At 35.8% G+C, this 72,089-nt stretch overlaps 4 protein-coding genes across 4 annotated transcripts; all 4 read right to left on the bottom strand.

The window, feature by feature from the left end:
- Positions 1-15,435: 15,435 nt before the first annotated feature.
- LOC130956825 (cell wall / vacuolar inhibitor of fructosidase 2-like) lies at positions 15,436-16,200 on the bottom strand. Its single transcript, XM_057883794.1, has one exon. The coding sequence runs from the start codon at positions 16,126-16,128 to the stop codon at positions 15,592-15,594; it is 537 nt and encodes a 178-aa protein (XP_057739777.1). The 5' UTR covers positions 16,129-16,200; the 3' UTR covers positions 15,436-15,591.
- Positions 16,201-19,105: 2,905 nt separating this feature from the next.
- Positions 19,106-22,336, bottom strand: LOC130956047 (alcohol dehydrogenase). The gene is made up of 10 exons (XM_057883068.1): positions 21,936-22,336; positions 21,543-21,679; positions 21,412-21,458; positions 20,903-21,228; positions 20,726-20,808; positions 20,577-20,652; positions 20,161-20,222; positions 19,974-20,069; positions 19,716-19,877; positions 19,106-19,595 (listed from the first exon to the last, which is right to left on the bottom strand). The coding sequence occupies exons 1-10, from the start codon at positions 21,973-21,975 to the stop codon at positions 19,479-19,481; spliced, it is 1,146 nt and encodes a 381-aa protein (XP_057739051.1). The 5' UTR covers positions 21,976-22,336; the 3' UTR covers positions 19,106-19,478.
- Positions 22,337-35,100: 12,764 nt separating this feature from the next.
- LOC130957967 (probable inactive ATP-dependent zinc metalloprotease FTSHI 4, chloroplastic) lies at positions 35,101-40,721 on the bottom strand. The gene is made up of 16 exons (XM_057884832.1): positions 40,324-40,721; positions 39,844-40,099; positions 39,357-39,729; positions 38,920-39,178; positions 38,274-38,405; positions 37,943-38,017; positions 37,753-37,878; positions 37,551-37,660; positions 37,394-37,472; positions 37,145-37,282; positions 36,931-37,042; positions 36,495-36,658; positions 36,287-36,392; positions 36,043-36,119; positions 35,473-35,616; positions 35,101-35,394 (listed from the first exon to the last, which is right to left on the bottom strand). The coding sequence occupies exons 1-16, from the start codon at positions 40,591-40,593 to the stop codon at positions 35,251-35,253; spliced, it is 2,565 nt and encodes an 854-aa protein (XP_057740815.1). The 5' UTR covers positions 40,594-40,721; the 3' UTR covers positions 35,101-35,250.
- Positions 40,722-43,646: 2,925 nt separating this feature from the next.
- LOC130957946 (O-fucosyltransferase 38) lies at positions 43,647-48,518 on the bottom strand. The gene is made up of 11 exons (XM_057884809.1): positions 48,211-48,518; positions 47,552-47,645; positions 47,277-47,344; positions 46,700-46,788; positions 46,436-46,613; positions 45,971-46,099; positions 45,055-45,191; positions 44,762-44,975; positions 44,467-44,651; positions 44,077-44,172; positions 43,647-43,904 (listed from the first exon to the last, which is right to left on the bottom strand). The coding sequence occupies exons 1-11, from the start codon at positions 48,460-48,462 to the stop codon at positions 43,766-43,768; spliced, it is 1,581 nt and encodes a 526-aa protein (XP_057740792.1). The 5' UTR covers positions 48,463-48,518; the 3' UTR covers positions 43,647-43,765.
- Between the last annotated feature and the right edge of the window lie 23,571 nt (positions 48,519-72,089).

A 72,089-nucleotide genomic window follows, 5' to 3' on the forward strand; every position in this document is an offset into this window, starting at 1 on the left:
CTCAGGTATTTGCTTGCTCAGTTGGCCCATTTGCACCTCCAAGTTTCTAATGGAGGCTCTGGTTTCCTGCATAAAACTCCTCATCATCTCCCAATTAGAATCTTGTTGGGATTAAGAATTTGCCTGCTGAGGTAGTTGTTGTTGATGAGACTGAAATTGGCGGTTATTATGATTGTTCTGTTGGAAACTACCCTGAGAATTATTATTAAAATTCTAAGATCTCTGAGGTTGGTCCATCCACCCAAGATTGTATGTCCTAGAGTATGGATCATTATTGGGGTTTATAGGACCACTCCCCATGTAATTTACCTGTTCAGAAAAAGATTGAGCATAATCATAATTCTCATTTTGTACAAAATTACCTGTCACATCATAAGAGACCTCTTGAGGAGAATTTTGGGTGTTGATAGCTGAGACTTGCATGCCACCCATCTGTTGAGTAAGTAGACTTCTTTGCTGAGACATAAGCTTGTTCTGAGCAAGAATAGCATTAAGAGCTTCTACTTCTATAACACCCTTCTTCGGAAGAGCCTCAAAGTTCACAGGATTCCTGTTAGATGAGTATAAATATTGGTTGCTAGCAACCAATTCAATAAGCTCAATAGTCTCCTCCGGTGTCTTCTTCTTGTGCAGTGAACCACCTGCAGAATTATCTAAGCACATCTTGGACATTTCACCCAAACCTTCATAAAAGATATCTAGTTGGGTCCATTTGGAGAACATGTCCAGAGGGCATTGCCTAGTCAGTAGCTTGTATCTCTTCCAAGCTTCATAAAGAGTTTCACCATCCTTCTACCTGAAGGTCTGAACCTTCACCCTAAGCTTAGTTAGCTTCTTTGGTGGGAAAAATTTAGTAAGAAACTCAGTAACAACTTTGTCCCAAGTATCCAAACTCTCCTTGGGTTGGGAATCTAGCCATAGCTTTGCTCTATCCCTCAGAGCAAACGGGAAGAGCATGAGTTTGTACACCTCAGGGTTCACTCCATTTGTCTTCACAGTATCACAAATCTGCAGAAAATTAGAAATAAATTTATTTGGATCTTCGTGGGGAAGACCATGATATTGGCAGTTTTGTTGCACCGGGGTGACCAATTGTGGCTTCAACACAAAGTTGTTCGCAGCTATAGGAGGCACCACAATACTTTTTCCATAAAGATCTGCAGTAGGAGCAGAGTAAGAGCCAAGCACTCTCCTTTGTTGCTCATTCCCATTCGGATTTGCCACATTGGCATTAGCAGCATCGTTAGGATCCATAGTGGCTTGTTGCAAACGTCGTCTGAAAGTCCTTTCAGGTTCAGGATCAAAGTCTAAGAGAGGTTCTTTGTCTCTGTTCCAGTGCATAAATAGACAGAAAACAAGAAAAGATGAAACTCTCTACGTCAGAGTGCAAAAAATTTCCAGTGAGGTAACCTATGTAAAGAGATAAAAGTATTGAATAAAACAAACACTAAAATTCGAAAATTACTGTTAAAATTAAGACTAAAAATTTTCGAAATTTTTAGGCAATTTAAATAAAAAAATTAAAATAAGACTAAATAGGGAACACCAAACTTAATTTCAGAAATTAAGAAAAATAAATATATGATGCATATATATATATATATATATATATATATATATATAATTTTTTTATTTAAAACAAAATAATAAAAGAAAAGAAAAAGAAAGAACAAAGGAGGGGGTACTAACGAAAAAAAAAGGAAAAGAATTAAAGGAACGTAAGAAGAAATTAAAAAAATTAAAAAATTATAATACTAAAATAAAACTAACTGTTAATCACAATCAATTCCTGGCAACGGCGCCAAAAACTTGGTGCGGAATTTACAACCACAAACTAACTGGCAAGTGCACCGGGTCGTACCAAGTAATACCTCAGGTGAGTGAGGGTCGATCCCACGAGGATTGATGGACTAAACAACAATGGTTAATTAATTTACTTAGTTAGACAAGTAGAAAAGAATGTTTTGATGTTTAAAAGCATAACAGTAAATTCAGAATATCAAAAGATACGCAATAAATAAGTTGAGAAAACAATATGAAGAAGGCAGTTAAGACTTCAGAGTTATCTATTTTCCAGATTGACTTTTCTTATTAATTTATTTTAATCATGCAGGATTTAATTCATGGCAAATTATATGTGACTAGACCCTAATTCCTTAGACCTTTCTAGTCTCCTCTAAAATTCATCAACAACCGCCAATTTCTTGGTCAATTAATTCTAATTAGAGGTTGAAGTTTAATTCTAGTTATTATGCCACAAAAATCCTAATTATCCGAATATAAGAGGATTATATGTCACGTATCTCATTAAATCCAGATAATTAGAAATTTAGGAGAAATTATTTTCAAGCTGTTGTTCAAGTAAAGAGCTTTTCCAAGTTATACAAGAACTCAATTAGAAAGAGGGTCATACTTTCGTTCCACCCAAATTCATAAGATAAAGAACGAAAACAATTCTTAAATTATAAATCAGGACATGAATTAAAATACAAAAAACAATAGAATCAATCCATACAATAGACAGAGCTCCTAACCTTAATAGTGGAGGTTTAGTTACTCATGGTTCAGAGAGAAAAACTTGGATTCAGGTAAATTGTAATTTACATTATCAAAATGGAATGGAATAATTCCCGAAGAGAAGTTTATTTTATCTTTTATATCTAATCCTAATTAATCTAAAAAATCTAATTTCTAAAACTAAAATAATATATTTTCCTATTTTAAAATAAAATTTAAATTTAATTCAGAATTAAATATAGCAATCAGCTTTTTTCTGCACGTGGTGCATATCATGTGTACGCGTCGATGGTCTTCTTTGCATGTCACGCGTACGCATTAGGTACGCACACGCGTCACTGTGCAACTCTCCAAATCACGCGCACGCGTCGCTCCTCGCTGGTCATCTCCTTCAGCCTTGTCCAAATTTGTGGGAGAGAAGTGTAAACTATTATATATCGTTGGAAAGCTCTAAAATTTAGCTTTCCAACGCCACTAAAATCACCTCCATTGGACCGCTGTAGCTCGAGTTATTCAGGTTTGAGTGCAGAGAGGTCAGGGTTGACAGCATCATTTGCCTTCATCTCTTCTTCTGCAGAAACTCCATCAAATCCAGCCGAACGCTACCTGAAATAAACAGAATTGCACAAGACTCAAAGTAGCATCCATAGTGGCTAAAAGATAATTAATTCTTGATTAAACCCAACAAATTAAATGCAAATTCCCTAAGAAAAGATAGGAAAGATGCTCACGCATCAATGGTTCTGTCTCAAGGAAATTCATTAATACCTAAAATGTCCTCACAAACGCCCAAGAATTTGAGTGTAATTGTGAAGGCACGTGTTTTACTACATCAATATCCCACATTCAAACTGTAACAACCACCCCTTCTAGAAACAAAAATTAAATTCGAAATTCGAAAGTCAGTTAGAGATAAGCTTAGAATTTTGAATTTATGGATAGGAGCCTAGTAACCACCCTCTGTTGAAATTTAAAATATCCCAACCACCCTATCCCCAAATGTATATAAATAGGGGAGCACCCATAGGTAGAAAATCACTCCTATCAGATACTAATCCTCTCCATTCTCTCTCTACAAAGAAATAATATTCTGTGGGCAAACACAAGAGGCAAGCTCGAAGAAGCGTTAGGAAAAAGAGTAGGGAATTATGTTTTTTTAAAATGCTTGGCATGTGTTATGTTCCATTTTTATTTTCTTCCATTCACGAATGTTATCATGGCATTAATTATCTTTCACTCATCCTTTATTCATGTTGATCATGTCTATCCATCATGTAATTCATGTCTTCTTGAATCGTTAGTATATGTCTCCTTGTGATGTTCATTCAATTATTTACTATACTCATTTTGTGCTCTTTCATATGATTATATTGTTAATATTCTCTTAGATCGAGAGTACATGCCTTCTTATAATGCTTATTCAATCTCCTATATTATTATATTAATATTCCCTTAGGGCCGAGAGTACATGCCTTCTTATACTGTCTTGTTCAACATACCATATTCTATTATATGCATATGTGTGATCTCTTACATTGTTATATTACTATTTATATTATTTTATTCAAATATTTTATGTGCATATCATTATGTTATTATTACTCCTTTAAAGTCAAGAGTACATGCTTTCTTAAGTATTTTATTCAAAAATTTAATATACCCTGTTCTATTATGTGCATCTATGTGACCCGTTATATTATTATGTCATTATTACTCCTTTAAAGCCAAGAGTACATGATTTCTTAAATATTTTATTCAAACATCTAATATACCTTATTCTACTATGTGCATATCATTATGTCATTATTACTCCTTTAAAGTCAATAGTACATGCTTTCTTAAATATTTTATTCAAATATTTAATATACCCTATTCTATTATGTGCATATCATTATTATTACTCCTTCAAAGTCAAGAGTACATGCTTTCTTAAATGTTTTATTCAAATATATAATATACTCTATTCTTATTATATGATCGTTGCACCATTATCAAGAATACATAATTTCTTTAATATTTTGGGCAATTATTTAAAATGCCCTATTTTCTGCACTTTGATATGACCTCTTTCAATCCATGCTATTATATTACCAAGATCTTTTAATTAGAAAATCTATACACATGCTAGAGTCTCATGATTTTCATATATCCCTTTATTATCACAATTGTTCCTTTTCTTCCATGATCTCTTCTTATATGATTTTTCTCTCGTGTATGTTTAAACAACCTAATTGTAAATTGAACTGAGGGAATGATCCTTCGGTAAGGGAAGGTGACCCCCAAAGACAAGATAATCGAGATGATCCTTCGGTAAGGGAAGGTGATCGAATCGAGATGATCCTTCGGTAAGGAAAGGTGATCGGCAAACCTTTGGGAACCTTCGGTAAGGGAAGGGAACTCCCATCAATTTTTTATAATAAGATATCTTTGTTGATATAACTCTTTTCTTGTATATGTCTAAATAACCTTGATTGTAAATTGAACTGAGGGAGTGATCCTTCGGTAAGGGAAGGTGACCCCCAAAGACAAGATATCGAGATGATCCCTCGGTAAGGGAGGGTGATCGATCGAGATGATCCTTCGGTAAGGGAAGGTGATCGCCAAGACACTCGAGATAAGAACCTTCGGTAAGGGAAGGGGACTCTCATTTATACCGGTTTGAGCTCAATACCTTCCATAAAAGTTAAAAGTTAAGAAAGAAGAAAGCATGAATGAAAGTTTGATGTTTATGTTTTTTTTCTTTAGATTTAATTATGATTATGTTGATGTTACTTAAGATGTTATCCTTCTATTTTCCTATATGCTTTCCTTTTTGCACACATGTTTTACAAGAAAGATACATATTACATGCCACGTTATACGCTCTTTTTAAAAATCCCACACGTGGGCTGGAGATGGATATGGAGGTGTTGCATAGCACTCCTACTGAGACGTTAGGTTCTCACTCCCTTTCTTTTCCCATACTGTCTCTAGAGAAACATGGCACAGCGGATAGAGACGACGCAGTGTCCCCCGAAGGTAACTTCTGAGTATGACCCCTCGAAGCACGCGTGGGTAGTTGCGACCACTACTACCGTGCTCCAAACTATCTACTTAGATCGATAGTTCGTGGAAGAAGAACCCCAGCTGCCCGTCGTAACCTTCCTAGATAGGAACGCTTCAGCATCTAAGAAGCGGTCATCCAAGGTGGTACACCTCGAGTTTGACTCCGAAACCGAGGAAGAGAAATCCGACAACCCGAGCCAAGGATAGGACATGACACAAGGATGGAAGTTTCTTCGATGAAACTAGTTAGGATGCGTTAGTTTTCTTTTCGTCATAGTTACCTTTAAGCACTATCTCCTTTAGAACCGTGTTCATGGGAATTCTTTTATGTTTGCTTGAACCCCTTTGAGTTTTGTTCAATTTCATCCTTTTAGTACTACTCGATTTCCACCCAAAGTTTCGCGCGTGTTTTCCTTCTTTTCTTAACTAACGATTTAGTTCTTTGCTTTTTCATATTAAGTGTGACACCCTACTTAAAGGCCTTTAAAGGTAGAATATTAACTCAGTATGTTACATTATTGGTATCAGAGCAAAGTCGATCCTAGAGATCCTGTTTTAGAAGGTACGACTGATAGAACTTCTCCTTATAGTTACCCATGAACAGGAAACCTATGGCAAGCCAAAGGAGCCCACCAGTCAGAAGATTGAATCAAGGATAAGTGCATAATTAATGGAGTTTCTTTAACTATTCTTTACGATACTGATGCTTCTCATCCATTTATATCTCTCTCTGCTACTAGTAGAATCAGTTTACCCATGATCAAACTACCATATGTCCTATTGGTGACTACCCCAGCCGGTAAGAGTGTCAAAACTCAGCAGGTTTGTCAGGGGACTTGCATCCTCATTTCAGATAGGTCATACCTTGCTGACCTAGTGTGCCTCCCTTTAGTAGGACTAGACATGATCCTAGGAATGGATTGGCTCAACAAAAACCGAGTCTTGTTAGAGAGAAAAGTCATCTTTCTTTCTCCACCCATACATGACACAAGTGATAAATGACACAAGTGACCTTCCAAGATCCTCCAAAGGTACAAGTACGAGACAAGAATGTGCCTTACTAAATTCGGTAAAAGCAGATCCCAATCAGGAGTTGTGTGAGATACCAGTAGTACGAGACTTTTCAGATATCTTTCCCGAAGATATACCCTCTTTTCCCCAACACGAGAAGTCGAGTTCTCCAAAGAATTGGTGCCTGGGATAGGGCCAATCTCCATAGCCCCTTACCGGATGGCTCCGTTGGAGCTCACTGAACTAAAGAACCAACTAGAAGAACTACTGCAAAAGGGATTCATCAGACCAAGCGTCTCTCCTTGGGGAGCTCTAGTATTGTTCAAAAATGATGGCAGTATGCGTCTCTGCGTAGACTATAGACAACTCAACAAAATCACGGTGAAGAACAAGTATCCCCTCCCAAGAATAGATGACTTAATGGACCAACTACAAGGTGCAACGGCATTTTCAAAAAATTGACTTGAGATCAGGGTATCATCAAATAAGGGTAAAAGAAGAAGACATTCCGAAGATGGCTTTTCGAACGAAGTTTACAGTAATGTCTTTTGGGTTGCGTACTAATGCAATGCAAGAAGGTAGTGGCGTATGCGTCAAGGCAACTAAAGACCCACGAAGCCAACTATCCAATTCACGACCTTGAACTAGCCGCAATAGTATTTGCATTGAAGACATGGAGACACCATTTGTACGGAGTTGGGTTTCAAGTATTCTCCGATCATAAGAACTTAAAGTACCTGTTCGACTAGAAGGAACTCAACATGCGACAAGGGAGGTGGATGGAGTTTCTTAAAGACTACGACTTTGTTCTAAACTACCACCCGGGGAAGGCTAACTTGGTGGCTGACGCTCCAAGTCGGAAGGTACTCAAGGCATCATGGCTGATGATAAAAGAGGCAGAGTTGATAAAGAATTTCAGAGACATGAACTTACAAGTCACCCTCGCTCCAGAAAGCATACGTTTGAGCCACCTAATAGTGACAAGTCAATTCAAGGAACAAATAACTAAGGCACAGAGCTCCGACCCCGACTTTCAAGAAATCATGCGCCTTGTCAAGGAAAGAAAATTGAAAGGTTTCACCAAAGGAGAAGACAATGTATAGAGATACCAAGGTTGAATCTGTGTCCCAAGAGAAGGCGATCTTCAAAACAAAATTTGCGGAAGAAGCCCATAAAAGAGACTTTACCATTCACCCAGGCATGACAAAGATGTACCATGATTTGAAGAAGATGTTCTGGTGGCCAGGGATGAAAAAGGATTTGGCTACAGTCGTGAATAAATGTCTGGTTTGTCAGAAGGTAAAAATCGAGCATCAGAAACCATCGGGGGTATTGCAACCCCTTGGCATCCCAGAATGGAAGTGGGAGAACATATATCGATAGATTTCGTCATGGGACTACCTCGTACTCAAGCAGGACGTGACGCCATATGGGTCATTGTGGACCGGCTTACCAAGACTGCCCATTTTCTACCAATCAAGGCGCCCGACTCGTTAGAAAGACTAGCCACGCTATATATCAAAGAGATCGTGGGGTTACACGGGGTACCATCAACCATAGTCTCGGACAGAGACCCCGGATTTACCTCCAGGTTTTGGAACGCATTGCAGAAGGCGTTCGAGACAAAATTGTGCTTAAGCACGTCATACCACCCGCAAACAGATGGACAAATGGAAAGGACCATCCAGTCGTTGGAAGATATGTTACGAGCTTGTGTCCTAGACAGACTAGGAGAGCGGAAAAGTCACTTACCACCGATCAAGTTTGCTTATAACAACAGTTACCATAATAGCATCGAGATGGCACCATATGAGGCACTTTACGGACGAAAGTGCCAATCTCCTTTATGCTGGTATAGACCAGAAGAGAAAGGCTACTTAGGACCCGAATTAGTAAGACAGACCACAGAAGATATCAAAAGGATAAGGGAAAGAATACGTACCGCCCAAAGTCGACAAAAGAGCTATGCAGATCAACGAAGAAAACCCCTCGAATTTCAAGAGGGTGATCACGTGTTCCAAAAAATCACCCCTACCACCGGGGTAGGAATGGCCCTTAAGGTACGGAAACTAAGCCCCCGGTACCTGGGCCCATTCCAAATCCTCCGGCGTATAAGAAAGTCGACATACCAACTCGCCCTACCAACGAATCTATCGAGACTACACAACGTGTTCCATGTGTCCCAGCTCCAAAAATACCAGCACGATCCAAGCCATGTGTTGTAGTAAGAGGATGTAACACTCAAAGACGACCTGACCTTTGAACTACCAGCTGTGAAGATTGTAGACAGAAGCATGAAGCAACTAAGGAGCAAGACGATACGACTGGTAAAAGTGGTATAGTGGCAATGCAAGGGACTACACATGGAAAAAGAGATGCTGACATAAGACAGAAGTTCCCGGAATTATTTACAGGTAACGATCATGGTGAAGATTTCCTTTCCAACAGTAGGAGATTACAATAAGACCCCTAAGTTATTTAACAATCCTCATCGACTAATTTCGGATATGGAATTTGGGGACAAATTCTTTTTTTACGGGGGTGATAATGTAACAACCACCCCTTCTAGAAACAAAAATTAAATTCGAAATTCGAAAGTCAGTTAGAGATAAGCTTAGAATTTTGAATTTATGGATAGGAGCCTAGTAACCACCCTCTGTTGAAATTTAAAATATCTCAACCACCCTATCCCCAAATGTATATAAATAGGGGAGCACCCATAGGTAGAAAATCACTCCTCTCAGATACTAATCCTCTCCATTCTCTCTCTACAAAGAATTAATATTCTGTGGGCAAATACAAGAGGCAAGCTCGAAGAAGCGTTAGGAAAAAGAATAGGGAATTATGTTTTTTTAAAATGCTTGGCATGTGTTATGTTCCATTTTTATTTTCTTCCATTCACGAATGTTATCATGGCATTAATTATCTTTCACTCATCCTTTATTCATGTTGATCATGTCTATCCATCATGTAATTCATGTCTTCTTGAATCGTTAGTATATGTCTCCTTGTGATGTTCATTCAATTATTTACTATACTCATTTTGTGCTCTTTCATATGATTATATTGTTAATATTCTCTTAGATCGAGAGTACATGCCTTCTTATAATGCTTATTCAATCTCCTATATTATTATATTAATATTCCCTTAGGGCCGAGAGTACATGCCTTCTTATACTGTCTTGTTCAACATACCATATTCTATTATATGCATATGTGTGATCTCTTACATTGTTATATTACTATTTATATTATTTTATTCAAATATTTTATGTGCATATCATTATGTTATTATTACTCCTTTAAAGTCAAGAGTACATGCTTTCTTAAGTATTTTATTCAAAAATTTAATATACCCTGTTCTATTATGTGCATCTATGTGACCTGTTATATTATTATGTCATTATTACTCCTTTAAAGCCAAGAGTACATGATTTCTTAAATATTTTATTCAAACATCTAATATACCTTATTCTACTATGTGCATATCATTATGTCATTATTATTCCTTTAAAGTCAATAGTACATGCTTTCTTAAATATTTTATTCAAATATTTAATATACCCTATTCTATTATGTGCATATCATTATTATTACTCCTTCAAAGTCAAGAGTACATGCTTTCTTAAATGTTTTATTCAAATATATAATATACTCTATTCTTATTATATGATCGTTGCACCATTATCAAGAATACATAATTTCTTTAATATTTTGGGCAATTATTTAAAATGCCCTATTTTCTGCACTTTGATGTGACCTCTTTCAATCCATGCTATTATATTACCAAGATCTTTTAATTAGAAAATCTATACACATACTAGAGTCTCATGATTTTCATATATCCCTTTATTATCACAATTGTTCCTTTTCTTCCATGATCTCTTCTTATATGATTTTTCTCTCGTGTATGTTTAAACAACCTAATTGTAAATTGAACTGAGGGAATGATCCTTCGGTAAGGGAAGGTGACCCCCAAAGACAAGATAATCGAGATGATCCTTCGGTAAGGGAAGGTGATCGAATCGAGATGATCCTTCGGTAAGGGAAGGTGATCGGCAAACCTTTGGGAACCTTCGGTAAGGGAAGGGAACTCCCATCAATTTTTTATAATAAGATATCTTTGTTGATATAACTCTTTTCTTGTGTATGTCTAAATAACCTTGATTGTAAATTGAACTGAGGGAGTGATCCTTCGGTAAGGGAAGGTGACCCCCAAAGACAAGATATCGAGATGATCCCTCGGTAAGGTAGGGTGATCGATCGAGATGATCCTTCGGTAAGGGAAGGTGATCGCCAAGACACTCGAGATAAGAACCTTCGGTAAGGGAAGGGGACTCTCATTTATACCGGTTTGAGCTCAATACCTTCCATAAAAGTTAAAAGTTAAGAAAGAAGAAAGCATGAATGAAAGTTTGATGTTTATGTTTTTTTTTCTTTAGATTTAATTATGATTATGTTGATGTTACTTAAGATGTTATCCTTCTATTTTCCTATATGCTTTCCTTTTTGCACACATATTTTACAAGAAAGATACATATTACATGCCATGTTATACGCTCTTTTTAAAAATCCCACACGTGGGCTGGAGATGGATATGGAGGTGTTGCATAGCACTCCTACTGAGACGTTAGGTTCTCACTCCCTTTCTTTTCCCATACTGTCTCTAGAGAAACATGGCACAGCGGATAGAGACGACGCAGTGTCCCCCGAAGGTAACTTCTGAGTATGACCCCTCGAAGCACGCGTGGGTAGTTGCGACCACTACTACCGTGCTCCAAACTATCTACTTAGATCGATAGTTCGTGGAAGAAGAACCCCAGCTGCCCGTCGTAACCTTCCTAGATAGGAACGCTTCAGCATCTAAGAAGCGGTCATCCAAGGTGGTACACCTCGAGTCTGACTCCGAAACCGAGGAAGAGAAATCTGACAACCCGAGCCAAGGATAGGACATGACACAAGGATGGAAGTTTCTTCGATGAAACTAGTTAGGATGTGTTAGTTTCCTTTTCGTCATAGTTACCTTTAAGCACTATCTCCTTTAGAACCGTGTTCATGGGAATTCTTTTATGTTTGCTTGAACCCCTTTGAGTTTTGTTCAATTTCATCCTTTTAGTACTACTCAATTTCCATCCAAAGTTTCGCGCGTGTTTTCCTTCTTTTCTTAACTAACGATTTAGTTCTTTGCTTTTTCATATTAAGTGTGACACCCTACTTAAAGGCCTTTAAAGGTAGAATATTAACTCAGTATGTTACACAAACTCTGAAAAAGAGAACCTCACACCCAATTCCACAAACACACAGTTATACATGAAGAAAAATTCAAAACCGTCACTACGGTGGTATACACGATCAATAGCGTTACACGGCAAAAACCTAAGATTAATACCCCCACCTTCCCTAACCCATGACGTTGCAAGATCTAATTGAAACACACTACGTTCATAATAAAAAAACAAAAACCCATTTTTTCACCGAATCAGAAACCCATGCAAAGGGATCATTTAGATCCCAGACAAATACTTCTTCCACAATCTTATCCCTTTCATCGACAACTTCCTTATTCCCTTGACCCCTAATTTTCTTTCCTGACACACCTTTCTTCCCTTTTCCATTCCAAAAACACAATGAAAATAGTAAGACAAAAAGAAACTGAGTCAAAATCACTAACTTCTTCTACTCATCTTCAGCAAATACTCAAAAGAGTCGTATGGATCAAAGTCCAAATTTTTACCCACTATATACACAACTCTAAGATACTAGTAAAAAATCCTAACCAATTAGGGCCGTTTATCAAAAGTGCATCACACAGTTAACGGAGGATAAATCACAACCGTTTCATTTTTCCAGACACATTAACTACATGTGTCTTTTCATATATCTTTTCTTTCCTCTAAAACATTTATTTCGAAATTCAAATATATATACTTTCAATTCACCGCCAAAACATCAAACTCCTCCAATTTTCAAAACCTCCAATAAACAAAGTTGAGCTCGGGGGCTCTATTACTCCGATTCCGAGGTATAAATCAAAAGCTCAATCTGTTTATACTTCGGCTCCTCAAACAGGTTAAACTTGGGGGTTATGATCCGTTCCTTGAAAGTTAGTCCAGAACAACCTAAACAACCTCAGAATCGAAAACTGCTTCCCCAGAAATATCTCCAACCGAACCACTAAAATCCAAGCTCCGGAATATTAGCCAAACGACTTCGAGAAACAAGCAATAGATACGCATAGCCGTCTCAAAACAACTCAACATATGTGAGTGACTCACTAAGTCACAAGGTATGCAATTCATTCCACATTTTTTCTGAATAACTCACACTCTTTTTTACTTGAGCGTTGGAGTCCCTTTGTAGGTGTCCACCGCCATCGCTCTTATGAGAAGACGATGTATCACCCCTTTCGTCTAAGGAAAGAGCACCAGAAGGACGAGCCATACCTTGGAAATAGTTGCCCACACAAAAACAAGTAGATAATAGTATTATTTAGATTTATGGATGGCTAGAATATTAATTTCAAATGTAACATTGTTTGATTTAGATACATAAATTAAATCTTTTGATTTTTAAAAGTACACAAATAAAACTCAATACAAAAATCGAAGAATTCTATTTTTGTATTTTTAGAGTTGATTTTTATACTCTTAGAAATTGAATTTCCAATTTTAGTTTCTTCTACAATTTTAAAAAACACTAGAAATTATAATGTTAATGTATCTTGTCTCACTTCTATACGAAGAAAAAATTAGCCATAAATAATAAAATATTTTTATTATATTTAGTAAAATTTAATTTAATAATTAATTAAAAAACCGCTTATATTTAGTACAATAATATATGTCAATTAACTTGCTGTGATGTGGTAAAATCTAAAAGAAAGAAATAGTCTAATGATAATTGATGTTCATCTCTATATATATAAGTTTCTTGCTATGTCGTATCCATAATCGCTCTTTCAACCATGCAATAAAAATGCAGCCAAGGCTGAACAAGAAATCAATGGCCTTTGGGAATTGCTATGTATACTTTTGTGATATAATGTAAAGTTATTATTGTTCGTTCTTGTGGCAATTGGTTACCTTGCAGAAGTAGGGATCTGGCTTTTTACTCAAATAAATACACTTTTTCTCTTAAAAGAAATCATGGAAAACCTAAAATAAATAATTGAAAACAGGAAAGCACCAAAGTACAGAGGGTTTAGGTTTGTGGATCGTAGGTGTCTTATATCAATAGACAATAGGAAAATTATATATTCTGCTAGCTCTCGATCGAAGTAAGCATTGCATGAAATTGCCGAATACTATTCTCTTTTTATATTATTTCGCTACATCCATGATTAGTCATAGAAAAGATTATCTAATAAAAAGCCATGAACAAATTTTCAAAATTGGTGCAGTTAATTGAATTTTCTCGCTATATAGATGTGTTGTCCGAACCCTTTTTTTTTTTTTTGTTCTGTCCATAGTCCAAACTACTTCGAAGACCATTTTTCTTTTCATTGTTTTTAATCTAACCAATCGTTCAGACTAAAGATAGATCCATAAAATTGTGCAAGCCCAATTCATTCATATCCCGAACCCGAAACAATAGTCGATTAAATATGAAATAGTGGCTCTGACCAAAACAAATAAAATATGAAATAGTGGTAACTCCAGGAGGAAAAAGAAATGAAATAGTGGATTTTACCATGGTTACCATAAAAAAAAAAAAGTTAGCACAAAACAGAATCGACCAATTCAATTGGATAAATACGCCACTAAACTTATTTGGTTCAAGACAAATATTAATTGTCAGCTAACCATTTTAAAATAATAAACAAAAAAATTAAGAACTAAATACAATTAAAATTTATAAATATTATTTGTGTTTTATGTTATCATATATAAATTTTGGTATTTAGTTATTTTTTTTCGTGATTCTTATATTGTACTTACATGGAATTATCATATTTTGATTGGTATTGCACTTTTAATTTTTATATTTTTAAAATTTATAGTTATATTTTAGTGTGTTTATTTATATTTTATTTATTATTTTATTATACCATGGTTATTTCAGTTGAATCATAATTAAACTAGATGAATTAATAAATAAATAAATCAGTAATTAGAGCAGTTCAATAACTGATTCAATTTTCAAAACTTTAATGTTATGTATGTATAAAACATAATCAACTATTAAATTAGCCACTCATTTAAGATATATGTTGATATATAAAATACGTATTAAAAATAATTTAAATAATACATATTTTTATATATAAATAAATGATAATTAATTTAGTAACTAATTTTTTACATATATATATATATTTTTTTTATAAAAAAATATATAATAAAAGTCACACTTTAAAACAAGAAAAAATTGGGAGAATTTACAATGATAAGTTTTTTTCCCAAAGATACTCGTCATGAAACAATTATTGAACTTTTTTTCCTATTTTCTTTACTATGATCTCCCAAATAATTCACATATATTCTCATAAAAAATATTATTTATATATTAAATTAATTTATTTTTAATATATATTTTATATTTTAGTATATATTTATACTGATGATTGATTATAGGCTAATTTTATTATACAACTAACATTGGTTGATCTCAATGGAGGCCATAAATTATTTGCTCAATAATCCTTATTATCCAACGTTTTCCAGCACTAACAAGTATGGAGCACGCTACATAAACATGCAAAACTACCTGCCCTTACATATCCCAAATTGGCTAATTACTTATAATAATAATAATAATAATATGTAGATTTCATTCACAGCAGCCATAGCCATTATCCAATTTATTAAGATTATTGGAAGAATCTAACTCAACTCTAAAACTATCAAGATTAACGTATGAGATTTTTAATAAAACTTAGGCCAAAACTCAAAAAACAATAAACAAAACACGAAATAGTATATACATTATTACAAAGTTATTGAGACAAATAACAGGAAATTAAGATTCAGTAGATAGAGAATGCATGTCTCACAAATCATAATGGATGCAACATACTAACTACCAATCAAGGTTATCAATAATAGCCATAGCCACATCACATATATGCTTCAAACCTTCTTCTCTACGAGCAAGATCAGGAGGATAAACCAAATCAGGGTAGCGTCTGAAAGCGTTGTGACATGCATTTGGGTAATCTTTTGCAGCAGAGATGTGCATGTAAGCATAGTCATAGTTCTCATCAGAAAGTTCCTGAACCGAATCTTGGAGTGCATCACCAGCATAAGAGTATTTGTCTGCACATTCTTTGAGGACCATTTTTAAGGTTGTGCTGTTGGTTTTTGGACTAAGAAGCTTAGAGGACAAATAGGAAGAAGTTGAGGTTGCATTGGTCATTGCAATTCCAACCATGATCACTGCTAAGCCCTTTGAATCTGCGGTTGGGCTGCTAGGATCAGATTTTAGGGAAGAGAAGCATAGGTTATAGTACTTTGTGTTCTTGCAAGTTCTCTTTATCAAACTTGTATCTCCTTTCACTAACTTATATTGCTCTTGTGCTACAAAAAAGAGAAACAACAAGAGCATCTTAGAAGCCATTTTAGGGTGTTGGAATTTGGCCCTAGTTGGTTTCTTCTCTTGAGAGCTTTTTGAGGTTCAAGAAATGATCATCAAGAGTTGAAAAGGAAAGTATTGCCTACAAAAATTTATTGGGTTTATATTTATATATCTATATATTTCACAAAAATATTTAAAAAATAACTAAAATAATTTTAGATTATTGTCTTTCTAGCTTGTCATATATTTATTAATATAGCTAGCATAATAATTCATATTGGAAACTAGAGGCAATAAATGCCAATAACCAGAGTTATATAGTTCCTTTTCTTCTGTGGATCTTATTTAGGTAGGCCTTGTCATTATTATTGGTGCATGAATAGTTTATTATATATTTTCTGGCTTGTATTGGGACGCGAAAGAATTGCAATATTCGATATAGGAAGGAACATCTGCATATATTACATGTGTAACAAGATCAAGAGCCATGTGATTGAAGAATCTATTGTTATTTTTAAGCTGTGGACAATGATTTACGTTGAGGGTAGCCATAAATGTCAAAATAACTTGTTCTTTTGTTCTTGTAATTTAGTATTGTGTGAGTGATTCTGGGCTTTATTTGGAATGTAGTGAGCTGCAACTCATAAGAGGGCTTTGTTGTTTGATACCAAAACGTTTTAGTCACGGGTCAAGAATCTTAGACTCTCAATCCCATACCTATTAACCTCTAAAGTCTAAAGTTAACTGTTACCAATGGAAAAATGGCAGATCATTTGGATTGATTGTGGTACTTGTACTACCCTCTCTTATTCATATCTGGTACTACCCTAGACACTTTAATTTGTTGTGAGTACAACTTGTGCGATTGCATAATTATTAATTAACAGTGGATAATATTTGCCAACTTGTTCACATTCGTTGCCTGTATAAAATTAAGCGTACGTTTAGACGTTTAGTGCTTCAAAATGTGTCGAGTTAGGGAGTTATTTGTGTGGGTCAGAAACTTCCACCATTAAGAAATCTTAGGTTAGTGTTTTCAGAATTCTTCTACATTTGTTTTGTGTATCAAGTTTATTTATTGGTCTTTCTCTTTTGGTAACATGAGATTTGTCATTTGTGTAATTGTGTTGGTCTTTTGTATTTTCTTTTTATATTATCGAAAAGTATTTTATTATTATTTGATAATTAGGTTTGTTTGAGTGTTTGGTCAGCATTTTGATATTTCACTGGCGATTTTAATTTAAGTGCAACTGGGATTAGACTCGTAAAAATAAAATAGATATATATTATATAAAATATATAAATTAATTTAAAATTTAATAATTATGCAATTACAAGTTTATAAATAAGTTTGACTTTAAGTAATATTATAAAAATACTCAATTCAAATTTATTTATTTGATTTTATATTATTATCTTTATTTTTGTTCTTATAAATAGTCATTTTTATTTATTTATTTTTTAGATTATATTTAAGTATTATAGTACAAACATGAAACTATTAGATGAAATATAATTTTAAATATGATATTTTAATAGTCAAAATTAATATTCAATTTTTTAATTTTATTATTATGTATTTTTAATAATATTATAACTAAATAATATTAAAAATATAAATGGTTGAAAGAAAAAAAAATGATATATGAATGATATAATTAATGAATACAATTAGACAAAAATAAAAAAACTAAAAACAAAATTGTAAAGGACATGATATATAATTGGAATTAACATTCAATTTTTTAATTTTATTTTTTACAACTCACAATAGTACCATATATTTTTAATATATTACAAATAGAGATGATATTAAAAAGTATAAATTGTTGAAAGAAAAAAAATGATACATGAATGATATAACTAATGAATACAATTAAACTAAAAATAAAATAAAATAAACTAAAAAATTATAAAGATATAGTGTTTTAGGAATTTATTACCTAATATATATGTTTAGCAAACTTAAAAAAAGAGTCGTAGTCATCAATTGAATTCATTAAATACTTGTACAAAACATTAGTAAGAATAGAGAAAAAAGAAAAAAATGCATGATATTACGTAAAAAGAGAAAATAAAAAAGAAGTGTGAAGTTTTTGTTGATTTATATAGAAAATACAAGAAGGAGTAAATATGAAAGAAGATGATGAATTATGTTTTATTATTTAATTTATATCTATTAAAAAAATAATATTATTAATATTAAAACCATATATAGTATCCTATATAAAAGTAAAGTTAGAGTAAGAGTATATAAAAGTAAAGTTAGAGTAAGAGAATATAAAAAGTATAAAGTAACCTAAAGAAAAATAAATGATAAAAGAGTTTAATGAGAAAGAAAAATAAAAAAGAATCATAAGTTGTAATTCTATACAATAATGATAAAAAAGACGGAAAGAGTGAGTATAAAAAAGGATGAATTATGTTTATACCTAATAAAAAAAAATAATAAGCATATAATATCTCATATAAAAGTAAAGAGTAAGAGAATATAAAAATGATAAAGTAACTTAAAATAAATATCATAAAAGTGAAAAGAAAAATAAAAAAATCCTAAATTATAATAATGGCACACATGAAAAGTAAAAATAAAAAATTTTAAAGTAATTCAATTAAAAAAATTAAAAAATAATAATAATTCAATTAAATAAGTAGTAAGTAAATTGTGCCAATTAACTACTAACATAAGATTAAAAAGCTGAAAGACTATGCATTAGAGTATTATCTTTAACTCTATTTTAATATATTATAAATAGATGATCAGTTATCACTCATTTTATATCTTTATCATATTTGATAGAAATATTTATTTGCTTTCTTTGCGGTAGAGGTAACTGGTAAACTGAACCACATTAATTCCTTTTGTATCAATTTTGTTTTTCCTTATATCCTAACACTTTTTTCCATTCAAGAAGTGATTTATTATTGTAGCCGTTGCATTGGGTCTTGCAGCTACTGCAAAGCGAAATGCTTTTTGTATTTGCAACTTAAAATAGTTCCATTGCAACATGTTGGAGTCTTGATGTAAACATATACACAAAAATGTATATATATTTGATTCGTATAATAAAAACACACAACGGTACATGAGCATCTTATTCTGTTCTGTACAAACACATGCAGTTTGAAACTGAGGATACAGTTAACAATCCTATAAAAGTATGAACAATCGCAGCATAACATAGGAAAACTTTCAAGTGTATCGGTATGTTTCAGTGATTTTTAACGGTTGATTTTAATTATAGAAAATAGAATACAATATATATAATTAAGATCAACAGTTAAAAATTACTGAATTACTGGTATACCGGTATATTTGAAAACTTCCCCATAACATATAAGCTCATCTAGATTCTTGTTTTACACACCAGAGAGTCTTAATTAGAGAAATTTTATGCAGGCATGCGGATAATACAACGGAGGCTCTCTCCCTTAAGCATGTATTCAAAGGCCTTGTTGATTTCTGAGAATGGCACTTCATGTGTGATAAACTTCTCCAGTTCAAGTTCCTGTACACATTATTTTAATCAGAAAATGTTTACATGGTAAATCAGAAGATAAAAACAAATTCCATATATCTGAAATTAATATGGTGAACATTATATAGATTAATTATGAAATCAACTAACCTTGTTCATGTACATTTCCACCACTGATGGGAGATCAGAACGTGGCTTATAGTTACCAAAGAAAGTACCCTTTAGAGTCCTCTCATTCAAGAGATTGATTGGATGTGTTTTGAAAGCATCATCTTTGTTTGGCACACCAACAAGCACAGCAACACCCCATCCCTGCAAAATTTACACAGAAAAGTTTAAATTCACAACTGGAAGAAGTCCCCTCCTAAGTAGAAGAGTTCAATGATAAGTAGGACTGAGGAAGTTTACATCATGGACGCATTCGAATGCAGATATCATAGCACTGAGACTTCCGGTACACTCAACACTCCGATCGACTCCACCATTAGTCATTTCAGCAATCACCTGAATTTAAAATTAATGGATTCAATTAAGTACAAGTAAGAGCAATGTGAAATTCCAAGACATGTTATAGTTCATATGTAAGGTCACAAACCTCTTGAACAGGCTTGTCATAATCTTTTGGATTCACAAACTCAGTAACTCCGAACTTCTTAGCTGGACACAAGAACAAACACAATCAGTATGGACTTTGGTATGATATATTTCATTGATCACAATATCATGATGATCAATGGCAAAAGAGTAACGCTGGGTAAGTAAATTTTTTGGCCAATATCAGCTTACTTTTTTAAAATTACTTTATTTATCTTAAATTATAGACCCTAAATCATAAATCTTAACTCTAAATCCTAAATTATAAACCTAAAAACTAAAGTTGGTTAATGTTGGCCAACTAGAAGTTAGTTCCCTATACTTTCTCATTAAGAAAATGAATATATGTGGATGATATTTGTTTTGAAACAGGAGCAGATGTAATCAAGTTATAGACTTTGTAACTGCTGCTCTCACCTTCAGTAAATCTCTTAGAATTCAAGTCAACCCCAATGATCCTGGATGCACCGGCTAGTCTTGCACCCTCGGCCGCCTACAACAAGTGTAAAAGCAAAATTACGACCAAACAAAGTATCCTCTTCAATTTATGAATTGAGACAACTTACAGCTAGCCCCACAGCTCCCAATCCAAATATAGCCACTGATGAACCTTTGGTTGGTTTTGCAACATTCAAAGTAGCACCAAGACCTTCAAATATGAAAAGTTGAAAACCATTCACATTGTCAATTCAAAGAGAAACTTGTTCAATTGATTGGAAGAGAACTGAGAAGCTACTTGTAACCTGTTGAGATTCCACAACTGAGGACACAAACTTTGTCAAGTGGTGCAGCAGGGTTAATCTTGGCAACACAGCCAACATGAACAACAGTGTATTCACTGAATGTAGAGGTTCCAACAAAATGGTAAATTGGCTTTCCGTTGATTGAGAATCTTGACTTGCTATCACTGATCATCACTCCACGGTCCGTGTTGATCCTTAAGAGATCACACATGTTACTTTCCTCTGATTTGCAATGTTGACACTCCTTGCACTCCCCTGTGAACACCGGAAGAACATGATCTCCCGGCTTGAGATCGGTCACGCCCTCACCAACACTCTCAACAATGCTGAGAGCAAACAAAAAGTTCAAAAGAAAAATGAGATAAAACACAATGACTCCATGAGTATGTTATATGAAAAATCATTCACATGCTTATATCAAACAGTATGCTTTTGGGAGAAATGGTTCATAACAGGACAAACAAAATAAGAAACAAGTTACTAATCATTGAAATGGAAATTGTGCATACCCGCCGGCTTCATGACCAAGAATACGAGGAAACACCGGTGTCTGTCCCTGAAAAAGTTCCAATTTGACAATGTCATCATATGTTGTGTTAAATTATAGTAACACTTAATCATGTAGAACCACTAGTTATACCTTAGCTTCCCAGAAGTAGACATCAGTGTGGCAGAGTGAGGTGAACAATATCTTGATACGGACCTCATCTGCCTGTGGCGGAGCTACCTCCACTTCCTCTATCACCAGTGGCTTTCCAGCTTCCCAAGCCACCGCAGCTGCATTCGAGATACATTAAGTCAACCAATCAATGAAAAACACCACGGCTAAAAAGGGTAACAAGGAAAACTCAATCAATCATGCTAAGTGTAAATAAAAAATCAGTCAACAAATTAGTCACCCAGACAGAATATATGTTAAATACAAAATATACATTAAAAATAAATTAAACAACACATGTATTTGTATATAAATATATAGTAACTGATTTGTGCAGATAACATTTTTGAAACTCCATGGCCAAATCATGTTTACCTTTGCAGCGTATGACCTTTCCAGCAGTGTTCGACACCATTTTCTTTGCTTTTAGTACTGGCTTGAATCTTGATTGACTTCTTTTCTTGAACAATGATTGATCACTCACACAAAAAACACAAAAGAACTTTTCTTTTTTAGCTGTGCGGAAATGGGGTTGGCTCTGAAGTGATATATATAGTGCAGCAAAAGAAGAAGCATCTTCATCTCCAAAACCATGGAATTCGCTGGTTTTTGGAATCTTAACTAGCAAAGCTTACAACTAGAGGCGCCTTTGGTCTTTCCTATTCCTAGGGACTGGTTTCTGGTGTTTGTGACAATTCATCAAACATATAATAGACCAAATTGCAGTTACCGTACAAAGTTCAAGCTTCATTCTATAGGCTAATTACGGAATCAGAATCGGTCCACCAATTGCCATCTTCGTCTGGTGGGAACTTGTTATTCTTAATGTGACATTTTCTATTACTTTATATCAAATAACATATAGTTATGACTTTAAAATAAATAAATAATGTAGTTGACCTTGAATAAAGTGAAAGACAGCAAACTGTAACTGAATTTTAAATTGTGGTAGGCTGGAAGTAGATACAATACAAGGGTTTTCGACTTTTGATTCAAAGTTTTAAAGAATTTGATGAGTTTGGAAAACTCTAATTTAATTTGATGATGAACAAACATTATTAAAAACAATTAATTACAAAATTATTAATTTGATCTTAATTCATACTTGCTTAATTAATAATTTTGTTGTGCAGATTTTTGTTGGGCCGAAAATAAAAGAAATCTACAGCAAGTCCAGTTTGATTAAAAATTATTCAGCATTCATACAAATGGTTTTAATCATTGAGGCTGAATTGGTTTGGGCCAGACTTAAATATGCAAGCCCAAATCTATTGTTGGTATATAACCAACTTGTTTGGTCCGAAATAAAAAAGGGGAGATGGGACACAATATTGTTTTATTCATTTAAACAAATAAAACCCATTCCCTTGATCATGTTGTTGCATGCTCCAACGGATATCACTTTTATTCCTTGATGGAATCCAAATTTTATTAATTGGAGTTATTGTAGACCTTGGAAACATGAGAGAGAGTATCATTGATTGATTAGATGGCTAGCCTTAATGAAGGCACGCTACTCAGCAAAGAGGGAAGCAAAAAGCAACTCACCTTTCATTATTTTATTCAAACTAAATTAATTGCTTCTCTTTCTACTCTAACTACTCTCTCATTTTTCTTCTTCCTTCGGTCAATACCCAGGAAGCCATGGAAGCTACACTCACCGAAAAGAAGAAGTTGCATGCAACAAGACCATCAAGCTAATGATGGCACGAAAAAGAAAAATAAAAGTATGTAGTGGCTGAGATTTTCACCAAATGTGGTAAGATTTGGTGAGGTAATCTCGGATCCTTCATACTCAAAAAGAAGGAAGAAGATTCGGCTAGCAAGGTGAGATTCTTGGAGGCATGGCTTGTCTCTAATTCTGCTCAACCACCACAGGAAGTAGCTAGAGTGGCGAAGTGATGAAAGAGGCAGAGATTGGAGCAGATGAAGCCATCATCATCATGAAGCATCAAGGGCCAGAAATCCATCTTGGAGAGGAAGCCAAGGATGGAGCGCTCGGATTGATGAAGAGTGATGACCAAGGAAGGACTAGAGGTATTTGCATGTTGGTTTTTGCATGAGTTACCTCTTCTCTCTCTGTGGCCGAACCGGTTCTGTTTTGAAGGAAAGGAAGCTAAGCTCGGGTGTGTGTGTTTTCAAACTGTGAAGGCTTCACTTCTCTATAAAAGAGGTGAACAGTCATGGTTTGATTCAAGGAGTTAGAAGTAAGCATTGAGAGTGCAAGGCACAGAGTTCTCAGAGCTACCTGAGTTAACAGATTTCTCTTCTCCTTCAATGTATTATGTTTTGTAATTTTTCTGTTTAATTTTGTCATGTCTTGAGTCTCATGGAAAAAGGCAAATAGTGAGGTTTGTATGAAAAAGTCATAGAGCAGAAAAAGGCAGAGAGTGCAAAATTAAAAGAAAAAGCCATAGATGTCTTAGAGTTCCTTTGTTCATCTATGTTGTGTTTCATGATTCTGTGGGAATCTCCTTGTAAGTTGGGTTAGCACTTTACAATTTGTAATCTGGATGATTATAGTGAAATTCCATCATTGTTGTGATGGAAACTGGATGTAGGCTGCACTGCACTTAGCAGCTGAACCAGGATATATCTGGGTGTAATTTTCTCTCTCTCTCCCTACTTCAATTCTGTTTTTACTGTTCAGATAAAAAATCAAAAATGTCTCGTGTCAAGTGACGAGACAAAATGAAAATGTCTCGTGGCTAGGGAGGAGCTAAAAACAGAAAAGTTTCCTCTAAGTCCAGCAAGTGTTAGCAAGCAAAAAATGGGGCTAAGATTCAACCCCCTTCTCTTAGCCACTGAAACCATCAATTGGTATCAGAGCTTGGTTTCAAAGAGATCAAGCTTTGCAGCTTGGAGTAAAGATCCTCATGGCGGAAAACAGTGGCGCAAGTGTGGTGTCCTATAATCTGACCGAAGGACTATCAAGCAACAGACCTCCTCTTTTCAATGGGAAAAATTATACCTATTGGAAGGAGAGGATGAAGATATTTGTACAAGCAGTAGATTACAGACTTTGGAAGATTATCCTGGAAGGGCCTCAATTTCCAAATACCACAAATGCTGAAGGAGTGGTCACCCTCAAACCAGAAGCAAGATAGACCGAGGAAGATAGGAAGAAGGTAGAGTTAAATGCCAAGGCAGTAAACCTGCTCAACTGTGCTATCAGCTTTGAGGAGTACCGACGGGTATCACGATGCACAACGGCAAAGGAAATCTGGGACAAGCTACAAATCACTCATGAAGGAACCACCATTGTAAAGAAGACTCGGACAGACATGTTGAACAGAGAATATGAAATGTTTGCAATGAAGGAAGGAGAGTCCATTGATGAACTGTTCGAACGGTTCAACACTATCATTGTTGGCTTAGATGCTCTGGGAATTACACATTCTGATTCTGTGCTTGTGAGAAGAGTGCTGAGATGTCTCACTAAATAGTGGAAAACAAAAGTCTTAATTATTTCTGAAAGCAGTAATCTTGATTCTATGACACTTGATGATTTGAGAGGAAATCTTCTTACTTTTGAAAACACTTATTTGAAAAAAGAATCAAAAAAGAAAGGAATTGCATTTTCTTCTGTCACTAACCCTCTGGATGAAGAATCTAGTGATAACTCATCTGAAAGTGAATTTGTGTTGTTTGCAAAAAAATTCAGGAAAATGATGAAGCACAAAGGCAAAGGCGGCAGCTCAAGGAAAATGAAGAAAGACCTTAGTAAAGTGACTTGTTTCAACTGCAAGGAAATGGGGCATTACAAATCTGATTGTCCCAAGTTAAAAGGGAAGGAGAAGAAAAAAGGAGGAAAGAAGAAAGGTCTGATGGCATCATGGGAAGACTTAGAAAATGACTCTGACAGTGATGAAGAATCTGAGACTAAGTCACAGCCTTGTCTCATGGCAGATCATGTAGATCAGGTATTTTTTCAAAACCCTGACACCGAAGACCTTCATCTCATGATAGATCATCTTTCTGAAAAAATAAGATGTTTTTTGTTGGAAAATCAAGAACTTGAACAACAAATCACCATTCTTAAAGCTGAAAACAGTTTTCTAAAAGAGAAAGTGAGAGAGGCCGAAACTGCTTGTGATCTTGTTGAAGAAAATAAGCAGTTAAGAGCCCAAATTAGAAGCTGTGAAAGTGACCATTCTGTCCTTGCATATGTAGACTGTTTTAAAAGAAATGAAGAGTTGCTTAAAGAGATTAAAAGGCTTAAGGAAGACTTAGCCATGTTTACAAAAAGTTCAGAAAATCTTAATCAAATTTTGGCTAGTCAAAAACCTCTTTATGATAAAGCTGGATTGGGATTTTATAAAACTGATGAGAAACCATCTTTTCAAGATAAACCTTCTTCATCAATTGACACAAGGTTTCAAGATCCCACCTACTTTAACAAAACAGCAACTCCAAGATTTTGTAGATTGTGTAATCGTAGTGGTCATTTTCCAGTTCAATGTTTCTTTGGTGAAAGAATGATTGGTGATAAAGTCTACAAAGTTGTTTTTTATTACAATGATTTGGGACATAGGAGATGGTTTAACGTGAAAGGATCCAAGAAAATTTGGATACCTAAGGTCACTTGAGCTTATTTTGTAGGTATGCCTAGCATCCAAGAAGAAAGAAAATATGTGGTACATGGATAGCGGATGCTCTAGGCATATGACCGGAAAGACAACCTTCTTCATAAAGCTTGATGAATATGATGGAGGATTTGTCACTTTCGGTGATGATGCAAAAGGAAAAATAGTGGCTGCCGGGAAAGTGGGTAAAAATCTCTCATCTTGTATAAATGATGTCCTTCTTGTACATGACTTGAAACATAACTTACTTAGTGTTAGTCAATTGTGTGATTTGGGTTTTGAAGTTATTTTTAAGAAGTTTGTTTGCTTAGTTGTTTGTGAGAAAACTGGGGATGTTCTATTTGAAGCTAAAAGATGCAACAATGTGTATGGATTAACTCTTGAGGATTTAAAGGAACAAAATGTAACATGCTTTACCTCTCTTGAATCTGAAAAATGGCTTTGGCATAGAAAGTTGGGTCATGCTAGCATGTACCAAATTTCTAAGCTAGTAAAAAAGAATTTGGTTAGAGGAGTTTCAAACATCAAGTTTAATAAGGATCTTACTTGTGATGCTTGCCAATTGGGCAAACAAGTAAAATCCTCTTTTAAATCAAAAGATGGAATCTCAACCAAAAGGCCATTGGAGATGTTACATATTGATCTTTTTGGTCCTACTAGAACTCAAAGTTTAGGAGGTAAACACTATGGTCTTGTGGTGGTAGATGATTACTCTAGATTTGGTTGGGTACTTTTCCTTGCTCATAAGAATAATGCATTTTATGCCTTCTCCACCCATTGCAAGAAAATTCAAAATGAAAAGGATTTGAAAATTGCCCATTTGAGAAGTGATCATGGAAGAGAATTTGAAAATCAAGACTTTGAAAAATTCTGTGATGACTTAGGGATTTCTCATAATTTTTCATGCCCTAGAACCCCCTAACAAAATGGGGTGGTTGAAAGAAGGAATCGAAGCCTTCAAGAAATGACTAGGGCCATGCTATGTGAGAATAAAGTTCCTAAGTTTTTATGGGCTGAAGCTGTGAACACAGCATGTTATATTTTGAATAGAACAATCAATAGAAAATGGTTAAAGAAAACTCCTTATGAGCTATGGAAAGGAACCCCTCCAAATCTTAAGTACTTTCATGTTTTTGGATGCAAATGCTTTGTACTTAACATTAAGGAAAATCTTGGAAAATTTGATCCAAAATCCTATGAAGGAATGTTTGTTGGATATTCCACCACAAGCAAGGCCTATAGAGTTTATCTCAAAGAGTATAGAACCATAGAGGAATCCATACATGTTACTTTTTGTGATTCTAACTTAATTTCCAGTATTGTAAAGGATAATGACTCAGATTGTGAAGAGGATGGAACAAGTAAAGAAAATCCCAAATCTGTGCAAAATGAAGAATCTGTCAGCCCGGTTTTGTCTCGTCAAATTGGAGGAAACATTTCCATTTTGTCTCCTGAGCAGGCACGAGCAACTGAAACAGTGAGACCACCAGAAATTCATCAAAGCTCAACACCTGTCCGAAAACCTAGAGAATGGAAGTCCATGAGGGGTTATCCTTATGACTTCATCATTGGTGATCCCTCTCAAGGTGTAACAACAAGATCCTCTACCAAAAGGCAAACCGAACCTAGCAACTTTGCTCTCTTGTCACAAATGGAGCCCAACAATGTCAAATAAGCTCTTGAAGATCCATCATGGGTCAAGGCCATGCAAGAGGAGCTTGCTCAATTTGACAAGAATGAGGTTTGGACATTAGTACCTCATCCGGATGGTAAGAAGGTAACGGGTACTAAGTGGGTATTCAAAAATAAATGTGGTGAGGATGGACAAGTTGTTCGTAACAAGGCTAGATTAGTGGCCCAAGGTTACGATCAAGAAGAGGGAATAGATTTTGATGAGTCTTTTGCTCCGGTAGCTAGAATGGAAGCAATTAGGTTGCTTCTTGCCTATGCTGCCCATAAAGGTTTCAAAATATTTCAAATGGATGTTAAATGTGCTTTCCTTAATGGCTTTATTGATAGAGAAGTGTATGTGGCTCAACCCCTCGGTTTTGAACATAGAGATTTTCCTAATCATGTTTTTAAACTTTCAAAGGCTCTTTATGGCCTTAGACAAGCTCCTAGAGCTTGGTATGAAAGGCTTAGTGCCTTCCTATTAGAAAATCATTTTCAAAGGGGAACCACCGACACTACTTTGTTCATTAAAGTTTCTAATGATGACATCCTTCTTGTTCAAGTTTATGTGGATGATATTGTGTTTGGATCGGCCAATGAGTCCTTGTGTGAAGAGTTTGGAAAACTCATGACTAGTGAGTTTGAAATGAGTTTCATGGGAGAGCTAACTTTCTTTCTTGGCCTCCAAATTAAACAAACTCCTAGTGGTACCTTTATTCACCAAGGCAAGTATGCAAAAGAATTGATAAAGAAATTTGGCTTAGAAAATTCCAAACCAATGGGAACACTAATGCATCCTAACACTAAACTTGAAAAGGATGATGATGGCCTAGATGTGGATGAGACACGGTATAGAGGAATGATTGGTTCATTAATGTATCTTACCTCCTCTAGACCGGATATAGTTCAAAGTGTTGGTGTATGTTCAAGATTTCAATCTCACCCAAAAGAATCCCATTTATCGGCTGTTAAACGCATCATTAGATATATTAAGGGAACATGTGATTATGGCTTATGGTATCCAAAATCTGATGATTTTTCTGCAGTAGGGTTTTGAGATGCAGATTATGCGGGAGATAGAGTGGATAGAAGGAGCACCTCCGGCATGTGTTGCTTCCTTGGAAGCTCACTCAACATATGGTCAAGCAAGAAACAAGCCACAGTGGCTCTACCCACAGCTGAAACTGAATATATTTCTGCATCTGCTTGTTGTTCACAATTAATTTGGTTGAAAACTCAATTGGAAGATTACAAATTAAAAATCAATAGTATACCCCTATTTTGTGACAATATGAGTGCCATAAATATTTCAAAAAAATCCTGTTTTGCACTCAAGAACTAAGCACATTGAGATCAAATATCATTTCATTAGAGAACATGTGCAAAAGGGTACTATTGATATTCAATTTGTAAAATCTGAAGAACAAATTGCTGATATTTTTACAAAACCCCTCTGTGAAGACAGATTCTGTTTGTTGAGGAAAAGCTTGGGAATAATTGATATAAACTCTGTTGAAAATTTTTAAAATTCTGATTCTGTTCAGTTTTATCTCGCAGGAATGGACGAGATAAAAATAAATGCATGATGGGAGAGCTATGATTAAGGGGGAGACTGCGCAGAAATAAATTCAAATGGGCCCCACAAAATCTCTTTGACCCATCTCTGACCGTTTTGTTAGTTACTCACCCTTTTGAAAATCAAATCTCAAAGTTGTCCTATCATATCTAGTTGAAAGAGGGATAATGTCAAATCAAATCCTTCTTTTTCAACTAATCCCTTGATTCAAGGAACCACCTTTTCAAATCCTTGGGAAACCGCTCTGGTTAATAACCGCGCATGATGACTATTAACCACCCCCACTATCTCTCTCCAATCAACATTTATTGCTTCCTTAACCTCCCTCTACTCTCCACCTTCGGCCATCCCTTCTTCTTCCACCCTCATTGTCTCTCTCTTCACATAATGAAAAAGAAAACTGCATCAAGAAAAAGTGGAAGAATCCGTCTCTCTCAAAAACAGTTCACTCCACAATCACACACACATATTCATATTCACTCTACATCTTCTTCCTCTCCCTCTCAATCTACCAAACAAACACCCACCATGAGAAAGAAGATTGCTCACAAAAGTTCTGGCCGTGGCAAAAACAAGGAGCCCAGTGTTGAGGAAGAATCTTCTCACACCTCACCCGTTCCTTCCCCACCGCCACGTTCACCAAAGAAGGCTACACCACACACATCAGGCAGAAGCTCTCAGAAGCCCAAAGGTTTCGTGTTGCATGAAACCAGGGAACCGGAAAATCTTGAGTCACTGGAATTCAAGAACAAATTTCACAAGCCACATTCTCACTATGATCCATCCAGATTCTTGACATGTGCATTCTATGAATTCCATCAAGAGGTTTTGGAAAAGAGACATATCTGTCCCTCATATTTGGTGAATCTTGAGCAACTGGCAGCCAAAGGAATTATCTTGCAACCTCTGTTTGACAACATCAAATGGTACCCATTGCTCCACACTCACAAAATGGTTTATCCAAAATTGGTTCGGCAATTTTATGCAAATCTCAGACTGATTGATGGTAGTCTTCACTCCTATGTGAAACGTGTGCATATCACTCTGAATACTGAAACCATCAGTGCTGCCCTTGGCTACACGGATGAAGGACCGAGGGTATACATGAGTGACAAATGGGATGAACATGTTGGGCTTACTTACAAGCAAGTTCTCTCTCATATCTGTGCAAACATGTCTGGATTAGACAGCACTGTTCCTACTCACAAAGCTCTTGGACCAACCAACTCATTGCTGCATCACATCACTACCCACATTTTAACCCCACAAAGTGGTTCTCACAATAAGGTAACCGTATCTGATTCTTTAATAATTTTTGCCCTTGTTACTTCTTCTCCTATTTCATTTGCTTATCTCATGATTAGACATATGTGGGAGTCTGTAAGAAGTACCAAAAAGGCTAATTTACCTTATGGAATATTTCTCACGTGTATTTTTGAGTACTATAAGGTAGATTTAACAAATGAGGCTGTGGAGAACAAATTTTCTATGATCAAAGGAGGTGGTGCTGTAAAAGGAACCAAGAGTAAGAAATCAATGCCAATGGACAGCGACCTTGAAAGTCAGTTTGAATCCTCCAAAGCAACCGAATCCATAAGAGAAATCCTCACCGAATTCTCTAATATGTCTACACTCATGGTTCAATTTCATAGGGCTGCTCGCAAGCTAGCCTATGAAAATGAACGGGCTTGGGGGAGATGTAAAGAGAGAGTGGGTATGATGCTGGAAAACTTGGAGAAGGATCTGGGAGTTGGCAGTGAAGAAGATGTTGGAGACTCTGATCTCAATTTGTCTGATGATTAATGACTTTTTTTTTATTTTTATTTGATATTGGCTCCATTAGGCTCAATCTGCTTTTTGTATGAGCATGACTTGATACTCACTGCTCTATGATACTTTGATAAACTCTTGTTACTTTATTATGGATATTTTGTTGTGTTTTTCATACTTTGTGCAGGTGCCCCTTAATGACAAAAGGGGGAGGAAAATTAGTTTCCAAAATTGAAATTGAAACTAATGAAACAGGAGAGGATCTGATGAAACAGGGGATGAAATTTTCAATTGAAAATTTATGATCACCCTTGTTTAGAGAATGCATGTTGATAGTACATTTGTTTACTATGGTTACTGCTGTTGATCATGCATATGGCATTGATGATGTTTGAAATATGAATGTCTGGTTGTTGATTTATCTTGATAAACATGTTGATTTGAAAATTTTATTTTTGGCAGTTCCTTTAAACTATGATATCTAACAGCTGTCATGTTTTGATCATGTGTGATTCAAAAATATTTTCCTTACTTGAATGATATGGCTATGATATTTTGACTGGAAAATAATTTTTGAACAACATTGTTTGGTGCTCAGTTAATGTGTATAAATCATTGAGCAGATAATCAATTTATTGATAACAAATGAGTTTTGTATATCACCAAACTCTGCTCATAAATCAAGCATTCAACATTTCAAAATTAATATGTTGAATAACATTGTTACTTGAAACTTGATTTAAATTGTTATAGGTATAGAGCTTCCCTTGGTAAAAATGGCATATATTAAGGGGGAGCCATGTGACAATTAGAAAGGGAGAGAAATTCAAAATTCAAAGGGAGTATTCTTTACTCTAATCTTTAATTTCTTTCCATTTCAATTTTAATAATGTTTGTCATCAAGGGGGAGATTGATGAGTTTGGAAAACTCTAATTTAATTTGATGATGAACAAACATTATTAAAAACAATTAATTACAAAATTATTAATTTGATCTTAATTCATACTTGCTTAATTAATAATTTTGTTGTGCAGATTTTTGTTGGGCCGAAAATAAAGGAAATCTACAGCAAGCCCAATTTGATTAAAAATTATTCAGCATTCATACAAATGGTTTTAATCATTGAGGCTGAATTGGTTTGGGCCAGACTTAAATATGCAAGCCCAAATCTATTGTTGGTGTATAACCAACTTGTTTGGTCCGAAATAAAAAAGGGGAGATGGGACACAATATTGCTTTATTCATTTAAGCAAATAAAACTCATTCCCTTGATCATGTTGTTGCATGCTCCAACGGATATCACTTTTATTCCTTGATGGAATCCAAATTTTATTAATTGGAGTTATTGCAGACCTTGGAAACATGAGAGATAGTATCATTGATTGATTAGATGGCTAGCCTTAATGAAGGCACGCTACTCAGCAAAGAGGGAAGCAAAAAGCAACTCACCTTTCATTATTTTATTCAAACTAAATTAATTGCTTCTCTTTCTACTCTAACTACTCTCTCATTTTTCTTCTTCCTTCGGTCAATACCCAGGAAGCCATGGAAGCTAAACTCACCGAAAAGAAGAAGTTGCATGCATCAAGACCATCAAGCTAATGATGGCACGAAAAAGAAAAATAAAAGTATGTAGTGGCTGAGATTTTCACCAAATGTGGTAAGATTTGGTGAGGTAATCTCGGATCCTTCATACTCAAAAAGAAGGAAGAAGATTCGGCCAGCAAGGTGAGATTCTTGGAGGCATGGCTTGTCTCTGATTCTGCTCAACCACCACAGGAAGTAGCTAGAGTGGCGAAGTGATGGAAGAGGCAGAGATTGGAGCAGATGAAGCCATCATCATCATGAAACATCAAGGGCCAGAAATCCATCTTGGAGAGGAAGCCAAGGATGGAGCGCTCGGATTGATGAAGAGTGATGACTAAGGAAGGACTAGAGGTATTTGCATGTTGGTTTTTGCATGAGTTACCTCTTCTCTCTCTGTGGCCGAACCGGTTCTGTTTTGAAGGAAAGGAAGCTAAGCTCGGGTGTGTGTGTTTTCAAACTGTGAAGGCTTCACTTCTCTATAAAAGAGGTGAACAGTCATGGTTTGATTCAAGGAGTTAGAAGTAAGCATTGAGAGTACAAGGCACAGAGTTCTCAGAGCTACCTGAGCTAACAGATTTCTCTTCTCCTTCAATGTATTCTGTTTTGTAATTTTTCTGTTTAATTTTGTCATGTCTTGAGTCTCATGGAAAAAGGCAAACAGTGAGGTTTATATGAAAAAGCCATAGAGCAGAAAAAGGCAGAGAGTGCAAAATTAAAAGAAAAAGCCATAGATGTCTTAGAGTTCCTTTGTTCATCTATGTTGTGTTTCATGATTCTGTGGGAATCCCCTTGTAAGTTGGGTTAGCACTTTACAATTTGTAATCTGGATGATTATAGTGAAATTCCATCATTATTGTGATGGAGACTGGATGTAGGCTGCACTGCACTTAGCAGCTGAACCAGGATATATCTGGGTGTAATTTTCTCTCTCTCCCTACTTCAATTCTGTTTTTACTGTTCAGATGAAAAATAAAAAATGTCTCGTGTCAAATGACGAGACAAAATGAAAATGTCTCGTGGCTAGGGACGAGCTAAAAACAGAAAAATTTTCTCTAAGTCCAACAAGTGTTAGCAAGCAAAAAAGGGGGCTAAGATTCAACCCCCCCTTCTCTTAGCCACTGAAACCATCAGAATTAAAACTGGGATTTTATTTTTGAAAAAATAAAATTTCATAATTTAAACACTTCAAACTTTTTTATATTCACTCATAAAAATTATAGTAAAAACCTAAAAATAAAAATTGAAGACCATTCCAAAAGCACAATTACAAGGCAAATCCTCAAAAACCAATGCCATCGGGAGAGTAAGGAGTGAAAGTGTGAAACACACTCTAAAATTAACTTGCTATTAAAGGTGAAAAAAAGAAGAAACCAAAACTAAAGCACTCCAAATTTTAAATTCTAAATTTAAACTATTAATATAAAATATAATAAATAAAAAACTAAATCTATTTATAATATATAAAAACTAATATCAACTCTCTCTACAATGAGTTTAAGCCATCTTTTCTTTGCTAATGATGCCATATCAGCAATTTTAATGACTTGGCAAAAGATGAAAATCAACTAATCACTAATTAGTAAAATGTTTTGAAAAAAATAAAACAAAAAACTCTTATCTATTATTATTATTCAATTGAAACATCAAGTACTAATTAAAAGTGTCATAATAATAATAATTATAAAAAATTTCAGTTACAAATATTCAAATTTCACAACTTATATATATTAAGACTCTTACTATTCTTTATTTTTAAATCTCTTATACTAATTGTCAAAAATTCTCTAAATTTAATATAATATTTTTATATGTTTTTCATTCTCATTCATTTATTTTTTTAATTATTTACAAACAAAAAAACTGTAAGAAAAGACAAAGTATAACCATTAATGCAAATCGAAAAATAAAAAATAAAAATGCTATTTTGTATTTTTTTTTTTTTTTTGTGACTAAAATGCTATTTTGTATAACTCTAATATAAATAACCTATATCTTTTTTAAAAATAAATAAATTCAAATCTATTTATAATATATTCTCTAAAATATTTTTAATATAACATTTATTAAAATATATTATATAGTATAAATAATCTACCTCTTCCGCATTGCGCGGATCTTTACTCTAGTTTATTTAATTAACAAAGAATACAATCCTTCTTACTTAGTAACGAGCATTTAAGAATAACTCAATTGCATCTTGTCATTTGTTGCTATAAGTTATACCTTGTAATTTTTTTTCTTGTGTGTTGAACAAAAAAATCATTGACTAATAATCAAAGTCTATATCTGATTACATTGGAAAATCAAAAACTTATGAACCTAAACCTAGGCCAAATGCTACAATCAATGAACAGTGCAAAAATCTTCTCTAATTTATTATAGAGTACATGGATAAAACTACAGCAAAATTGGATATCAACTCATAAATTTACAACTGCCTTAATAATAAGGTATCTCTCTGACATCATAAATTACGATGTGTTTCTGTAGTACTGGGTGTCAAAGGAAATGGCTTGCCATCAAAAGTTGTGGCGTTTCTTTCTCTTCTTCGATCACCTTTGTAGATTCATCTCTAATATCTTGAATCTTTTTGTCCCATATACCATCTACTAGCTTCCAAGTTTCGTCGCTCACAATTTGTGTCTGCAGGCAGAAAGAAGAAACAGATCAGTGTTGGATGACAAGTTAATGCAGCCTATGAAACATGACTTTGGAATATACCTCGGTTGGGCGAGGAGCTCCAAAGGTCGCAAACCCGGCATTGCCAGGTGCGAATGTAACTCTTCCCGGAAGGCTGATCCCATGGATTCCCCATCGTCCAGCATAAATCAGTGCTCCATATTCATCAACTGGACTCACAGGAGGCTAAATAATATCCGGTGAAAGAAAGTTAATATTCAAGATTATTATTTAGTCTCTAATGTTTCAGTTAAGTCCTAATTCCGTCCTTAATGTTTAAAGCATCTAATTTTTATCCCAAACGTTTTATTTCGTTTTACTTTTGTCCTCTAGTTAAAATTAAAACCTTCTTCTTCCAAAAATACCCTTTTCTCTTTATTATTATCTTATTTCTCTTTATTCTTCTACCACTTCTACTCTCAAACCACTACAACTACAACTATGACTACTACAATTACGAGATCTGCCTCTACCTAGAAGAAAACCATAATGCATGAAAGTGAATTTACGAATTGTAATCATAATGCTTGTTGGATATCAAATATGAGATGAAAGCACGAGCATCATACAAGATTTATGAATTGCAATTATTATCAATTATTATCAATTGACCTGAGTTAGACGAGGAGCACTCTTATAAATGTGCCATATCTCCTCAGCTTTGATTTGCCCCTTTTCAAGCAAAATATCTGCAAAGTAACCATGTAAAAATCTTGCAAGCCATGTCTATGTGAAATTTATAATAATTGTTAAATTATTCTACAACAGAGCCTATTTCTGAAAACAGGTCTTAACTATCACGTTCTTGAATAACTGTTAGCTGAAAGTGTTTATTTGTTAACATGCAAAACCAAACCTGTGATTGTCTCAACTGCTTCCTGGTATTCTCTGAGCACGGATGAACACCTTTCTGTAGCATAACGCATATACTCATCTCGGAGCGCTTCAAGCTTCATTGCAAGCTGTACCAAACTTCAACATAAGTTGCAACACAACTATACTCAAAACACTTTTGTCTGAGGAAACAGGGTATATTCAAACAAGATTTCGATCCACAAACGTACATTAGGTACAAGATCACTTTCGTTTTTGAAGTATGCTTTCCCAAATGCTGTCATTCCTGTCTGTAAAATTAAAAACTCAGCACGCCTTGAAGCTTCTAACGTTGACTTTGCAGAGATCCAACATAAGTTGTCAATTCCAAACATCTCCTCCTCAATTATTCTTGCTAAAAACAAATGTAAAATGAAAAATAGATTAATACCCAAATCTTCCAGTCCTTGTCAATCATCTCCATGGCTAGCTACAAAAATTTTATGCATGCTTCTGTTTAGGTAGCTAAAGATCAATCAACACTCAAATGATCTAGAAAATATCTTACCTATCAATGAAGAATTTGAACATAGAATGCTTAAAAGAACAATATATGATGACAAATGCAAAAGTCAAACTAGACTTTCATGACAGCTTTTCAAGTAACATTAAATTGCAACAACTTACGAGCACATGCACGGATAATAGAATTTACATAATCTGACTTCCTCGCAAAAACTTGGCCAGCAGTCTCAGAATAACTCATATTTGGCCGGCTCTGGATTGAGTTTATATTAGTCTGCAAAAAATTAACGCATTGGAAACAGTGTCGTCAATGAAGAATCAGGTTTCCACACACAATAGATGAACATGCTAAACAGTTTGAAGAAAGTTCAGTTACCTCAACAAAAGGGCGGTGTGGTTCAGGATAATAACATGCAAGAATAGCAACTGCCGCTTCTCTGTATGCCAGTCTAAGCTTCAATTCTTCAGGAATTTCAGCACTATCCTCTTGCCCTGTTTCAAAAGTTCCTTTTTGCTGCAAATTCACAAGATCCACAATAAGATATGATGCGGAAGCAGAAAACATTAAACACATCAGAAGAAAAATATTATTGCCATGCCAAAATGATGCAGAGAAACCACCAACCCTCTTTAATGCCTCCAGTAGCTCATCTCGCCCAATGTAATCCAAATCCTTCCTGGCTGTCAAAATTCCAGCTTCATTCCTGTCATTTAATTCATGACATATTAGCTTGTATTCTAATGCCAGAATGCTGCAGCAATGATAGTCAATGGTTATTTACAGTATATTTTGTAGCTCTGCTCCAGTAAAATCTTCGGTAAGCTCTGCAATTTCCCTAAGAAGAATCTCCTTTTCCTCCTCTGAGCGAAAGAATTTATTCCTAGCATGCACCTAGTTTACACACGAAAAAAGATGGAGAAAGACAATGAAATACTTCTCGAAGCAAGGTTCATTATGCATAAATTGTAGGAGGAGGAAATCACCTTCAAAATGGCAAATCTTCCATCCTTTGATGGCAAACCAACTCGAATGATCTTGTCAAAACGACCCTTTCTCAACAAAGCGGGATCAAGAATGTCTAATCTATTTGTAGCACCGATCACAAGCACCTGAAATTTAAGTTTAGAATATCAAATAACATCATTGTAACCTGGAAGCGAATTAAAAGCATACCTGTGCTGTAGAAACTTTGAATCCATCCAACTCAGTAAGTATCTGAAGTAAGCCTTGTTCCCGTTCAGCACCTCCCTACAAAATATAATTTACAAAACACATGATTCATCAGAAGGAATACTAGAGATGATAGTATTTACTATTAACTTGAAAGTGGGATGGTATCAGATTAGCATTAGCAAAATGTGATACCATGTGAAATAGAATCAATTAATTCACTCCCCCCCCCCCCCCCTTTTTTTTTTTCTCTCTCTCTCTCTCTCTGTTTCTTACTGCTTGTAATCAGTTACTTATGAGCACAAAAAGAATATAAAAGTTGTCTGAATCTTACTCCACCAATGTCAGGTCCTCCACGCTTGCTACCAATAGCATCTATCTCATCAATAAATATGATAGAAGGTGAAAATGACCTTGCACTAGCAAAAAGATCCTTAACACGTGATGCAGCAACCCCTACAAACATCTGAGAGAAGAGCAAATTAAATAAGCTGATTTTTAACTTTAAAGATGAAGACAATTTTTATGCATTAAATATTCCATATTTCATGGGTATAAGTTTCATTCATTTACAGAGTGGAGCATATGATCTAGGTACGATCACAACCAGCAAACTCTGATCAATGTCAGACCTGCACGCACATTTAGATCAAAACATTTGCATCCTCCAAAGATGCATGTTTCATCATTGGCCCTTTAATACTGATACACTGAAACGGCCCAAAGGTAAATGAGCCAATTTTTATTAAGATTTCACATTGAATGACAATTTTGATGTATCATTATCAAAGGACCAAACTGATATGCCTGTATCTTAGGAAAACCAAATGAGTGCTTAATTTAAATTTTATCTACATCCCCATTCTCCTAAAGAATTAAATTATTTTTAGATTTGAAAGTTGAAAAGAAATTATATTCCAAAGTTCTGCTTGCTACTTTCTATTCAATGCGGGTGAATATCTTTGGAGAACAGGCATCACCTCTACAAAATCTGTGCCATTTGCCGCAAAAAAAGGCAACCCTGCTTCCCCAGCGATGGCTTTAGCCAGTAGAGTTTTACCCGTTCCTGGAGGTCCATGGAGAAGCACACCTTTTGGACAATAAATTCCTTTGTCTTGAAACTCCTCATCATTCTTTAAAATTCGTACAATCTCTTGCAATTCCCTCTTTATATATTCCTGGCCAGCAAAATCATCAAAAGTGACACCAGTTCTTTCTTCTGCAGATATAAATTTAGCCCTGGGTGAAAAATATAATAATTAGAAATTTCATTTGAAATTTTTCCAACCACATTCAAAAGATAACTAGTTATGATCAAATGATATGTCTTGACTAAATTTGCAATAACTTGCAAAGCACAATATACAGAAATTTCCAACACGGACGAGGTTAGGCAACAGAAAATTTCTCCACCTACCGACTTTTGCCCAGCGATCCAAGTGCTTGGCGCTTGAGTGGCTGCTTAGTTTGCTGGGTAGGAGATCCTAAATCACAAGGTATCAACTTTGAATATATTGGTCTCATCAAATTATCAATCCACACGTAAAACCCAACAGCCACAGCAAGACGCATAGACCATATGACTGCAGTTGCGACAGTTGTGTAAACTTCAAAAGGTACAGTATCCACATTAATGACATCAACATTTACAATTTGCTGATGCAGTTTTCTCCAAACATCATTCCAACAATCAATTGGCATTCGATCCACCACATGCCGGCGAAAAACAATATCCTTAGGATTACCTTCAGTCCCTGGTGTTTTCCCATTTTTGTAGTATGGTAGAATCACTGCATAATTATCAAAAAGGATGGGAAAAATATATTTAGATAATTATGACAATTCGACCACACGATAACTTTCCGCAGTTGAGTAGAAAGCAACCAAACCATGAACTTGACTACCTGATATTGTTTGGCCATAATTGGAGTACTCCATAAACTGGACATTATTAGAGTCAAGAAGTCTCATAAACTCGCTGAAGTCTATCCTGTGTGAGTTTTCAGGATCCCACTCAGTTCCCTTCAGCTTTCCGCGCAAGGTCAACAAAGCTCGGCTCCATGAAGAAGCCATCACAAGCTGCCTCTCTAACTGCATATTTGCCTTCTTCTCAAACTCTTCCATTTCATTCACCCGTTTCCTTTCAGCCTCTTTCAGTCTCTGCAAATATCACCATCACAGTTTCCTCAATCTCCTAATTACTCTCAAGTTCCAAAATGGACTATGACATTTGCACCATAGCAGTTAAGGGGAAAAAAATCCAGACCAAAATACTCAACTTTCCTACAAAATAAAAAGGACCTAGTTCGCAGTTTTCCAAAATTTGATCGAATTCTTCTCTGTTTCTTCATTTTTGTTATTTTAAGGGGGGAAAAAAGGCGAACCTCGAATAGCTGAGCAGACTCAGCATCTTCTTCTTCTTCTTCTTGTTGCTCTTGTTGGGCGAGAGTTGCTGAGTTTGAAAGAGGATTGGGAGCATTAGAAGCAGTTACAGTGAGGTTGCGGAGAGTGATGGAAGAGTGTTTACGGCGTAATCTAGTTCTGAGAAGAAGGCGTTGAGGTAAGGAATGGGGGAAAAGGGTTTTAGGAGGGAAGAAAGGTTTAGAAAGCTGAAGTAAATCGATGGTGTTTGTGTTTGAAATTCGAAGATTCATGTTTAAGCGGCGAGAGAGAGGAGTTGGTGGAGGAAGCTCCCTCTACTACTGCGTTGTTGTATCACACACTCATTATATTATCTTCTTTGCTTTGCTTTTCTGCATTTTCTGGAGTTCTTGACGGGGTTTTTCAGGTGAAGGATAAATAAAAGTATAAAACATTAGGACTGACTTTATTATTTAAATCCCGTTTCTTGGATTTGTTTTTCTTAAAAAAAAAATCTCATATTTGGAATAATATTTTTAGCTATAAAATCAGCTGTATAATTAGTTATTCTTTGAACCAAAGTGATACAAATTTAAAGTCTTCCAATTTTAACTTAGCATTTTTAAAATTTTATTCACTAAATTCTTTTTTAAAATAATATTATCAAACTTCTTTTTATATACTATAAAAAAAACATCCAAACAATTTATTTTATAAAAAATATGGCAATAACCACATTCCCAAATAAAAATTAAACTCCTCTAAATAGTATGAAATTCAGCTTAGAGAACAATAATATTGTCTAACTTCCTAGAATAATCTTTCACTCAACAATTTTTCGAATTACGAATAACACTAGCATCATAATTCACTTTGACTAAGAAAAATAGAATAAAGAAGGAGATAAAGACATGTGCTATTAAAAATGGCATATAAGTCTCTGGCTGAACTCCGAATCATACTATCCATTCTGTTGGCACTCCACCCATCATCAAATTGAAAAGATCATTGTTTCCATCTCTCTATATCCACCAAAGAGTTTAATAGAACAAGAAATATCTCTCTGATTGGGATTTCGCTCAAGTCATTTCTTCAAACTAGGACAAGCAGAGTACATACCTTAAAAGCGTCCAAATTTCTCTTGCTTTAGCACAGTCTTTGATGCAATGAAGGAGAGATTCATGAGCTTGTTTGCATCTATGATAGATATCAGATGTTGTAAGACCACGATGAAACCTGAATTCAGTTACCTAAACCCCATTATGAAGACAAAGTCAAATAAAAAAACATGTAATTATCCGGCACTTGCAGCCTTCAAATCCAATAGTTGAGTAGAAATTGAAAGCAGATGCACTCCAAACGCAAACCCGGTATTTCCCTAATCTCATGAAGAATCAAGCTTCCACTTATCAAACCTAAAGAATTTGGTTGATGACCCAATACACTAAGAGAATCCATTCTTTAAAGCAACAAAGAATTTACATATGCTCTTTCAAATATGAGATGCTGAAGCCAAAAAAGAACCATCAAAGACTCCTTTTTGTCGTAGGTATTTTGCCTTCGTGACACCCATCCAAGGCTTATCCTTACGGTGCAAAAATTGCCAAACCAATTTACCAAGGAGATATTGGCGTAAAGCAGGGTCTTTGATTTCCAAACCACCATACTTATTCGAAGCCACTGCTTTCTTCCATCTGACAACATTAAGACTTCTGCCATCTGGGGATGAATGTGATAGGAAATGATAAGATGGGGATGAATGTCGCAACCAAATTAATTAAACAAAGTCTTCCAGCTTTATTCAAAAGTCTCTCTTTCCAACTTGCTATTCTTCCTCTCACTTTTTCAATGACACATTGAAAATATACTCTATTAGTCTGAGAATAACTGATATTCACCCAAGCAGTTAACCTCAACCTTTTTGATGGTGCCAAAGAGATTCTTGTAGAAAGATAGTGTGCCTTATTGTAATATCTCTGGAGCAGTAGACCAGAAACCATCCCTCACATAAAGCCCATGAATTTTGTATTTCTATCCCCATATTTAATTTATTGTTGCATTGACTTCTGGTACCAAAAGAGCTCCTCTTGCATCAAAATGCCATTATAATCATCCTTTAGTTCAGCTTCTTTGACCCAAAGAAAAAAGACATCTACTACCTCCAATCTCTACTAAATCATGTTAATTTATTCTCAAGTTTCCGCTTCCTGATAAAAATATTTCCAAACACTTTTGAGTTAAATTCCAAATAATCCCTCTGGAGCACCCTCAGTCTGTCAATAATTCCCCTAGAATCATGATTCCAAGCTTTGTGAACAACATATTTGTAGGATGGATGGGTTGCCCACGTTAAAGACATAGTATGCTTATTTTAAATTATTTATTATGCCCATTTATCATTTTCTTTGTTTTTGAAAATACAGAAATTTCTGAAAAAATACAAAAAAATTGACAATTTATATTTTTATGTTTCTCATCTTTTTGTCTTTTTTTTTTTGTTTCTATAAAAAAGAAAAGAAATAAATGCTGAAAAGTACAAAAAAAGATAAAACAAAACATAAAAGAAAAATGCATATAACTGATTTTTTGGAGAAACTTTTTTTTGTAAAGAATAATGTTTGTTAAAGAATGAAGATTATAATTAATTTTTGAGAAAAATAACATTGTATATGATGTCTTTAATTTCTTTTGTTTTCTTTTTCTATTGTAAAGAGTACAATTTTAACGATTCACCTAATTTTCCTATTCACATAGCATTATTCTTTTCTTGGATGTATTCTTTTAGGTTTTTGGGATAATTGATTGAACATTAAATAAATGGTTTAGCATAGCACTATTTCCATTTTCGGTGTGATTATGTTTCTCATGTTTATTACCTCTATTCAGTGATATGGTACTAGCTTCAAATTGGACTCTCTTATTATAACGAATCAGAATCACTAGCTATTGTTCAAGTAAATTAGTGAATGGATATCTTTATTCTTTAAGTTGGATACTGATTAAAATATTTTAAAACAAAAATTGTGTCACGTCTTGTTGAATACAGATAGAACGGAGTATGGAGCTATATTTCCCCAATAATAATCCGCAGATTTTAACAAGACACCTGAAACCTATACTCTGCTTACTCCTTGCCAAAAGCCAAAAGGCTACAACAGTAGATACTAGATAGTAAAAAATAATGTACTTTTTACCTTGAACTGAAATATAGCGTTATACGGAGTCACGGCCAGTATACAATCAGCCAGCAAAACAACAAAATAATTTGAAAATAAAAATCCTGAGTTTGTTAAGAATTAAGTTGAATTGTTAGAACACTGCTAAATTGCCAAGCAGACTAAGCGTATCAGAAAATTGGTAATTGGTAATTACAGAGTCAATAAAGAAAAGGAATGTACAAAATAACTGTTTCCTACAAAAATTCTATATTGACATTAAACTATTAAAGTATGATTTCGTATTCATTCATGTAGTTTCCAGTTTGCTTCTAGAACCACAAATACACTCGGGGTATGGATTTTCATAAAAGGACTCTTCAGTCCTAAAACGTGCTCGTCCTTTAATTCCTGCCGGGGAACCTAACCTTCTCCTTGGAGCTCCTTGCCTGCACATGATTTCATGAAAAATAAGAACAAGTGATATAAAAGACTGAATGGAAAGAAAAATAATCAGTTATCTTGCAGAAATATCTCTAAATTAAGGAAATATTAATTGAAACCAGTTTTGACTTCTAACTATCATGCCGTTAAAGGTCACAAAGTCGGGTAGAAAGTCACCTGTTCTTGTGCATCTGCTGCACAAGATGTGCTAATTCTGCTCCTTCTTTTAGCTCTCCAGTCTCCAGCTTATCGAAAATTTCGACGAGTCCTTTCCTGATTATTTTTTTATAAAAAGAAGAAAAAAGGGAAAGTTACCAATAGAGAACAAGAAAATCACTAGTGTGAAAGCCTTTCCCTTCACACAAGCAAGCAAAATCCAATTAGAAGGCAAGCTGAACTTTCACAGCCAATATATATATGTCAACTAATTAGAATGAACCCAAACAAACAGAACAGCAGAAGAGATTATAAGAAATTCAGGTCATGCAATCAATAAAGAGAGGAACCAGGTCCATTTTATTGAGCCCAAGAAGAACTTGTTACAATTATAACTTCTCAAATCCATACCTGTCTGGATTGATTGTCTTCCGATGACCTAAAAATCTGCGGTGTCCCTCAACCGCTCTTGCCATATTTCCTGCATGTGATGGAACAAATACATCACTCTCTACACAGATTATGTAGTCCAGTGCAGCAGTCTGAGATGCATGATTGGTGAAAGCTTTCAGCTCTTCAGGTGTCGCAAGGGATTCCTGTTATCATTTATTAATCAATTGAACAGGTCAGTATTAAACTTCCCCAGTAGATTATGCGCCACTGAACTATTTGTTGACACAATCAGACGACAAAATTACTAACAAACCTTAAAGACTAAATTGGGGAAGCGGGACGATAGCTCTGCAAGATGAGTGTTACCACCATAGATCTCCCCAGCTGCAATGTATATTGGTGTTAAAGGGGGGAAGCCAAGAGCTTGTAGAAAAACACCCACCTCCTTGGGTGTCAATGGACAAAATCCTCCAATTCTCTGTTCCGTTGAATTGATCTTCTTTACTTTCCAATAATTTGTATTCTCCCTAAAAGAATTGAAAAATAAATATTCTAAACATGAGGGTATATTTCAAATACATGGCAGCATTAAATAGCAAATCTCACCTCAAAACTCTCAGCTCTTCAGACTCTGCATCTGTCAGACCATACGTACAACCAGTAAAAGACAGCATGTCTTTCTCATATCTCAGATGAAGAGCAATATATCTTCCCCCGCGTGATCTTAGTCGATCCACCAACCTCTGTTTTTTCACCGTCATGTATGCTCAGAACCTATTTTACCAGGAAGCCCCATGTAGACCTCTTAAATGCATCAAAAAGTGAATGATATGGTAATCCCGGTACCAGATGCATCATATTTCTAGTATGGTATACAGAAAACATTGGACTCTGTTTACATGGATTTGAACCTAACAACTTTTCAGCTTTCAAAATATGTAAACATCCAAAACAATAATATAATACTTCTCATACAATATTATTCTAATAGTTGCCAGTGAGAGATATGCCAAACTCATAACACCGAACTTTCAGACTTACACTACCAATATTTACTTCAGCACATCTCTATGTACCCCCAAATGCTCTATAAATCAAAACTTTCCTACTTGATGACTGATTCACATGAGATTTGTAAATACTTTTATTTTAAAAATGAAAAAGGACCAATAGTCCACATACTATTCACTCGATCTCCTTTCAAGTTGTATCTAATACGATCATCAATTCCTATCTGCTTGGGAAAATTTTTAATTCTTGTGTTTTCACATACCGTTCTTTTCTTGTTTTTTGTTTTTCTGTCTAAGATGTTCCATTCAAATCCTACAATTTGGTCCGCGATTAAGACAATGAAGGGGGAAAAAATCACCATTAATCACGCCTATATTGTCTTCAATTTCCATTATAATATCCAGTAAATCCAGCAATATGATGCAAATGTTATATTTTTATGAAGTATTTAGCATTCCATGATTTTTTAATAAAAAATAAAATAAATAAATAAATAAAGAAGAAGTCAAACCTTTCCTAAATCTTCAATGGGAAGAGAGAACCGAAGTGCCTGGTACATTGCACGGCATCTCAACCTCTGGATATCCAGAGGAAGATCATTGTTTGCAAGACGAGAATCAGATTTTGCAACATGTATCACCTGCAAAAAAGATATTGGCATACAACTATAATCCATTTTTTATTTCAACCGTGTAATGACAGCTTAAACATCACAAAGGTCAGAACTTTTTTAAATCATTGCAATATGACTTCACTCTAATCATATGAAATATGCAGCCTAGCATTCTCTGACTAATATTCTTCCAATATATATTACAAAATGTCATGCAAAACAAAACAATTTAATTTTCACAGGGTGATCAGATATTTAACATGCAAAAATATGTTTACTCAATTAACATATCTTGCAAGGAAGTATTCTGCAGAAAATGAGAATGACCCTAAATTTTAGTTCATCTAGGATAAACTTTAGTACCTGGTACTCATTCCATAACCTTTTCATCTCTTCATAGTAACCCACACCAGACCAGGAAGTAAAGTGTTTTCTGGCCCGGGGGCCAGCTTCCAGATTCTTGGGAAGTTCCTTGACAATTCTGATATCTCTTTTCAGGGAATCAATGAAATGATCCTCATCAAATACATCTGAAAATACACTGCACACACCCAATAATGAAGACAATCTTGGAAGAGAGTATAATGGGCATTTAAAGAACCAAATGATGCTGTAATAGAAAACTACCTTGAGTCTTGCCAGAACGAACGTTTATCCAATTGAGGGATGACTAAAGTTGCATTCATTATATGTGCCACAGCTACCATGTCTGATATCTGGTCGGAAAAAGACGGGTTACTTAAGTTCCAAATCAGGAGGTAGAATAACAGTTCAGATTTACACAAAATTGCCACCCAATTGCTAAGAAGATGGCATGAATGCTTTGCAAACTGAAATGCATACAGATAACACAGAATGATAAATTAAAAACCTTAAACTGCCATTCACCATATACCATGCTTAATATCTAACAGTCTAAATGAACCAATGAATGAAAAGGAAACCAAACTGTTCAAATTTACAAAAGGAAAATGACACTTAAAGAGAGAGAGAGAAATAAACATCAAATTCCCAGGTTCTGGTGCCAAAAGTAGTAACCCAAACACCTATTCAGATACAAGAAAGTTAAAATAGCAAATCTTCAACTGATATGTATTTATGTACTAAAGTTTGAAATTATCATACATACAATTATAGGCAGAAGAGCATGACTTTCATTAGTTTCCATTAACAGGACTTTACAAGAAAGTAAGTAGTCACTTACACCAGTTCGCATTTGATTTAGTCCACCATTGCTTCTCACGGTGAGATAGCCATCAAATCCTTGGGAACCTATGACAGGGTAACATATTTAACAGAACAGAGGAGTGAGGGAAGATGCAGTAAACAGTTACAGCAAAGGTAAGCTCTGGTTGAAAAGACAAATGCATATGTACTTGAGGTAGCAAAAAGGAGAAGTTGAAATAAAAGGAGGGCCAGAAAATACTTGAACAAATAAGAAGCGGTGTAATATGAATAAGTGTAACAAGCATCAGGAACCTTTATATTTAGCAGTTGGCTTGAGACAGCTGTGCAAGGCATGGCTGAAAGGAGAATCCCAAAGTTGCTCCTGGTACTGGTACTTGCTTGACTCCTGCAACAGTAGCAAACAATGAAAAGAATAAAAACACATGCTAAAAGCTTGAACTGTTAATCATCATAGCTAGAACGAACAAGACATCCTTACATCACGCATCAGAAAAATGAACCCTCAATCTTAAGACATTTTGAACTCAAAACAGTTATAGTAAAAAAAATTTCAAGTTAGATTTTGAAAATAAACAAATAAATACAGGCAGCAATTTTCTTAAATTAAGCTGTTAGTTACTAATCATACTGTCAACTAGCAAGCGATAAACCTCTAGTCTTAATCTAAAAGCTAAATGACTATCACATATAGAAATCAAGTATTGAATGCCACAGCTACTTAAATTCCATATGGCAGAGTAGAATTGAAATCTAGATTTGATCAAATCTTGAGTAGTGAGATTCACAAACGAATAATTAAGATTATCGTGCAAAGCTAGAAGGAGCATAGTAACTGCAAGGAAACAAAGTCCACATACGCAAGCACAGCATCAGATTAAGATTTCTAGCAGTGAATCAGGGAATCAAACATGCGAAAATTGAAGCAAAAAAGAGAGAGAATAGATTGGGACCTGGGGAGATCTCGATCTAGATCTCGATTGGGATTGGGAGTGAGGGTGAGGGCGAGGGTGAGGAAGGTGATGTTGGTGTTCGTCGGGGACGAAATGCCTGAGGTAGAAGAGGAAGAGGAAGAAGGAGAAGGCGAAAATGAAGAAAGTGTAGAAAGTGATGGCGCTGCCGCACAGTTTCCTTGCTCGGAATCTTGACGCCAACAAGGTGCTGGAGCCGTGTGAGGGGTGCGAGTGCAAACCCCTGTTTACCATCTCTCTCTCCCCCCACTTCGCTGCGTTCTTTCTTCTTCTGCACACTCGCAGTCAATACATGGCGGTGCGGGTAATTAACCTCTATCAATTTAAACCTGTAAGACTAACAACTTTTATCGTGTTCTAAAACAATATACGAATTATTTTTTTTTTTTTTTTTTACAAATGAGTTAATCGGATTTTAAAACTATTTTTTTTGGTGACTTACTAATTTTTTGGTGACTAAAACTAATTTGTAAATGAAAAAATATAGGGAATGAAAATAGTGAATAATAAAATTAAAAGAGAAGAATTAAAATCAAAATATTAAATCAGATGATTAATTAATTTTTAATAATTTTTAATTTTTAATTTTTAAAAAATAAAGATTTACAAATAGTGCAGTTACACCCATGATAATTTCTAACTACCTTGCCCTATTTGTAAATTGCATTTTGCAACCCAGCCGCCCATTATTTTCTCCTCTTGTCAGTCCGACGCCGTCCAGTCGCAGTCGACGCCGCTTACCTCTACGCCAACGTCCAAGCAGGCTCCCCATTCGCGTACATTGTGTTTTTCACGCAGCCCACAACGCGTCGACCATACAGGCCCCCGGCAGTCTACCGCGTCTACCGTTGCAGCCTCTTCATCTGCGACAGATCCGTCTAAATACAGGAGACATTTCCGGCTGATGTTTCATATTGTTTCAGAGGGTAATTGCAATATACTAGTACAACAATCCAACCAGGTAAGCATTCAAATGGTTTTCTTTGATGCGAATGTTTGGATTACGCGACTAAAGGAGCTTGATCATGGTTGCTTTTTCTGTTCATTTATCTCCTTCTTTTTCTACTTCAATGGCCAATTTATGATGATCATTTTAGTAGGTATACGAATGATTATTTTAATTCGTGTGTGGATAATTATTTTGATTGGATTGGGTTTAGTTATGTATGATTTAAATATGTTGGATGCTCAATTCATTAGGTATGCGGATAATTATTTTAATCCTTAAGTGGATGGTTATTTTTACTAAGGGTGAGCGACGCCGGTGGTAGCGTGTAGCAAGCTAAGCAGCAACGGCGAAGTGGGATGATTATTGATGAAGATGAGGTGGCAGCTGGTTGGGAAAAAATAGGGTATTGTAGTGAAATGATTTAATATATTAGAATTTAGAATGATTATTTTTTTTAGAATAACTAAGTGAATTTTTTTATTTAAATTTTTTGTGAAATATTTTTTATTTTTTTTATATGTATTGGGCTAAATTTATAACCCATTGTTCACATTATTTAAATTTTTCATTGTCTCTCTAACGGAATTGTATATTTTATTTTGAAATGGAATATTCCATTAAATCCCTTGTCTTTGTCCTATCAGGATCTTAATTACAAACTTAAAAATGATATATCAATCCAAATTGAAAGGATAAAAAATTATAAAAACTTAATTACAAATTTGGTAAAATTTTAAGGACTCACAAAGTAATTAAATTTAATATTTATAAAAAATAATTTCAAGCATTACATAAAATAATAAATTTGTTTGTAATATTTGTAATGTCAATCATATTAAGTATATATTAAAATTAGCTACTAGATAGAATAAAATACGTGTTCAAATATAAAATATATATTAAAAATGAGTTAAATAACATATGTATTTATCTATAAATATATTGGTCTCTAATTTTAATAATTAATTTTAGTGTATAAATAGCATTTTTATTGTAATATATATAGTAGACACCTGAAATTAATAGTTTGTAACATTTTTTCATCCTATTAATAAATGATTGTTATCATGATTAATTTTAATTCAGTTGATTAAACTGATAAAAAATATATTTTATAAATAGTTACATAGTGTTTCATCGATTTTTAGTAAATCAAAAGTGGTTCGATATCTAGTGGTTTGGAAGCGAAGTTTATTCCTCTGTGAGTACCAGTTCTCTAAAGTGCATCAAAGGACATTTTCGATTGAACAAAACAAAAAGAAATCTAAAAGATAAACAAAATAAACCTTGAAAATAAACTCACTGAATTTGAAATAAATTGCATTGAATTTAAATGAAACAGTAGAATGCCTTCGATTAGATGAAAGGATTTTTTAAATTGAAAATAAAGTACTAAAACGCAAAATTAAACAAGGAAACTAAATGTTGCTCAAAAGATAAATTTGTAAGAAAAGTAAAGGTTACAAGAAATATAAATGAAAATTTAAAAACGTAGAATAAACTCTACAGAAAAATGACTTAAATGCAGACTTAGAAAGTCTCTTGTCTAAATCGCAAAAATAGCCAATAATTAATTCATAAATTAATTTTTAATAAAAGAAATTAGAAATGCGAATTTTATAGTTTAATTGGATAGAGCTAATTAAAATAAGAATTTTGACACTAATTTTAAAGAATTTGGCCCAAGGCCTAAACGGATTGAACCGGTCAAACTGGGCCCGTCAGCCCAACCAACTCATTAAACAAAATGAGCTGAATATTGTGAGCATAATATTGTGCTTAATCCACAAATTCTAACTAACTTACTAATTATCTTAGTAAGAAGCTAGCGTTAGTGGAAACAAGGACAATTAACAACTCAATAATTATCACTAAATGTCGGACATTATGACTCTAGTAATCCATATACTCATTTCTCCAAGGCAAAGGGTAGAAATCTATCCCATAATCAAAATTGGCATTTTATCAAACACGGGGTGGACATAATCATAAAACATGGCAAAATTAGGAAAATGATGAAAACTATGAACCACAAATGATCAAAATCAACAATAATACTTAAACAAACAAAATAACTAACAATCATCAAATTCATCAACTAGAACTCAAAATTGCAAAACTATATATATTGACATAGGAAATCAAAATATAAAGAAGTGTAGAACAAGTAGTGCAATAAAAGAGAAAATTAGGGAATAGTTACAATGGAAATAGTTAGAATCCAAGATCAAAATTGGAAACTGAAATTGCTACTAAACCCTAATTAAAAACCCTAAGAAAGTTGAGAGAAAGCTTAATCTAAACTATCCTAAAACTACCCTAAGTGTATTTTATATTGTATTGTAGTGTATGGTATGTTGCTAGCCTCCTTATATGCTCCAAAGCCATTGAAAATGGGCCAAAAAGCCTCCCAAATCGCGAACCACGTAATTTTTTAATGAAGGCACGCGCAGGAACTTGTGTGTATGCACACATGCTGAATTTTCCTCTTGTGCGTACGCATAGGAGTTGTGCGTACGCACACTTGCTGATCTCCATCTTGTGCATACGCACAGAGGGTTGTGCGTATGCACACTTGGCTGTGTGCTTCTCCTTTCTTCATGTTTTCTCACAATTGCATGCTTCTCTTCGACTCTTATCAAGTCATTCCAATCTCTTACACCTGAAATCACTCATCAAAATCATCAAGGCATTGAATGGCATGAAAGTGAAATAAAATTGATTAAATTAAGCACAAAATAGCATGTTTTCACAATTGGACATAATTTAGAGAGAAAACACAAAAGCATACTATTTAGATGAATAAATGTGGGTTTATATGATGAAATCCACTCAATTCAATACAAAATTTATCGTCAAATATGGATTCATCAATCTTTCGATTTTACAAATTGAATATCAATTATTCCTTTTTGCATATGTTTTCTTATAAAATAAAACCTAACTTCTATGTGCTTGGTTCTTGAGTGTAAAATAGGATTTTTGAAAATATTTATAGCACTTAAGTTGTCACAAAAGAAAGGGTTATTATTGATTTCCAGTTTGTAATCGGCAAGCTGAGTTTTGAGCCAAATCAATTATGAACAATAAGAGAAGGCTTATATGTATTCGGCCTCAGCCATGGATAAAGCAACAGTGGCTTGCTTTTTTCTTGACCAAACGTTTAAAGATTGTCCAAAAAGCAACACATACCTGAAGTGCTTCTCCTATCCACACAATCAGCTGCAAAATCTGCATCATAATACCCAACTACACAAAATACATCAGTTTTAGTATACCATAAACTAAGGCCAGATGTTCCTTTAATATATCTAATGATTCGTTTAATAACCAAAAGATGTGATTCTTTTAGGTGAGATTGAAATCTAGAGTACACACCCACACTTTGAACAATGTCTGGTCTAGAAGAGGTTAGATACATGGGTGATCAAATCATTCTTCTATACCGAGTCTCATTAACATCTTTTCCATTTTCATCCTTGTCAAGTTTAGTATTTGGATGCATAGGAGTACTCATTGATTTAGAGTTTTCTAGATTGAATTTCTTCAGTAACTCCTTGGCATATTTACCTTGGTGTACAAAGATTCCACTAGGAGTTTGTTTGATTTAGAGTCCAAGAAATAAAGTAAGTTCTCCCATCATACTCATATTAAGCTCACTAGTCATTATTTTCCAAATTCTTCACACAAGATTTCATTTGCCGATCCAAACACGATGTCATCCACATACACTTGAACAAATATGAAGTGATCATTAGAGTCTTTAATGAAGAGAGTAGTATCCGTAGTGCCCTTTAGAAAATTATTTTGTTGAGAAAATATAGAAGATATTTTGATTTTGTCTCCTGACGCGGTGATAAACCACTATTTCATGGTTTATCTTGTGTTTAATTGAGTAGTTTTTATCAAGTCTTTATCCACTTATTTATATGATTAGCATGATATTACAATTTCTTCCAAAAGTTGTTCTATGGTTGAAACTTGCTTCCTAGAGATCTTTTTATTGTGTATTTTAATTCTCCTTTATACCATTTGATGCCTTGATATGTGTGTTAAGTGATTTCAGAGATTACAGGGCAGGAATGGCTTGGAGAACGGAAAGGAAGCATGCAAAAGTGGAAGGAATACAAGAAATTGAAGGAACTGCAAAGCTGTCAGCCTGACCCTCTCGCACTAAATCGATCATAACTTGAGTTACAGAGGTCCAAATGAGGCGGTTCCAGTTGCGTTGGAAAGCTAACGTCCGGGGATTCGAAATGATATATAATTTGCCATAGTGGCCGTACAGCTAGATGACACGCACGCATCGCATTGACGAAAATTAGTGTGTTGGAATTCGCATCCAGCGATTTCTGGGCTATTTCCGACCCAGTTTCAAGCCCAGAAAACACAGATTAGAGGCTGCAGAGTAGAAAAATCAGGGGGATCACTTTTCATTATTCACTTTTCATAATTTAGATGTAGTTTGTAGAGAGAGAGGATTCTAGAATTTAGGGTTCCTAGTTTTATGCTTTTAGATTGGATATTTACAGAGTCACTATTTCCATTGAAGACTTCATCATTCTAGTTTGTTTCCTTACTTGTTACTTATTCTTCCATATCCTTAATCCTTGTTCAGAGTTACAATTGGATTGCTTTTATGAATTTAATTTTATTATTTATTTAATTACTTCCAATTTTATTCTAATTATCATGTCTTCTTTCTACTCCCTTTTCATGAATGCGGAATTGGCATCCATGTCAGTGGAGTAGGCTTTTAACTTGACTTTAGAGTTGATTAATATTTGAGACCCTTGAGTTGGAATACTCAAGAGTTAATTGGTAATTGAAAGTTGTTGGCCAGCTCTCTAGTTACTAACGCTAATCCTTCCCAAAGGAGAGGATTAGGACTTGTGAATAGAAATTGGCTTCCAACTTACTTGACTTTCTTTTACTTAGTAAAGGATAACTAAGTAGAACAACAACCTATTACTAATTAATCTTAGGAAATCCAACAAGGATAGAACTTCAGATCAATCTTCTCCTAGTCAAGGCTTTTTATTGTTGTTATTTATTTTCTCTGCAATTTTCTCTTCTTATTTCTCAACCCAAAACTCCAATTTATACAACTCATAACCAATAATAAGAACACTTCCTTGCAATTCCTTGAGAGACGACCCGATGTTTAAATACTTCGGTTATCAATTTTATTAGGGGTTTGTTACTTGTGACAACTAAACTTTTGTACGAAAGGATTTCTTGTCGGTCTAGAAGCTATACTAGCAACGTGATTACTTTTGTGAAATTCTTTACTAGCAAGAATTCGTTCGTCAAAATGGCGCCATTGTCGGGGAATTGTAAACGTGTGCCTTATTATTGGTTATTGTAAATATTTTCTTATTTGTTTTCTTTGCTTTGATCTAAAAAATTCTAAATTTGGTGTCATTTTATTGTTTTTCTCTTTCCTCATTAAATTCAAAAATATCTTTTCTCTTTATTTTAATTATTTTTTCGAAAATTACAAAAAAAAATTCAGATTTTTATTTTAAAATTTTATCTTATCTTATCTTAGTTTTAAATTTCAAAATTCAAATCTTTTTCAAAAATCATATCTTTTTCAAAATCTTATCTTATCTTATTTCAAAAAATCAAATTTCAAATTTCAATATTTAAATTCTAAAATTCAAAAATTCAAATTTCAAAATGTAAATTTAAAATTTTAAAAATCAAACCTTTTCAAAATTTAAATCTTTTTCAAATTTTTATCTTATATTGTTGTTAGTATTTCTAGTTTTAGGAGTTTATTTTTATTAATTTTTATTAGTTTTTATTTCCTTTAGCTACCATGAACTCTCACAACTTTGGCTATGAGTCTGGTTACAATTATGTTGCAGGAAGAGGAGATTACAATGAGAACATGCATCAATGATAGGACAACCAAAGATGGGAGGAGTCACAAGAATTTGATCAACCCTCTTCGCAACCACCTCCACCAACATACTATGACCAATAACCCTTCCAAGAGGTATACCAAGATAACGGCTATGGTGAGCACTCTTTTGATTATCAACAACCACCACCATACGCCTATGAATCCCCTCCTCAACATAAATTTGAACCACCATACTCACAAGTCCCTTTCCACCATTTACTTCCATATGACCCTAACCCTTATCCACCTTATGAACCATACTTAGAACCACCCACATTCCAGCACAATTACTCCCAAGAACCACCACCTCAATCTACACCATCTCCTTATCCTTATCAAGATGAACCAACTTCCTACCATGATCCCTTTCTCCCAACTAATGAACCCTCTTATCCACCCTAACCTCCATTGGATACCAACACTCTTAGAGTTATGCACCAAAGGCAAACATCCATGGAGAAAGCACTTACCGATCTAAACTTTGCTATACAAGCTCTCGTCGCCCAAATTGGACCACCGAATACCCTCAACAATGAACCCTCAGGCTCTAGTGTGCACGCACGCATGCTGATTTTCTTTTTGTGCATACGCATGACTGTGTGCTTCTCCTTTGTTTTTTTCATGTTTTCTCCCAATTGTATGCTTCTCTTCCATTCCCACCAAGCCATCTCTACCTTATTTATCTGAAATCACTCACAAATAACATCAAAGTATCGAATGGAAAGTAAATGGAATAAAATTAGTCAAAATAAGCACAAAAGAGCATGTTTTCACAATTAGACACAATTTAGAGAGAAAACACAAAAGTATGCTATTTGAATGAATAAATGTGGGTTTATGTGATGAAATCCACTCAAATCAAACTAAAATATATGATCAAATATGGATTCATCACCACAACATTGCCTCCATCTCCACCTCCTCCATTGCATGTAATTAAATTTTATGTATTAGGGTTTTTAAATTAGAAATTAATTGAGATGTATTAAATTTTATATATCTTCCAATTTAGGTTATCATAGCAACTTGTATTTCAGGCTACACCAAGACTTAGCGAGGATAAAGGCAAGCAGTGTGTTGATCCGAAACTTGGAGCAGAATATCCACCCAAAGCAATTGCTAAGGTGTTACTCTTATTGCTGAATGATTTTTTTTATTTATTTTATTGGTTTTGGAAGTAAGGGTGTCATTTTCTTGTGTGGATTGAGCATGAGTTTGAATCTGAAAGCTTTGTATGATGGTATATGCTTCTTGTCATTCTGCTTTTAGTTGGTTTGGAAGCTTCGTGGTGGCTTGTCTAGGTTTTAGGTTTATGAATTGTTATGCTTCTCTTGCTATTGCATGGAATTTTTATTTGTTTATTGTGTGATTGTATAGTTTTTCTTATATGACTATTAATGGGAAAAGGGTTAGTAAAGCTTGTGGGTACAATGATTATTTGTTCCGGAGGTAGGAAATTGCTCCAAATTACTGTTTTGTTTGGGGTTCGCTTCTTTAAAATTGAAAGTTGTGTTTTCTGTGATGTATTGTATTGTAGTATGTAATTACACAATTAAATGACTTTATGTCTTTATGTTATCTTCTTCTATTATTTGGGAATAATTTGGCTGTTAAGTTTTCAAAGCATCTTTTCTGTGATCTCTGTTGTGTTTGTTACCTTCCTATATGTGCTAATAAATATAGAATCCGTTGCTTTTTGTTCTGGTCAGTCTAAAATTTTTAGCGATTGAGCTCCTTCAATTGAAACTTAAAATTCTCCTTGTTATCCACCCAAAGCAATTGCTAAGGTGTTACTCTTATTGCTTTGTCTCTTGCTCTGTTTTCTAATAATGTTTGTAACCATCACACAACTTCAGTTTGCTTTCAAAACTGCTCCAATCACGCCTCTTCATGAGTTTCTATATTCCGTAGCTTTCAGTGTTGTGCATTGCCGATAATGATTTGGTGCTCAAAATATTGCATTGGTATCTCTTCAGGCCTATGCGCATTTTGATGTTCCTACACTTTCCAAATCCACTGTCTCTTTTGAAAATAAATCATCAAAATTATACCTTTTGTTTAAGAATCTCATGCTTTTCCTTTAAATACTTTGGAAAATTTTTGTATCAGATGACAGTTAATATACCACAACTAGCTGACCTAATTGACATAACTGCTTGAATTAATGACACACTTATCAATGCTGGAATATTTAAACTATTAAAATATAATCTTGTTTACTTCTGCAATGCCTTCCATTTCTTCCTTATAATCTTGTTTGGAAACCTCTAAGTCCTTCAACAGCTGAAGCCCATATTTAAGCTCCAAAGCAAGATTCCTCTGCTCCTGTTATGATTGAGAGTATAACTTCTGCAGAATCTGTAGAATGGATTCAATTTGAAGAAAGTTAGAATGCTGTTCATGCATCAGAATCTTTTTAGATGTGTTTATTTTATCTTTTTTAATTATTGTAATAAAAGACACAAGGTGTTATTACATTCTCTTAATGTGAATTTTTAAGTCTGAAATAAGTGAATTTGCATACCTTTATATTGTGCTGTATTAGGAGAACTTGATGTCAAAAAGTGAAAGGAAAAATTACTTGGCTCCAAAAATTCTGAGCTTAATAAGGTAATAGCTTCATGTTCTTTCATCTGTTAATATATAAATTATATTATACACTCCACTTTTGAGCTTAATAAGGTAATATGCTTCTGTTATATTGTTTGGATTAGCCCAATTCTGTTCCATTTCTGCCTAGTCATAAGCTTTTTGTGCGTCACAAGCCACATAAAGCTCTTAACTCTTTGTATCCCTTTTCACTCCTAAAGCAATTTCTTTTTCTGCAGAATTGTATTGATTGAATTATTATAGAAGAAATTTACTAACTACTTTCTGCATAGAAACTGTATATAAAAAGCTTATTTATCTTTTTTCCGTTTGAATGTAATATAGTCTACTCGTCAATTAAGGTTAAATTTTGCTTCGGGCTCTTTTTTTTATTTTTCTTTTTTGTAAAAAGGAAAAAAGAAAAATGAAATAACTAACTTATTTTTTTATCTCTAGAGTCAATTTTAAAGTGCATTCTATTTGATCTCTAGAGTCAATTTTAAAGTACAAATACAATTATCCTCTTTTTTTTTTCCTTTGCTTTATCTCCTTCAGTTTTTTTCTTAGGTTCATAGTAAGGAAATCCTTTCTCAATTCATTAATAGAATGTTGTTAGATTAGGAAGTTATAACCCTATAGCAACCAAGCTAGCCAGAATTACTTCACGGTATTACCTAATACCTACTGCTACTAACTTGAACACCTCAAAATTGATTTTTTTTTTTTAATTTCCCATGTTATTTGATTATAGAAGTCAAAATCATTTCTTTCTTATGTGATTGAAGTGAAGTATATATATAATATTGGAATTTTAAAGTTGCATTAGTTAAATTATTAAACATAAATGATTTCATTTGAAAATCAATTATGGTTAAGTCATTTTTAACAATTGTTTTACTTAAAATTCACTCTAGAGTATAGAAACATAAATACATATTTTTTTTAATGAGTGTATTTTATTAAACAAGAAGCGTGACAATATTACCAATAAAATATCTCTCCCCATAGCAGTACGTATTGCACTCAAGTAAAAGTAATTAGGTCATTCTGGTTTCATTCTTTATTTTCTTCCAAATTGGAGACATCAAAGATCAGACATTGACATAGACCTTTGCGTGAAGTAGAAAAAAAATATACTTCTTATTACATTAAGTTAATTAATTAATTAAAATTCATTAAAAAAAATATTATTCATATAGGTTAATTCTCATTCTCATTCTCATCATTGCATCATGCTCCATTGTGAGTGAAAGAGAGAGAGAGAGAAAGAAAGGGTCTTCTTATCTCAATCTCAATGTAATTCAGTTCTGAAGAGTGAAAAGTATAGCTCCTACCATAGTAAGTTCTTTACCAAAACAACAAGAAGAAATTGTCTTCTATGCTTCAAAGTCATGAGAACCTTAGCTTTGAATCGTATTTGACTAGAGAGTTCAAAAGCGCATTATACTATTCTGTGTTTTCTTGTTTTCCTTTTTTGTTTTAATCTTTGTTTATTGCTTTTGAGAAATCGGAATTTTTCTGTTTAGTGGTTAATGTGCTGAAAGATAATTTGTTGAGACTTGAGAGTAATAATTAAGTAATTTAGCTAGTTATTATAAAAATTAGTTATCTTAGTCATTGAGGCAGAAAGATGATTCACAATTATGGATTTATGAATTTATGATTTAAGATTGGATCTAATAAATTAAATCAAACCTAAAATATATATCAATATATGCCTTTTTCTTGTATTTTTTGTGCTCATAATAATTATATTTTTATTGTAAGGATTGGATTAGGAGAGTGAAATTCCATCACCAAAAGAGTTAGGAAGTAAGTCTTCTGGAGCAAGCAACAAGGAAGCATGACCTTGCTTGATATGTTTAGACGTATATTAAGGATTATATGTTAAGACGTATTATTGAAAAATGTTACTTTGATACTTTGATTTTGGATTATGACATTTTAATAATGACTTGGATTATGACTTTTGGATCATGTATGAATTAAAAATCATCTTATGATGTTTGATTTATGGTTATGTGTAAGAACCAGAATTTTCACGAATAAAATTATTTAAATGCTCACATTCAATTCCGAAAATTTAGGATGATAATTTGGGGATTTAAATATGATTTTTGGACTCAGTAGATATTTCTGAGTAAGAAAATGTGTTTTCTGCACACAAAAAAACCGTCAAAAACCGCGAACCGGCAGTCGAACTAGTTGAACCGGTTCAAGTCTGTCCGGTGCTGTGCAAGAAAAAGTAAAAATAGCCAAAAACCTTAGAAAAATATTAGAGATGGAGGTCAAATGGGCTAAAAATGCTAACGGGTTGGACCGGGCCTAAGTTGGACCCAAGTCCAACATATATAAGGGCTCATTAATGAATCCATTCTTCATTAAACACACACACATAACAGAAACTTGAGAGGAGAGGAGGAAGAAGAAGAAACATTATTCATCCCTCTCTTTTTTTCGCAATATCTTGAGCTACAGAGCTCCGATCGCCGCACCGTTTACGGCTACGCGTTCTGATGAGCGGATAATTTATACGCTTTTTGGCATTGTTTTTAGGTACTAAATTTTTAGGTAGTTTTAGTAGGATCTATCCACTTTTAGGGATGTTTTCATTAGTTTTTATGCTAAATTCATATTTCTGGACTTTACTATGAGTTTGTGTGTTTTTCTGTGATTTCAGGTATTTTCTGACTGAAATTGAAGGACCTGAGCAAAACTCTGATAAGAAGGCTGACAAAGGACTGCTGATGCTGTTGGATTCTGACCTCCCTGCACTCGAAATAGATTTTCTGGAGCTACAGAACTCCAAATGGCGCGCTCTCAACAGCGTTGGAAAGTAGACATCCAGAGCTTTCCAGCAATATATATTAGTCTATACTTTATTCGAGATTAGATGACGCAAACTGGCGCTCAACGCCAGTTCCATGCTGCATTCTAGAGTCAAACGCTAGAAACACGTCACGAACCAGAGTTGAATGCCAAAAACACGTTACAACTTGGCGTTCAACTCCAAAAGAAGCCTCTGCACGTGTAAAGCTCAAGCTCAGCCCAAGCACACACCAAGTGGGCCCTGGAAGTGGATTTCTGCATCAATTACTTACTTATGTAAACCCTAGTAGCTAGTCTAGTATAAATAGGACATTTTACTATTGTATTAGTAGTCTTTGACCATTCGGTCTTTGACCACATCTTTGGACGCCTAGTCCTTAGACCAAGTCCTTCTCCCTATTTTCGAATTCATATCACATTTTGGGAGCTGGCCATTCGGCCATGCCTGGACCATCACTTATGTATTTTCAACGGTGGAGTTTCTACACACCATAGATTAAGGGTGTGGAGCTCTGCTGTACCTCGAGTTTCAATGCAATTACTACTATTTTTTATTCAATTCAGTTTATTCCTGTTCTAAGATATTCGTTGCACTTAACCATGACGAATGTGATGATCCGTGACACTCATCATCATTCTCACCTATGAACGCGTGACTGACAACCACTTCCGTTCTACCTTAGACCGAGCGCATATCTCTTGGATTCATTAATCAGAATCTTTATGGTATAAGCTAGAATTGATGGCGGCATTCATGAGAATCCGGAAAGTCTAAACCTTGTCTGTGGTATTTCGAGTAGGATTCAGGGATTGAATGACTGTGACGAGCTTCAAACTCGCGATTGTTGGGCGTGATGACAAACACAAAAGAATCAATGGATTCTATTCCAACATGATCGAGAACCGACAGATGATTAGCCGTGCTGTGACAGAGCATTTGGACCATTTTCACTGAGAGGATGGGATGTAGCCATTGACAACAGTGATGCCCTACATACAGCTTGCCATGGAAAGGAGTAAGAAGGATTGGATGAAAGCAGTATGAAAGCAGAGATTCAGAAGGAGCACAGTATCTTCATACGCCTATCTGAAATTTCCACCAATGATTTACATAAGTATTTCTATCTTTATTTTCTATTTATTTATTATTATTATTCGAAAATTCTATAATCATTTATTATCCGCCTAACTGAGATTTACAAGATGACCATAGCTTGCTTCATACCAACAATCTCCGTGGGATCGACCCTTACTCACGTAAGGTTTATTACTTGGACGACCCAGTGCACTTGCTGGTTAGTTGTGCGAGGTTGTGAAGAAAGTGCTGAGTTATAAACGTGCATACCAAGTTGAATGCCATTATTAGAGATCACAATTTCGTGCACCACGTTCCTTGAGACGAGCTTTTCAAAATCCACCCAAGAAAGTAGTAAGGTAACCACAAAATCTTTTCTGTTCCTCCCTTCAAAGTTTCGAAAATCTAGGGTTTTTGATTAAGTGAGTTTTTGTGATTTTGGATGTTTAGGTTCACTCTAATCCTTGCTTAGCTTTGGGTTTTGACATCCAAATCTGTTGGGAAAGGTAAGAGGCATTGAAACTCTTGTGAAATTTCAATTATAATGAGCCCTAGGTTGATTTATGATGGTTTATGTACATATAGCTTGTTTATGGTGAGTTTGGAGCTTGTTGATGCTTGTTGGAGATTCTTGGTGGTATAGATTGTGATTGAAAGCTTGTCTTGGGCTCAATTTGGGGTTTTCGTGCATATTGGGGATCGGCCAAGGTATGGTTTCGGTTTCTTCTATGTAGTATATAATATTCATGGACACTTAGGCTAGCGACCCATAGGATAGGTTTGGATTTGATGTGTATGTGATGAAGATGAAGGATTGGGGGACTGAATTGTGTTGATAAATGTGACATGACGTTGATTGATTGGTAATGTAGCTGGAAATTGTTAATAAGGTTGGATATATGTAATGTATTGTTGTGATGTTGTGAATGAGAAAAGATGAAGGAAAAATGTGGTAAGTTGGTGTAATATGATATAAAGGGTTGATTTTGATGAAAAGTGGAGTTTGGATTTGGTTGGTTTGGTTTTGGTTGTGTTTTATAAAGGAATTGAGAAAATTGTGATTTTGGGTAAAAGTTAATTTTTAGTGAACTTTGTCTGATCATAACTTTTGCCTCAGTTTTCAAAATTTGATTAAACTTGTCTAAAATTAAAGATCTTTGAAAACCATTTATATTAATATAAAGTTTTTAAAAATTGGAATTTTGTAAAGGAAGTTATGATCATTCAAAGTTGGTGTTGAAAATTTAAAATTCTGCAAAGTTACAGAATTTTATGTTTTCTAGTGTGTGTGCACGCACACTCTGCGAAAATTGTGACCTGTGCGTACGCATAGACCTGTGCGTCCGCACACGCAGAGGTAGGCAGTCTGCTTGCAGCGCTGGCACAGCTTGTACGTGCACACACCAATGGGAAATTACAACCTGTGCGTACGCTCCAGACCTGTGCGCACGCACATGTTGGGGAGGCCAGTCTGTTGGGGGCGTTGGCACAGGTTGCGCGAGTGACCAGATTTTGAAGTTTTGGTACCTGTGTGTACGCACACCCGTGTGCGTACCTACACTTTTAAAAATTTTCCTGGGCGTACGCACAACCCTGTGCGGATGCACACGCCCTGTTTTTCAAATTTTGCTTTGTTTTCAACTATTCTACCTCCCCAACAAGGTTGTAAGCTTCTATAACACCTTTTTCAGACTTTTGGACATATTTTTGGATACTTGAAAATGGGAAAGGATTTTAAGGGTCTTAGACGATATTATTTGGAAAAATTTAGAAAACAGAGACCTAGGTTTCTGGCGCACTGAAGGTGGTTTAATATTATGTGGTGAATGGTTGATGAATGAGATGAGGGTTAAGGAACTGTTGTGTTCGGAACTGAAATGTGAATGAACAGTGGTTGAAAAGAGTCGAGGGCTCTGAATGAAGTGATGGATCCATCTTGTATTAAAAATGTTTTTGAAAACCACTGCACTACTTTTCATTGAGATTATGAGACGCTATGCGCCCGGCAGGGGCCGAAATTAGATTCCACCTATCGAGGTAGCGGCGGCGGCGTAAGGGCGGTGGTTTGTCCCACTTACGCTTAGATGTGAGGTCAGTGGCAATAGATCCCGCTAGCATCCCTTCAGATCATCAGAGCGTACAGGCGCAAAATCCTGGATAGTGATCCGAGCACTATATCTCGGGGGTTCCCACACCATGAATCCGAAGGGCAACATCTCCATGGAGATGTGTCGGGTTGGTAGTTGAACCTACAATGTGATATTACAGCCAGTAGGACAGGCATTCACGTGTGCATTTTCTACATGTTTGTATGCTTTGCCGACTTGATATTGTTTTCCAGCAATTAATTGCTATATATGCCTCTACTTGTGTTTTACTTGTATTGTATATACTTATGTTTCATACTGGGATTGAGGTGGTTCGGAAGGCGGTGGCGATGGGATCGCATGGCAGATTGGTTGGTGAAGGCTGTAGGACAGTGGTGTTTGATTAGATTAGAAATCTCTTAAAATAGATTACCCATTTATGGTTCTATGGTTTTAAGTTTTGTTAAGAACTTACATATTATGCTTATTTGGTTTAGAATACTTTAAGCTTGAATTCTTGTGATGGATATGGAGTCTAGGATTGCCTTTGGCGTCCCGGGGTCTTATATCCTACATCACTGGGCACTGTTACTGTTCACGTCCCGGGTCGAGTTGTATGAGCCGAGCTAACTGAAGGCAAGTTGACCGACCTCTTCAAGTCAAGGTTACCAGACCTCTTCTCAAAAGAGGTCGATCAAATCACCAGGAGAGCCCAAAAAGGGCCTAAACAGAGGAACACGACCCAAGTCTAAAGGCAGCCCAAGCCTAGAAAGATAAGGGCGGTTCTCTTAAAGATAAGATAACTCCACTCAAAGATAAGATAAGATAACTATCTTATCTCTAGAAAAGGTCACTCTACGACATTATAAATATACTGGAGCACCCAGGTATAACTCATACTCTGATTCTACTAAAAACCTGCATAAATCACGTGCTAACTTAAGCATCGGAGTCTCTTGCAGGTACCACCACCCTCCGGTGACGAAGGATCAACGGCACCACCAAGTCCAACAAGTCGGACACAACAGCTCCGACCACCACCGCAGATCTCATCCGAGATTGACCTACAGTTTCAGGTAACCTTCGGAACATTGGTGCTATTGTCGGGGACCTAGAAGTCATCCCATCATCATGGCAGACAACCTTGACAACGACCACGACTCTGATCTAGAAAACAGGACGCCGCATAAGAACGCGGACACTACACCAAAGGATACTTCTCAACCAAACAAAGATAAGAATTTGCCAAGTACAGAAATCATGGAGGCACTTCAAGCTCAACAGGATCGCCTCAAACAGCTCGAAAAAGAGGCCAAGCATCAATGGGAAGCTGAGAGGGACCTTCGGAGGGAAACTAGGCGACACCGAAAGTTAGAAGACAAGCTTCTAAAGCTCGAAGCCGACCTTAAAACACAAACCATCCAGCCTGATCCCAAAGACAGCTCCCACAAAGATCAAGATCCATTCACTAAAGAGATTATGAAAGCCAAAGTTCCAAAGGACTTCAAAGCTCCCGACATGACCCCGTACGACGGCACATCGGATCCAAGCCATCTCCTCAGCAATTTCAGAAGTAGAATGTATCTCACCGACGTCTCAGACGCTATTCGATGCAAAGCCTTCCCAACAACCTTAACAAAGACAGCAATTAAGTGGTTCGACACTTTGCCCCTTAGATCCATTACAAGTTTCGACGACCTGGCCAAGAAATTTCTTGCCCGATTTTCCATTCAGAAGGACAAAGCCAAACACGCTCCAAGCCTATTGGGGATCAAGTAAGGAGATCGGGAGAGTCTTCGTAACTATATGGAGAGGTTCAACAAAGTGTGCCTGGACATACAAAGCCTACCAACAGAAGCAGCCATTATGGGCCTCATCAATGGCCTACAAGAAGGACCTTTTAGCCACTCCATATCAAAGAAGCATCCAACGTCTCTGAATGAAGTGCAGGAACGAGCTGAAAAGTACATTAACATGGAGGAAAACTCTCGGTTAGGAGAGACCTCAAAATCCAGATTCCCCTACTCTACCCGGATAAGGATAAAGAGTCCAAGAAAAAAGAAGATCAATACGGCGAGAAGCCTAAAAAATACAACAACTACACCCCTCTCTGGGTATCTCTTGTGGATGTTTATCGAGAAGTATGCCATACTGAAAAGATCCCACTACCTCGTCCACTCAAAAGCAAGAAAAGAGGAGGAAATCAGACAGAATACTGTGAATATCACCGAATCTACGGACATCCTACCAATGAGTGCTTCGACTTAAAAAAATGTTATTAAGAAATTGGTAAGAGAATGACGACTAGATCGGTATTTAGCCAACAAATTGAATGAACCCCAAAAAAGAAGAAGGGACGAAGAGGTCGGACGAAGAGAACGACCACCTCACACCCCAGAGAGACATGTTTATATGATAAACGGAGGATTTGCAGGGGGATCTCAAAATCATCTCGCAAAAGACACCTTAAAGAAGTATATCATGTCGAGGGAGGAGAAGGATCACCCAACCTCCTTACCATTACTTTCACACAAGAAGACGCGGCCGGCATCATCCCAGGACACGACGATCTTATGGTTATTACTATCATATTGGCCAATGCTAATCTCCACCGCACATTGGTGGATCAAGGAAGCTCGGCGGATATCTTGTTCAAACCCACCTTCGATAAACTCGACCTGAAGGAGAAAGAACTCAGAGCATACGCGAACAGCTTGTACGGATTAGGAGACACTCCAATCCAACTGCTTGGATACATCTCGCTGCACATAACCTTTGGAAAGGGAACCTGATCAAGGACACTCACCATAGACTATATTGTAGTCGACGTAAGCTCAGCCTACAACGCCCTGATAGGTCGGACAACACTGAATCAGCTCGCCGCAGTAGTTTCGACTCCACATCTATGCATGAAGTTCCCAACCCTAGAGGGGATTGCTACGATAAAAGGAGACCAGAAAATAGCGCAACGCTGTTACAACGAAAGTTTGAACCTCAATGGAAAAAGAGAAAAAATCTACACCATCGAGCTCGGTGGAGTTCGAGGTCAGGAAGAACTTCGTCTGCAACCTGAGGGCGAGATTGAAGAAGTTCAGATCGGAGACACCCCAGACAAAACAACAAAATTTTGAGCGACCTTAAATGGAGATGTAAAGGAGCCTCTGATTCAGTTCTTAAGGAACAATGTCGACCTCTTTGCATGGAAGGCCGCAGACATGCCGAGCATAGACCCCAAACTAATGTGCCACAAGTTGGCAGTATACCCAGGATCTCGCCCAGTACAACAGAAACGTAGAAAACTTGAACCCGGAAGATCCTAAGCTGTGGAAGAACAGGTACAAGCTCTACTGGAGGCATGATTCATAAGAGAAGTCAAATACCCACTATGGCTAACTAATATCGTCTTGGTGAAAAAATCAAATGGGAAGTGGCGGATGTGCACCGACTACACTGATCTCAACAAAGCTTGCCCAAAAGATCCCTACCCACTCCCAAATATTGACACTCTAGTGGATGCCTCCTCCGGATACAAGTACCTCTCGTTCATGGATGCTTATTCAGGATACAATCAAATCCCAATGTATCCACCTGATCAAGAAAAAACCTCATTCCTAACTCCAAAAGCAAACTATTGTTATGTCGTCATGCTATTCGGACTCAAAAATGCAGGAGCTACCTACCAAAGATTAATTAACAAAGTCTTCGCGGACCACATTGGGAAACTCATGAAGGTATATGAGGACGACATGCTGGTGAAATCACAAAGTGAGGAGTCGTTATTGTCTGACCTCGCACAAGTGTTCGACACCATAAGAAGGCATAACATGCGACTTAACCCTGCAAAGTGTACCTTTGCAGTAGAAGCTGGTAAATATCTGGGTTTCCTGCTAACACAATGAAAAATCGAAGCAAACTCAGATAAATGCCGGGCCATACTAGACATGAAGAGTCCGACATGCGTCAAAGAGGTACAACAACTTAACGGAAGACTGGAAGCCTTGTCCAGATTTCTAGCCGGATCGGCCATAAGATCTCTTCCCTTTTACGCCACACTAAGGAAGGGAAAGGTTTGAATGGACAGCTGAGTGCAAACAGGCTTTTCGGAGCATCAAAAAGTTTCTGGGACAACCACCTATCCTTACCCAACCACGGGAAGGAGAACCACTTGTACTATACCTCGCAGTGGGAAGTTAGGCAATAGCATCAGCACTGGTCATAGAAGATGAAACTGGGTAGCAACCCATCTACTTCGTCAGCAAAGCTCTACAAGGGGTATAACTGAACTATCAAAAGATAGAGAAGTTCGCCTACGCCCTCATACTAACTTCTCGATGACTTCGCCCCTACTTTCAAGCTCACACCATCAAGGTTCGGACTAATCAGCCCATGAAAGGCATTCTCCAAAAGACAGACTTAGCTAGAAGAATTCTACAATGGGTAGTCGAGCTATCTGAGTTTGATCTTCAATACGAAACTCGGACGGCCATTAAGTCCCAATATTTTGCCGACTTCATTGCTGAGTACACTGACACTCAGGGAACTCCCACAGAATGGAATCTCTACGTAGACGACTCGTTAAATAAAACCGGAAGTGGCACAGGTGTGATAATATAAAGCGATCAGGGAACCCAAATCGAACTCTCCCTCAAATTTGGGTTCCCTGCTTCAAACAACTAGGCCGAATACGAGGCACTACTAGCTCATTTGAAGCTGGCTAAGGAGGTTGGAGCTCAAAAGCTTATCATCTTCAGTGATTCACAAGTAGTCACCTCACAAATAGCAGGAAGATACCAAGCTAAGGATCCTACCATGAAAAAGTACTTGGACAAAACCAAAGAACAGCTCGGACAACTCGGGGAATATGAGCTCCGCCACATACCTCGGGAACAGAATGCTCGAGCTGATGCACTCTCAAAACTAGCGAGCACCAAACCAGGGGGCAACAATAGAAGCCTCATCCAGGAAATATTGCAGAGCCCATCAATTTCGGAGGAAGAAAAGATCATAGCCATATCAGGTTCGGATCAAGGATGGATTACCTCTATAATCAACAACCTCAAGTCAGAGATACTACCTATAGACCATAAGGAGGCGAAGAGGTTAAAAAGAGAGGCACAACACTACACCACCATAAACAACATCCTATATAGGAGAGGGATTTCAACCCCTCTTTTGAAATGTGTACCGACCTCCAACACAAAAGAAGTTTTGGAAGAAGTAAACAGTGGCATATGTGGCAACCATTTTGGAGCACGTGCTCTCGCCAAAAAAGTACTCCGAGCCGGATTCTATTGGCCGAATTTGCAAAAGGAAGCAACAGAGTTCGTAAAGACATGTCCACCATGTCAGAAACATGCTAATTTCCACATCGCCCCACCAGAGAAACTCATTAGTGTAACCTCACCCTGGCCATTTGCAAAATGGGGACTCAACCTCCTTGGGCCCTTCCCTCAAAGATCAGGACATGTCAAGTTCCTCATCGTAGGGGTAGACTATTTCACAAAGTGGATTGAAACAGAGCCCCTAGCTAATGCCACTGCTCAAAGAAGTCGAAAATTCCTATACAGAAACATTGTCACAAGGTTTGGGGTTTCTAACTCCATTACCACAGATAATGGCAGTCAATTAACAGATGCAGGCTTTAGAAAATTGGTGGCCGACTTGAAAATAAAGCACCAATTCACATCCGTAGAGCACCTCCAGGCTAATGGACAGGCAGAAGCCGCCAATAAAGTCATATTAGCCAGGCTAAAATGGAGATTACAGGATGCAAAGGGAGCCTGAGTTGAAGAGCTTCCACAAGTCCTATGGGCTTATCGGACAACCCCACACTCCCCGACCAGGGAATCACCTTTCTGACTGGCTTATGGAATGGAGGCAATGATCCCAGTAGAAGTCGAAGAAGGATCCCCCAAAATGATCCTCTATAGTGAAGAGGCCAACTCTCAACTTCAAAAAGAAGAGCTTGACTTACTTCCGGAAATCCGAGAAAGAGCTCGGGTCAGGGAGGAAGCGTTAAAACGTCGAATGGCCTCAAGATACAATCAAAAGGTAGTACAACAAAGTTTTGCCAACAACGACCTCATCCTAATCCAAAATGATATCGAAACAAGTCAACCTGGAGAGGGAAAACTAGCGGCTAACTGGAAAGGACCCTACCAAATCATAGAGATTTTGGGAAAAGGCTACTACAGGGTGTCCGAACTCGAGGGGCGAGAGCTACCAAGGTCATGGCATGCCTGCAACCTAAGAAGGTATTATAGTTAGGATCTTAGGCCAAGGTGCACTCTTTGTCCTAAAAAGGTTTTTTAACAAGGCACCAAACCAAGATCTAGAAGGGTAAGCACCCACATGTATATATTTTTATGCTTACATGTACACTTTCTATTTGAATAAAACTTTTCAGATTTTTTCTACAAAGCCTCTCTACAGGTTGACAAGGTGAAAATCAAATTCACCGCCCGACCACGATGAAAACCGATTTCATCGTCTAATTTCGACAAAGATCGGCAAAAAGTGAAAACCAAATTCTTTGCTCGATCAAGACAAAGCTACAGGTCAGCAAGGTGAAAATCAAATTCACCACAACAAAATTAACAAAGTTATAAAAAGTAATCGATAAGCTCAGGTCTGGCCTGCCTTGACTAAAAAATAGATTACTAGAAATAACTTGAGATAGACCAACATGAAGAAGTCGGACCAATCGACCAAAGCGAAAAAAGGTTATAAAAAAGTGATCCATAGAAAGAGGCCCGACGAGGTCTGAGAAAAATAGATTGCTAAAAATAACTTAGGACGGACCGACATGAAGAAGTCGGACCCGACTGATCAAAGTGACAAAGTTATAAAAAGTAATCCATAGAAAGAGGCCTGGCCAGCCCTTATCAAAAGTGGATTACTATAAATAAATTAGAAGGGACCGACATAAAGAATTTTGCCCAAGCCGATCAAAACTACAAAATTATAAAAAGTAATCCATAAAAAAAGACCTGGCGAGGTCCAACTAAAAATGGATTACTAAAAATAACTCAAGAGGGATCAACATGAAGAAGTCGGCCCAAGCCGATTAAAGCGACAGAGTTATAAAAAGTAAACCCATAAAAAGAGACCCGGCGAGGTCCAATTAAAAAAGGATTACCAGAAGTAACTCGAGAAGTTTTGACGAGAGAAATCGACCAAACAAGAAGGCGTGCGATAGAAGGGACGCAGCTCGACCCAAAAAGCCACGACCTCACCAAAATCAACTTACAAGTATTCCATGAGAATACTAAAAAGAATAGTTGAACAAAGCTAGCCTCAAAGGTCACTTCGACTAAAGCAGGAAATAAACAAAAACAAAGGTAATCAAAAGAGGTCGGACAGCAAGACTCCAACACTCTAAAGATTCCTAGAAATGCCAAAAAAAGTTGCAAAACAAACACATCAAGAAGAAACAAAGCTACTATAATAAAGACTCGGAAGGCCAACCGATAGTCAACCTCGAGAGTTCAAAAGCATTTATTTTTCTAAATAAAGTTGCTAAGAAAAAGCAACTAAAAAGTCACAAGTCAAAGAACTACAAGCTATATAAAATAGAGATCAAAGACCCACAAGCCGGGCCAAGAAGCAAATCAGAAACTATAAAGGATGCAAAGACTCCCTAGTGGCAGCATCTTGAGGTGAATGAGGACAAGTCGCAAGAGGAACGACATCAACTGTTCCATCTGGTCAAGTCAGAATCTGAACATCAGGATCCGACTCGGGACGGCTGACCTCAGGTGCAGGAGTTGGAGAAGTCGGGGCAATAGAAGCTTTGGCAGATGGTGCAGGAGGAGGGTCTACATCATCATCATCTTCATCCGGGGTAGGGACAATCTTACCATTCTCTACAATATTGTCCAAGCTGAAGAGAGTCAGGTCGAGCTCGGGTGCAAGAACTCGGACCTGAGCCTTCAAGTTCTCATAGGCAGAAGTCACACTGCCCACGAGATGGCCCTAGAGTTCGGTGTAATCAGCTTGAGCATACTCTAACCTCTCCCTGAGCTCCATCACCTCACCAAAAGTCTGGACATAGCTATCCTTATGCTTCTGCGCCATCTCCTCAGCCAGATTTGCAGAAGCCACCGCAGTAGTAGCTCGACTCTTCTCATTTTCCAAGTCTTTCTCCAGCTTTGCCACCTTCACCTCAAGTTCCTCCTTCAAACCTTTGATCCTATCATACTCCGACTTGGCCTCCTCCATAAAAGCCTTCGTCGCATGAAAATCAGGGGGAAGGAGGGCCTTCGTCGCATCTCGTCGGATCATCAGAGCGTACAGGCGCAAAACCCTGGATAGTGATCCGAGCACTATATCTTGGGGTTTCCCATACCATGAATCTAAAGGGCAACATCTCCATGGAGATGTGTCGGGTTGGTAGTTAAACATACAATGTGATATCACAGC

Source organism: Arachis stenosperma, chromosome 10 (assembly GCF_014773155.1).
Source record: "Arachis stenosperma cultivar V10309 chromosome 10, arast.V10309.gnm1.PFL2, whole genome shotgun sequence".
Lineage (NCBI taxonomy): Eukaryota > Viridiplantae > Streptophyta > Magnoliopsida > Fabales > Fabaceae > Arachis > Arachis stenosperma.

Excerpts from the sequence above, each read along its gene's own strand:
- LOC130956825 (XM_057883794.1), bottom strand. The coding sequence starts at position 16,128 with ATGGCTTCTAAGATGCTCTTGTTGTTTCTCTTTTTTGTAGCACAAGAG.
- LOC130957946 (XM_057884809.1), bottom strand. The coding sequence starts at position 48,462 with ATGGTAAACAGGGGTTTGCACTCGCACCCCTCACACGGCTCCAGCACC. Across the intron at positions 46,614-46,699 it reads TCGTTCTGGCAAGACTCAAG|TGTATTTTCAGATGTATTTG; the intron begins GTAGTTTTCTAT and ends GGGTGTGTGCAG. Across the intron at positions 43,905-44,076 it reads CAGCAGATGCACAAGAACAG|GCAAGGAGCTCCAAGGAGAA; the intron begins GTGACTTTCTAC and ends AATCATGTGCAG.
- LOC130956047 (XM_057883068.1), bottom strand. The coding sequence starts at position 21,975 with ATGGTGTCGAACACTGCTGGAAAGGTCATACGCTGCAAAG. Across the intron at positions 19,878-19,973 it reads CATTCGAATGCGTCCATGAT|GGATGGGGTGTTGCTGTGCT; the intron begins GTAAACTTCCTC and ends TAAATTTTGCAG. Across the intron at positions 19,596-19,715 it reads TGGAAATGTACATGAACAAG|GAACTTGAACTGGAGAAGTT; the intron begins GTTAGTTGATTT and ends TAATGTGTACAG.
- LOC130957967 (XM_057884832.1), bottom strand. The coding sequence starts at position 40,593 with ATGAATCTTCGAATTTCAAACACAAACACCATCGATTTACTTCAGCTT. Across the intron at positions 37,661-37,752 it reads GAAGATTTGCCATTTTGAAG|GTGCATGCTAGGAATAAATT; the intron begins GTGATTTCCTCC and ends TGTGTAAACTAG. Across the intron at positions 37,283-37,393 it reads TACTGGAGGCATTAAAGAGG|CAAAAAGGAACTTTTGAAAC; the intron begins GTTGGTGGTTTC and ends GTGAATTTGCAG.